The sequence below is a fragment of the Anabrus simplex genome, chromosome X (assembly GCF_040414725.1).
Source record: "Anabrus simplex isolate iqAnaSimp1 chromosome X, ASM4041472v1, whole genome shotgun sequence".
In the NCBI taxonomy this organism is placed as follows: Eukaryota; Metazoa; Arthropoda; class Insecta; order Orthoptera; family Tettigoniidae; genus Anabrus; species Anabrus simplex.
The window spans coordinates 199,673,453-199,745,541 of NC_090279.1; the positions used below are offsets into that span (position 1 = coordinate 199,673,453).

The 72,089-nt window shown below is 38.5% G+C and overlaps 1 protein-coding gene across 1 annotated transcript; it reads right to left on the bottom strand.

The window, feature by feature from the left end:
- Positions 1-11,796: 11,796 nt before the first annotated feature.
- LOC136885892 (zinc finger protein 286A) lies at positions 11,797-38,903 on the bottom strand. Its single transcript, XM_067158581.2, has 6 exons — positions 38,663-38,903; positions 38,374-38,567; positions 31,488-31,664; positions 29,534-29,707; positions 20,827-20,885; positions 11,797-14,489 (listed from the first exon to the last, which is right to left on the bottom strand). Exons 1-6 carry the CDS (start codon positions 38,862-38,864, stop codon positions 13,595-13,597), a joined length of 1,701 nt encoding a protein of 566 aa, XP_067014682.2. The 5' UTR covers positions 38,865-38,903; the 3' UTR covers positions 11,797-13,594.
- Between the last annotated feature and the right edge of the window lie 33,186 nt (positions 38,904-72,089).

Here is a 72,089-nt window from a genome sequence, read left to right on the forward strand (position 1 = left end):
CTGATCCCCATAATAACAAAAATTGCAAGGAATTGGTTTATGTTTGTGCATGTTACCTGTTCCTAACTAACATAACCTCTGGTCTTTTTCCAGCCCACATCCTTGCATGTGCTATCACAAGATGTCAGGTTTTACATGTAGGCTCTTTCTTCTTTCTGCCTATGTGGTTTTTCCCTGACCCTTCAATACCATACCTTAACACTATCCAACCAATACAAACTTTGCCGTGGTAGCGAGTCTGACTCGGAAACCGGCAGATACTCCTTGTATCACCTCCCACTCCTCCCTGCTATCTCTTTCTTCTTCTTAGAAATAATAGCATGTCGGAGGCCATGTAGATTGAGTCGATGGTCACGCGGGGGGAGCGGGCTTCGGGGGCCCCCCCGAAGAAAAAAAAAAAAAAAACACAGCAACTCAGTTCGCATCCTTATCAGCTGGCTAGCATGTCACGCTGCACGCGACGAGTCGAACTCAGTATTCCTGCGGCCGGACATCGTAATACTTAGAAAATTTCGACGGCAAGTTGACACCTAGTTTTTGCGAATACCAGTGAGTAACTTATAAATTGTGGGACTTGTAATTCGTCAGACATTCAGACTTAGAAAATTAACGTGTGTGTAACATCAAAGTCATAAAGACTTGTAATATTTCACTAATAGTTGCACTTGACAAGTATCTTAGTTTACGTGTGAATAACCATAATCAACTTGGAGTTAGCACAGCTACTTCGCATTGTAATTATCTTGGAATATTTTAACTTTGAATATCGTGAGTGTAGGTCGCAACACACTATTTTGAGAGCCTAGAACACTTTTATTTGTATAGAAAGACTGTTCCCGTATCGTCATAACAGACTGTACTAATTAAAATTAACGCGGGTGGACAGACTGTATAATGAAATTCGTAACCAGTGCTATTGTGAAGTATAGGACTCATACATGAATGAGATATTACGAGAGAGAGCCGCTTATTTCTTTCGTTTCTGTGAAGGTGAGCCATGACAAACTGTGTTTCAAATGGAAGTTACTTTGACCTTACGAACAGTGAGCAGTTAAGTGTTTAGATGAACTGTGGGGTGAAGTGTATTTCTCATTATCGTGATTTACGATAATAGACAGTGCTCCGACGTATTTCTCATCGAAGTGAATGGTGATTATTTATGAAACAGTCAACTGTTCTAACGGTGCAAAATCAAATGGTGCACATTTTTAACCTAGTCAGTTGGACTTTTTCCTGTTAAGCCACTCTTTTAATAACATGAGAAATCCTGACTCGAAACGACGGAGATCGACGGAGATTTGGTACTACGAGGGATAGTTCTAGGGACGTATTATTATGGAGCATCTTGGTGTCTGCTGACGGCTGAGTTCCAGATTGCTGTTTGCAGAGCAATACTCAACTGTTCGAGCTCAACGAGAAGGCGTATATCATGTGATATCAGTGCTTTTTCCATTCAATTCTGACTTTGAGCAGAACTTTTATAAACTGAGTCATTACGGACAAAGAACATTAAGAGTTCACTTAATTAATATTTTACTTGAACAGAATTAACGTTTTTCAAGTCAAGACAGACTTTCAAACAACAGTGTGCTCTCGTATATTCTCATTTATTAGAACTTTGAAATATCAATTGAGTGCATTATTCGTAGTGGAAGTGTAACAAACTCTCAACATATTTTCATAAAGTGTACAATAATTTACAAAACAGTAGGACGATACTCAGAACTTGATTCAAGAAGACTAGATTTGATTTCAAGTATTTTTATATTTGAGTTAAATGTGTTCTCGAGAAGGAATTACCAAATTTACTTTACTCAATTCATGTAGAAAACGTAATATGAAATCGCAAGTGCCCATAGAAAGACTTTAGGATTTCTTATTTTCTTACAACATTCTTTATTATCGATTTATGCCATGAAGGATATAATGGACATATAAGATTGAGAAAAGTATTATACAGTTGAATTTCGATATTCTGTTGTTTAAATTGGGATTTATTTTCTATTAAATATTCACAATTCGGCGACACAATAAGGTGGCCTTCCAAAGATTGAATAAACGAAAGAAAGATACATTATTTCGCCTTGTAATCCTCTCTCTCTGTACAATCTCCTAAGAACTTGGCATCCCTCAGAAAGATCTCATGCTCTTAACAATCAACTTTTCCTGGCACAATATATAACTGCTCCCACATCAGGAGAATATTATCCTCCTGATACTGATAGAGTCTAGTTTGTATAGCGATAGCTTTAGTGCAGGATAATGATATAACTCAGCCCACATCAAAACAATTTCGTCCTCCTGATACCGATAGAGAGCCTAGTTTGTATTGCTACTAGCTTTAGTGTATTATAGATATATGACTGTTCCCAAATCAAGAGAACATCGCCCTCCTGATACTGATAGAGTCTAGCTTGCACAGCCATAGCCCAAGTGCAAAATAGTGATATAACTGCTCCCACATGAAGAGAAAATCGTCATCCTGATACTGATAGATTCTAGTTTGTATAGCCATAGCTTTAGTGCAGGATAGTGATATACCTGCTCCCACATCAAGAGACCATCGTCCCCCTGATTCTGATAGTCTATTTTTATAGCTACTAGTTTTAGTGTAGTATTGATATATAACTGCTCCCACATCAAGAGAACATTATCCTCCTCATACTGATAGAGTCTAGTTTGTACAGCCACAGTTTTAGTGCAGGATAGTGATATAACTGCTGCCAAATCAAGGGAACATCATACTCCTGATAGATTGTAGTTTGTATTGCTACTAGTTTTAGTGTAGTATAGATATATAGCTGCTCCCACATCAAGAGAACATCGTCCTCCTGATACTGATAGAGTCTAGCTTGCACAGCCATAGCCCAAGTGCAAAATAGTGATATAACTGCTCCCACATGAAGAGAAAATCGTCATCCTGATACTGATAGATTCTAGTTTGTATAGCCATAGCTTTAGTGCAGGATAGTGATATACCTGCTCCCACGTAAAGAAAATGTTGTCCTCCTGATACTGATAGATTGTAGTTTGTATAGCCATGGCTTTAGTGCTGGATAGTGATATAGTTGCTCCCACATCAAGAGAACATCGTCCTCCTGATACTGATAGAGTCTAGTTTGTATAGATACTACCTTTAGTGTAGTATAGATATATAACTGCTCCCACATCAAGAGATCATAATCCTCCTCATATGATAGTCTAGGTAGTACAGCCACGGCTTTAGTGTATTATAGATATATAACTCCTCCCACATCAAGAGAACATCATCGTCCTGATACTGAGAGTATATATTTTGTATAGCTACTAGCTTCAGTGTAGTATAGGTATATAACTGCTCCCACATCAAGAGAACATTGTCCTTCTGATACTGATATAATCTAGTTTGTACAGCCATAGTTTTAGTGCAGGATAGTGATGTAACTGCTTATAAATCAAGAGAACTTCATCCTCCTGATACTGATAGAGCCTAGTTTGTATAGCTACTAGCTTTAGTGTAGTATAGATATATAACTACTCCCACATCAAGAGAAAATCGTCCTCCTGATACTGATAGGGTCTATTCTGTATAGCCATAGCTTTAGGGCAGGATATGGATATAAGAGCTCCCACATCAAGAGAACCTCGTTCTCCTGATACTGATAGGGTCTAGTTTTTATAGCCAAAGCCTTAGTGCAGGATAGTGATATAACTGCTCCCACAGCAAGAGAACATCATCCTCCTGATATTGATAGTCTAGTTTTTGTAGCTACTAGTTTTAGTGTAGTATAGATATATAACTGGTTCCACATCAAGAGAACATCATCCTCCTGATACTGGTAGAGTCTAGTTTGTATAGCCATATCTTTAGCGCAGGATAGTGATATAACTGCTCCCACATCAAGACAAATTCATCCTCCTTATACTAATGGAGTCTAGTTTGTATAGCTTTAGTGTAGTATAGATTTATAACTGCTCCCACATCAGGAGAACCTTGTCCTCCTTATACTGATAGAATCTTGCTTGTATTGCAATAGCTTTAGTGCAAGATAGGGATACAACTGCGTCCACATCAAGAGAATATCGTCCTCCTGATACTGACAGATTCTAGTTTGTAGAGCCACAGCTTTAATGCGGGACATTGATATAACTGCTCCCACATTAAGATAACATCATCCTCCTGATACTGATAGTCTAGTTTGTTCAGCCATACCTTTAGTGCAGGATAGTGATATAACTGCTCCCAAATCAAGAGAACACCGTCCTCCTGATACTGATAGAATCGAGTTTGTATAGCCATAGCTTTAGTGCAGGATATGGATATAAGAGCTCCCACATCAAGAGAACCTCGTTCTCCTGATACTGATAGGGTCTAGTTTTTATAGCCAAAGCCTTAGTGCAGGATAGTGAAATAACTGCTCCCACATCAAGAGAACATCATCCTCCTGATACTGATAGTCTAGTTTGTATAGCTACTAGTTTTAGTGTAGTATAGATATATAACTGGTCCCACATCAAGAGAACATCGTCCTCTTGATACTGATAAGAGTCTAGTGTGTATAGCTACTATGTTTAATGTAGTATAGATATATAACTGGTCTCATATCAAGGGATCATCCTCCTCATACTGATAGGGTCTAGTTTGTTCAGCCATACCTTTAGTGCATGATAGTGATATAACTGCTCCCACATCAAGAGAACACCGTCCTCCTGATACTGATAGAATCTAGTTTGTATAGCCATAGCTTCAGTGGAGGATATGGATATAAGAGCTCCCACATCAAGAGTACCTCGTTCTCCTGATACTGATAGGGTCTAGTTTTTATAGCCGTAGCTTTAGTGCAGGATAGTGATATAAGTGCTCCCACATCAAGAGAACATCATCCTCCTGATACTGATAGTCTAGTTTGTATAGCTACTAGTTTTAGTGTAGTATAGATATATAACTGGTCCCACATCAAGAGAACATCGTCGTCCTGATACTGATTTTATTTTTAGCGGTATTTTACTAACAAATTGTACTCATAGTAGCATTTTACTAAAAAAATTTGCCCCTTTGAGCCCTATTTTCTTAAAAAATTGTTCTTTTGAGCACTATTTTACATAAATTGTGCTTTTTAACACTATTTTTTAAAACTGTATATCTGGCAGTATTTTACAAAAATTGCTCTTTCAGCAGTATTTTACTAAAAAATTACTTTTAGCGGTTATGTACTAAATAATTGTACATTTTACCACTATTTTACTAATGAATTTTACTTTTACCGCTATTTTACTAAAAAATTGTACTGTTGAGCATTATTTTACAAATAATTTTACTTTTTAGCTCTATTTTTTTTAAATTCTACTTTTAGTGGTATTTTTCTTAAAATTGCACTCTCCGCAGGATTTTACTAAAAATTACTTGCAGCACTTTTTTACTAAAAAATTTTACTCTGAGCGGTATTTTATTGAAAATTGTACCTTTGGCACTATTTTACAAAGGCCCGGTTTCATCAACGTGGGTTAAATATTCTCTAACTCTGGGTTTGTTAACTTAGGGTTAATATTTTAACTCATTCTTACAAGTCACGCGTTTCACCAAGCTATTTCGGCAGAGGGTTAACTAACAGGAAACAGCTGTTCTAATAATCAAGGAGGCAGTGATTAAAAATCAGAGATCATGAACACACTTCTTGCGTGGTTCTTTTGTTTATTTCTTGCGCTGTATTTCGTTTTCTTCCTCAGGTCCATGGTAGATATTATTCTTTCGTGATCTTGAACGAAAAATGGAAGAAGTGCAGAAGAAAAATAGTGGCACGAATTTTTCTGCTTTAGAAAAATCATTACTTATTGAATTAGCCACCGAGTACCGAAGTATTATAGAATGCAAGAAGATTGACGGTATACAATTAAAAGAAAAGCAGGATACATGGAAAAGAATAACAGGGGAATTTAATAATATTGCCCACGTTACAGTGCGATCTACGAAACAACTAAAACAGTTCTATAAAAAATTTAGCTTCTCTGTGCCAAGAGTTGTTTTGAAAGTTGGCACACCTTCACAGCAATAATACACACGGAAGTAAATATACAGTTTAATTTAAAAGTGCATTTCTGTATAACCACTACGTAATACACAGTATAATGTTCATAAGTGTTGTACTATTGAAGTGGTGGTGTGCAGTTGCATTCCTATATGCCACTGCAGCGCTGTCGTTATCAATGTGAAGAATGATGTCATTCTCAATTCCAACATTCCTGTTCCTTCTCCTTCCTGTGAGATACTGACGCAGAGTCAAGTCCTGTGGAGGAAGTTAATCTCGGGTCCCCACAGCAATACTGTGTAATACCGCTATTGCTACTATTACGGTCAATGTAGTTTCTTTTAGTTCGCAAGCCCAAGTTTGTTTCGATCAGCTGTGTATTCTAACCTCTCGCGAACTTCATCGACGAATTTTCTGACGACGGTTTTTGAAGTCTATCTCTTCAGAAATTATTCCTCAGATAGATTTTCAAAGTCTTTCCTTCTTATTATAGGCCTATTTCCGTTAAGAACACCGTTTAACAAATCTAAATAAAGCAACTTTGCATCAAATGCATGATTTACTGTGGCCATATTGCTTTTAACCTCGAATAAACAGTTTAACCCAGGTGAAAGGAGGGGTTAACTTAACTCCGGTCTTAACCTAGAGTTAAAAATAACCCTCCTTGATGAAACGGAATGAACAGTCAAACTCAGAGTTAAAACTGTGTAACTCGGGGTTAAGGTTTAACCCACGTTGATGAAACCGGCCCTAAGAAATTAACTTTTAGCACTCTTTTAAATAATTTTACTTTTAGCAATATGTTACTCAAAATTGTATTTTTTGCATTATTTACAAAAAATTGTTCTTTGGCACTATTTTACTTAAAAATTTCACTTTTAGCAGTATTTTACTAAAATATTATATTGTCATTATTTTGCTAAAAAATTGTACTTTTAGCGGTGTTTTACAAAAATTGTACTTTTGGGCACTATTTTACAAAAATTTGTACTTCTTAGCACTGTTTTTAAATGCACTTTTAGCGGAATTTTACTAAAAATTGTACTTTTAGCACTATTTTTTAAAAATTGTGCTTTCTAGCAGCATTTTAGTAAAAGATTGTACTTTTAGCAGCATTATACAAAACAAATTGCATCTTTGAGCACTATTTTACTGAAATTTTTTAATTTTACGGGTATATTACCAAAAAATTCTACTTCTACTGGTATTTTAGAAAAATGTACCTTTACCGTACTTTTACAAAAATTGTACCTTTGTGCACTATTTTATCAAAAAAATTGTACTTTTAGCGGTATTTTACCAAAAAATTGTACTTTTGCCATAATGTTAGTAAAAATTTGTACTTTTTGCACTATTTTACTAAAAAATTGTACTTTTAGGGGTATTTTACCCAAAAATGTACTTTTACCGGTTTTTTACCAAAAAATTGTACTTTTACAGGTATTTTACCAAAAAATTGTACTTTTTTTGCACTATTTTACTAACAAAATTGTACTTTTACCGGTATTTTACCAAAAATTGTACTTCTTGCACCATTTTTGTAAAAATTGTACCTTTACCAGTATTTTACCAAAAAATTGCACTTTTACCGGTATTTTACCAAAAAATGTTACTTTTTTGCAGTATTTTACCCAAAAATGTACTTTTACCGGTTTTTTACCAAAAAATTGTACTTTTACAGGTATTTTACCAAAAAATTGTACTTTTTTTGCACTATTTTACTAACAAAATTGTACTTTTACCGGTTTTTTACCAAAAATTGTACTTCTAGCTGTATCTTAACCAAAAATTGTACTTTTAACAGTATTTTAACAAAAAATTGTAAGTTTCAGCACTATTTTTCTAAAAAATTACTTTTAGCAGTATTTTACTAAAAATTTGTACTTTTGAGCACTACCTTACTAAAAAATTTACTTTTAGCAGTATTTTATTTTAAAAATTTACTTTTTGGCACTAATTTACAAACAAATTATACTTTTCAGCACTATTTTTAAAAAAATGTATGTTAAGCAGTATTTTAGAAAAAAATTGTACTTTTGTCACTATTTTACAAAAAATTTTACTTTTAGCAGTATTTTACTAAAAATTACTTTTTGCTCTATTTTACTAAAAAATTGTACATTTATCAGTAATTTACAAAAAATTGTACTTTTGAGAACTATTTAAATAAAAAAATTACTTTAGCACTTCTTTACTAAAAAAAGTACCTTATAGCACTTTACTCTAAATTGTACTTTTAGAACTTTTTCATCAAAAATTTTACTTTTAGTGTTATTTTACTTAAAAATTTTACTTACAGCACTTTTTTTCTAAAAAAATTTACTTTTATCGGTATTTTACAAAAAAATTGTACTTTTAGCACTGTTTTACTAAAAAAATTCTCTGAGCATTTTTTATTATAAAATTTACTTTATGCAGCATTTTCTAAATGTACTTTTAGCTATATTTTGCTTAAGAAATTGTAATTTTTAGCACAATTTTACTAAAAAATTCAGTTTTAGCTGTATTTTATTAAAAAATTGTACTTTTGGCAAAATTTTACTGAAAAATTGTACTTTAGCGGTAATTTATAAAATATAGTACTTTTGGCACTATTTTACTAAAAAATTGTACTTTTAGAAGTATTTTACTCAAAATTGTACTTTTTGCATCATTTTACTAAAAATTGGTTTGTTGGGCATTATATTACTAAAAAAATTGTACTTTTGGCAATATTTTACTAAAAAATGTACTTTTAGAACTCTTTTTTGAAAAGTTTACTTTTAGCCGTAGATTACTAAAAAAATTATTTTAGCAGCATTTTACTAAAAAATTGTACATTTAGCGGTATTTTACTAATAAATTATACTTTTTAGCACTTTTTTACTAAAAAATGTTACTTTCAGCACTTTTTAAAAAAATTGTACTTTTTAGCACTCTTTTTACTAAACATATTAGTGATATGTCTCTAAAAATTGATTTTAGTGGTATTTTACAAAAAATTGTACACTTGGCATTATTTTACTGAACATTTCACTTTTAATAGTATTTTACTAAAAAATAGTACTTTTGAGCATTATTTTACTGAAAATTTACTTTTTTAATTTATTAAGAAATGCACACAAGTTGTGTATATATATTACATAAGTTACATATGCTTTGGCGATACATTTTACCCCACATTTTGTTGTACACATTTTAATTAAGCACAATAGTCTACCAGGGGTATTACTCGCTTTTTACAAGTGGTAATGTGGTAACGATCACAAGGTTGATCGCACAACTCACATATACAGTTATTCCCGGGATCGTGAAAACTCTTGTTCTTGCATACTTTGTTGCGGTACCCATGCACAGCTATTGAGGTCACCAGGTGTTTAGAGGTCTTGATTCATGTTGGCCCAAGATTTACCATGGCTTCTGTATTATAAAAGTCCAGCCAAATTTCTCTTCGTTTCTTTTGTCTTTCAAGGAGCAGTTTATTCGAGCTGTCGGTAGATGGGAGTCTCATACGCACTTCTTCTATAAAGAACGGTTCTCTCGCAAGCTCGTATACTAGCCTTGACTTTGTGTGTTTCAAAACACCTAGTGCAGCTTTCAAGAATCTTAATTTAACTGCTTCCAAAGTCATTAATCTTTTAGACTTAACTTATCCCAAATAATATCTATTCAGTACGTTGCGATGGAAACTATTTTTGCGTTGAATAAGGCCATAGCGGTTGTTAATGATAATCTGGATAATTCTTTCATGTCAAAAATTGCTTTTGTGGCAGATGCTGCACGGGATTTCACGTGTATTCTGAAAGATCTGGCGGTGGTTTGAAGAGTCACTCCCAGGTATTTGAAACTGTTGACTGGCACAAGAGGTTTCGGTCCTAGATTTATCCTGTCCTCCGCAGCTTCTCGGCCTCCGTTGCGGAATGTCACCTGTACAGTTTTTTCGGTGTTAATTTCCATTTTGTTTTCCTGTGCCCACTTCTCAAGTTGGTTTATGGCTCTTTGCAGGTTGTAGGTGGAATTCGATCCAATGACCATGTCGTCCGCATATATGTAGATTTTTATATCCTCCGTCTCTTGTCTAATCATCTGTACAACATCGTATGTGGCGACATTAAATAGTAGGGGGCTTAATGGGTCTCCCTGTAGGACGCTGTTGGTCTGAGTTATTGTTTTCGAGGTGGTTACGCCATCTGTGATCTGAATGAAATTGGCCATCATCATGTGAAATATCAGTAAAGTGAGCTTATTTCTTCCTGTTATTGTTTCCAGCTTCGAGATTAGGATACGTCTGTTTACTGTGTCTAAAGTTTTAGTGAAATCTACGAAGACTACATGTAATTTTCCTTGAGGATGCCTTAATGTATCCTCTATATCATCAATTAAGTTGTTAATGGCGTGGAGAGTGCTCCTGTCTTCGGAAACCGAATTATTCTTCCAGAATCCTGTGTTCTACTTCCTTAGAAATTCGCTTTGTGATAATGCTTGTGAGTATCTTCAATATGCTAAAATGTACAATTTTTTATTAAAAATTATTTAAGTACAATTTTTTAGTAAAATAGTGCCAAAAGTACAATTTCTTAGTAAAATACCGCTAAAAGTACAATTATTTTAGTAAAATAATGCCAAACGTACAATTTTTAGTAAAATACTTCTAAAAGCAAATTTTGTTAGTAAAATAGTGCTAAAAAGTATAATTTGTTAGTAAAATAACCGCTAAATGTACAATTTTTTTAGTAAAATACTGCTAAAATAAAATTTTTTTAGTAATCTATGGCTAAAAGTAAACTTTTTGTAAAAAGTGCTAAAAGTAAATTTTTTAGTAAAATATTGCCAAAAGTACAATTTTTTAGTAGAATACCGCAAAAGTACAATTTCTTTAGTAAAATAATGCCAAACAAAACAATTTTTTAGTAAAATACTGCTAAAAGTGAATTGTTAGTAAAATAATGCAAAAAGTACTGCTAAAAATACAATTTAAAAAAAATGAGTGCTAAAGAGTACAATTTTTTTGTAAAATAGTGCTCAAAAGTACAATTTTTTAGTAAAATACCGATTTAAAAAAATGTTTTATATGGTGTTAAAGTTGTGGAGTCGTTAACTTCAAGTCAGGGAAAATTATTAACGGATCAGGAGTTAGGCAGAAATGTAAAAAGTCAGGAGTCTCCCACCTAAATTCCGGGAGTTGGCAGGTAGTAGACTTCAAGAAAGCATATGATTCCACTGATAGAGAATCCCTAATAAATGTTTTGAAATAATTCAACTCGATTCAAAATCTACAAACATTATACAAGATACGTTAACAAGAGCGCAAGTCAAATTGAAATATTCACATACATACTGCAAATCCTAAAACATTATAAAATATTATTTTAGAGAAGCGGTACTCTTTTATTATCCATAGATTATAGCAGGCTGTGTCCTTAAGATGATGATGAAACTAACTATGCTGACGTATTATTCTGTTCTAACTGTGCAAGAGGCCGAAGACATCATGCACTAAGATTTGGAGGCAGAGCTACCTAGGTTATGGCGACATGAGATGATAAATCCAGCCTATGATGACTGGCAACGACCCAAGATTGTCCCAGATGTTCCCAAAAAGATGAGGGAAATGCCATGAACCAAGCCCGCATGTCTAACCACCAAGACGTGATGACAACGAGGGAGTACGGAGAAAGATAAGTCATTATAATCATTAATATAAATGATATTTGTTTTCTTTTCGAGAGTGCTATGCTGTATTTTTATCCACATTTATCAAAATGTGAACGAAGTGCTAGCTTAAATATTACCAAGGAAGTGATGTTACAGGTATGTTAGAGGTTAGATATGCAATCTGCTATGTCACTGAATAGTTTGTTTCCTCTTAACATATGTCAAAAATAATCTATTTCTCGTAATACTCTTTTGGAATTATGAACAGGTTCAGTATTATCCATGTAATCATTCAGAGTAACGAAACGAAATGTTTGTTTTACCTGAAATGCTGCAGCAACACCATCAGGTCCGATTTCTCTATATCCGTTTTCACTTACAACACTGTCATCACTAAAATTATCTTCGGTGATATGTTATTCACTCACTAAAAATTCACCTCCACTCCTACTCAACGATTCTGTGTCACTTTCTTCGTCTATATTCAGCTCAGTTCAAATATCCAAAGTATTCAATCCCACCATGTTTACGAACGAAACAGCTGACCCATGCTCGTGGAAATTCAAGACCGTTGCCTAGGCAACGTCAAATCAAATTATCGCACTTCTTTTATTTCCTAAGCCTTTTAGATTGCACCGTGTGTTCATAAATGCCTTATAAACACTTCACTACTGAAAAAATACAAGAATTTCTCATAGATCGCCGACATTTGCAGATAATGCAGCTGGATGCTTTCAGGCGCTAAGGGCGGGAAAGAGTTAATAGGCAGACCCTTCTTTCTCAAAAATGTTTTAGTTTCAGGCATGACAACAACACGTGTGCAATCTCAGTAGAGGGGAGGCACAATACGATGACATGACTGGAATAAGCAAGGAATGAAATTTTGTAGAAAACTATTTTAAATTTACAAAACAAAAAAAAAAATTCAAATAAACACTAAATTTTAAAAGAGTCTCAAATTTGGGAGTTTCTAATGTAAATAATCTTCTTGAAGATTTATCTTAAGAATAACTTTTTAAGATTTACACAGAGGGAAACAAATCTTAACACCAATAAACACTTATTTTCTAGGTTTATAACAGATTACTGAAGTTCTTTGACCATGAAAAGATCACAGCGCATGATAAAGTCGACGTCGACAAACCGCATGTAAGGAGAGCTCAACGATGCATGGGCCAATTAAAGATTATCTGTTCAATATTGTTCATGTGAAGGATGAGAATGGACGGTGCAACTACAGCAAGAACATAACACATCTACAGAGTCACACCACTCAGGAATGAGACGACGACTAGGGTGATTTTAATATATGGCTAGATGACACTACCATATAACAAGTGAGATTACAAAAGGTTGATTTGTTCAGTACATACGAGGGCTGTAAGTAAAGTAGTGGCTCGCAGGACATAGAGCACACCCAAACAGGATATGGGAGCCGTCAGGTGGCGCTGATGATGATGATGTGTAGTCTGCATCCAGTAGGGAGTGTTGTTGCTATGTGGCGTTGAAGTGAAGAGTGCTCTAAAGCATGTTTTCAAAAGGTGATCAGCATTTGTGGATTAAAACAGAATTTCCCGTGGCAAAAGTGCATCAGTATGTTATAGAGGATTACGTGAACCCTGTGGCAAGAATGCATTACCGTATAGGACGGCTGCACGATGGGTCAAGGCTTTTTCGTGCGGGTCGGCATGAGACTGCGGGACACCCTCCGTACTTGCCAGGCGCGAGTCCTTGTGACTTCAATCCGTTTCCGAAGTTAAAGGAACACTTCCGAGGCCGCCGATGTCTTGACGTGGCATCCGTACTCCGTGCAGTAGGGTTCTCCGTCGCTGTCATCAACAGAGAACGCCTTGCCAACAGTCCTCAACAGCTTCCAGACATTTGCGGGTGACTACATTGAAGGAATGTACTTGTTAGTTACTACTTTATTTACTGCCCTCGCATATTCATGATCTCTACATTGGTAGTCGTCTCACTGTCCAAGTATGACCCTTCCTATGGATCTCTTCGTGTCTCTCGAGATCATACAACTTGGTAAAAGACTTCTGGCACATGAAACAAGTGAAAGAATGAACACCAGAATCTGTAGCCATGTGAAGTACAAGATGCGAGCGTCGAGGGAACTCCTTGTTACACGTCTCACACGTGAACGGGCCTTGAATATCATTTGGATGAGTAGATAAATGTCGAGCAAATGCAGACCTCTTTGAATATGACTTATAACATATGTCACACGTCAGGACTTCTTCTGAGTGGCTTTTGATGTGCTGATTAAGTGCAGAATGGCTGTAGAATTTCATACTGCTTTTTTTACAAGTATATTCCTCAAAATGCATATGCTGCTCCAGGCTCGTCCTAGTGGGAAACTTCAGATCACATGTTGGACATGAGTAACTATCGTCACTGTAGTTAGAGAGGTGTTCGTGAAGATCCCAGGAAGTGGGGAAAGTCTCATTACAGACAGGACACAGGTGTATGTTCACCCGAGGGTGCAACTCTAAAATGTGCTTCATAAAGTCTGTTCTCTTGGCGTAAATCTTGTTGCAGGCAGAACAAGAGAAAACCACATCTTCAGATTTAATCTGGTGATCAGAGTAAAGGTGACTCCTCAACTGACACTTATTTTGGAACGTTCTTGTGCACTGCAAACACAAGTAGGGTGCATCCTCCAAGGTACATGAGTGATGACGGTGTTTCCTCAACTGATACTTATTTTTGAACCTGCTTTGGCACCGTGAGCAGGAGATGGGAAAGGAGGATGCCATGACTTCATCCTTCGAGGTCCTTATGTTCTCAATTGTGGGTAACTCCCCAACTGCTCCGCTGGAAGAAGGCATGGAGTTTGATGCACTGGAAAATACACAAAGATTTATTACATTATATACAAGACAAATCACTGTACAAATCAACCTTTTACATTCAACAAGAAGAAATCAGCTACAGAAATTAAATGCAAGTCTGTGTAGTGAAAGCATTCACAAATGTTTATACAAGAGGCCAAAACTCCAAGGAAGGGGTGTCCCATTAGAAAATGTGCCGTGTATGACACCTGAGTGTTGCAGCTAGTAGTGGCATAGCTGAGCAGTCTGTTACAGGCCCTAGTGTCATGAAGATGGCAACAAGTCGCGAGTTAACCGACTTTGAACGTGGGATGATCATCGGTGCACGGTGCATGGGTCATAGCATTGAGGACATTACATGCGAATGGGCGTTTCCGAGGTCAACAGTGCTGAGGGCAGTTCTTCATTATTGCAGACAGAATGTTACCACCCGCATAAACCGCCGCACAGGAAGACCACAGGTATGTAATGAACGGACATCATGTCGCCTCCACAGAACCATACTGGGCGCTCGACAGGCTACTGTGAGTCAGATGACTGCCTAGTTGAATGTTGGGAGTCAGGAACCCATTTCTAACAGGACTGTAAGGAGGCAACTGCATCGCATAGGCTTCACTGGCTGACCTGACAAGACACTCGTGTCCCTTTGCTGACACCTCGAGACAGAGCTCAATGACATGCATGGGCCTACAAACATCGACAATGGACCATGGAAAAGTGGCGGCATGTGATATGGTCCGATGAATCCCGATTCTGGTTGTATAAAGCTGACGGGCGCGTGGGAGTGTGGCGTACGCCCCATGAAGCTATGGAACCTGCTGCGTGTCAACAAGATTGTGTCCAGGTGGGAGGCGGCTCAGTTCTGGGTGGTGTTCTCGTGGTTGCAATTAAACCCCACTGTCTGCCTGCAGGGAGCGCTGACAGGTGCACGTAATGAGGACGTTAATCAGACCTGCATGCCTTTCTGGCTCTAAAGTACCCTGATGGAGATGCCATGTTTCAACACAATGCGCCATGTTACCGCACTGTGGTGGCACCCAGGTGGTTGGAGGAGCACTCCAGTGAAGTTACGACCTTGATTGAACATTTATGTGATGCTGTCGATGCTGATGTATGCTCCACGAACACCACACCGACTACACAAGACCAACTGTGGGTAGCAACACAAGATGTGTGGGTCCAGATTCTTACCTTGTCGAGTCAATGCCTCGCCATATTGCTGCCGTTCTGAGGGCTCGCGGACAGGCAAATGCCCTCATATTTAGGCCCATATTGAAATTCGTTATAAAATGATACTAAATTTATTTGTTTCCCAACTATTCAATACATAAAATATCTTTAAGGTTAGGATCTTATCCTTGACATAATACTGCAGTTTCGTTCGTCTACCGAACATCCTGTAACGTTTTAAAGCCACATGAGGATTAACGTACAATGTCAATTAAATTAACACGTTTATAAAGACAAGAACTTCAGACGTTTTATGTTTGGGATGATATTGTAATTTTAATCAAGACTATAGACCAATACATTAACAGTACACACAGTTGTTCACTCACCATTAGAATGAAAGAAGAAATGCATGAAACTTTTAGCCAGAATCTCATTGTGCCATGTTACCATTGAATTTTAGACAACAGTGTTAATGAATCAAGTCTTTTACTCTAACTTTGGCACTGTTATTTTAATCACAACTAAACTGTCAATTTATACATTGTATATCATAACTACACTTTTAGCAAAATGTTTTACCTAATTAGTGTTAAGACTGTAATTAAGTACGATTAATTATAAGTACATCAAGATTATGACTTAACGTTGAGACTTTGTAGTGGCTGAGGATGCTCGGTAGATGAGCGAAACATGTCCCAACAGTAGTATGTCAAGGATAAAATCCTGACAATAAAAACATTTTATGTATTGAATAGGTGGAAAACAAATAAATTTGGTATTATTTTACCCTAGCAGAATCCACTTACAGTGCAGTATTCAGTAAAGTGTACCTCCAGCTCTAAGAAAAGTCAAGCTATTAAACAGAAGTGACAAATCCCAAAAGATACTCTGTATTGTGTTTACACAGCATATTTGTTGTTATTGCTGTACAACACTGCATTTTCCTGTAAATTTAGGCAACTTTTACTTAACTAGAAGACAGAACAGATTAAAAAAGAGCAAACATTAAGGGAGTGAGTGCCTTGGCTAGTATAAAAATACTGCATACAATCATGTCTAACTTAGAATATAAAGTGCTGAAAAATATATTTAAATAAAGCAAACATATTGTACGGAGCTGAAATTTGGGGAGCAGAAGATCATGGAATTGGGGGTTGAAGGGGTAGTATGTGGGCCTGTGGATTCACTACTTGCTGGAAGAAGTGTACTAATAAAACACAGGAAATGTCATTTATTCCCACCAAGTTCAATGCATGCACGTCCACACTGTGGCATCTGGGTAACGGGTACACTACATGTACACGGCTAAGTCATGTAAGGGCTAAAAGCGAGTTCCTGATGCTTCGAGATGGGGACCCACCAGCTAAGGGGGACAAACCCGAAAGAAAACATCGGCCCTCTAGGATTGCTGGGGATTGGCATTGGGCTGACAACTAAATCTGTAAAACACTCTTGTTACAAAATCTGAGGAAGAAATAGCTGGCCTGACATATTTAACAGGAAAAAATGGGGAAAACCTCTTCAAGAGGGCCAAGGCCAACAGAGGGCTGTCGTGCCAGTGATGATGATGGCCATGGAACTGTAGCCTTAGATGTAGTCGTTAGCAAATTTGCCAAAATAATTACGTCATTGCAAAGCTGAAATGCAAATAGTGGAATGAGAATGATGTGTGAAGGGGTGAGCACAAGGGCAGATATTGTAAAATGAATAGTCAAGTATTGGTTGAGATTCATAATGGGTACGAGGGGGTGAAATTCTTGGCATAACATGTCAGCACCAAATAAAACATCAAAACGAGGGCAACTGGGTGGATGGGGTGAAGAAGCTGCTAGAAGACATAGGAATGGGATGTTACTGGGAAAGAAATTCATCAAGGGATGACAGGAGATAGTATAAGAAGGTAGTCCAAAGAGTGAAAGATATAGAAAGAAATAATAGAATGTAACAGCAAGGATGCCGGCCCCGTGGTGTAGGGGTAACGTGCCTGCCTCTTATCCGGAGGCCCCGGGTTCAATTCCCGGCCAGTTCAGGGATTTTTAACTGGACCTGAGGGCTGGTTCGAGGTCCACTCAGCCTATGTGATTAGAATTGAGGAGCTATCTGACGGTGAGAAAGCGGCCCCGGTCTAGAAAGCCAAGAGTAATGGCCGAGAGGATTCGTCATGCTGACCACACGAAACCTCGTAATCTGCAGGCCTTCAGGCTGAGCAGCGGTCACTTGGTAAGCTGCTAGGCCCTTCAAGGCCTGTAGTGCCATGGGAGGGTAACAGCAAGGGAACACTAACAGAATATTGCAAAATAAATGAGAGGAATAATTTGGTGATAGACGGGAATTTAAAGAAACAAGAAATATCAGGGGGGAAAAAATATATAGATGTGAAGGAGATAGGAATATGGGAAAAGAAATGTAAAGAAGGTGAAAATTGAGAAATTTTTTTTTTTTGCTAGTGGTTTTACGCCGCATCGACACAGATAGGTCTTATGGCAACGATGGAATGGAAAAGGCCTAGGAGTGGGAAGGAAGCGGCCGTGACCTTAATTAAGGTACAGCCCCAGCATTTGCCTGGTGTGCAAATGGGAAACCACGGAAAACCATCTTCAGGGCTGCCGACAGTGGGATTCGAACCCACTATCTCCCAGAAGCAAGCTCCCAGCTGCACGCCTCTAACCGCACGGCCAACTTCCCCGGTATTTAGAAAATAACATGTAGTTAAGGTACAGGTATCCTGGAATAGATAAGTTCGTTAAAAAACCAGGAAATACTTCAGAAGGCTAGGGTTATCTAACTTCCAAAAATATGTCTAAAACTAGAAAAACTGGCAATCTTCTTCTGGCTACAGAAGTAACCTTTTTAATGATATGATATTTCGCCGGTTTCTCTTGTCTTATTAACACGCTACATTGCTTAGTCACTGCAGATACTGAGAAATATTGGGAAAAAGGCAAAGATCAGTTTATGGTTTTCCTTGATATTGAGAAGGCATATCACAGCATTGCAAAGTGGTGGTGATTATTGTTTTAAGAGGAAGTACAACTAGGCAACCATCCTCTATCCAACACCAATCGGAGAGATAAAATGGAAATGATCCGACACTTCGAAAAATGAAGATATCGGCCAATGAAAGACAAGGGCCATGAAGGGGATGAAAATGAAAGACTCCCTAAGGCCTCGAGTGCTTTAATACCATCGGGGTCCAAGAAGAACAAGAGTTGACCAAGGAAAGTCGGATAGGATAGACAAAAGTGAGGAGCCTAACATAAGTAACTGGAAGTAATGCCAGGACTCAGCTGAGGATCCCGTGGTCACCAACCAACGCTCCTAAGTGCGGAGCCCCTGGGGCCTCTTTTAGTCACCTCTCACGACAGGCAGGGGATACCGTGGGTGTTAATCTACTGCCCCCACCCACAGGGGGACGACATTGCAAAAGGCCTGTAATGTTACATGTATAATATTAATAATGTGAACTCCAAGAGAACTGAATTTTTATGTGCAGTACAAAAAATTATTTCCGTATAACTTCTTTATTCTTTTTACAATTTGCTTTACATTGCACCGACACAGATAGGTCATATGGCGATGATGGATAGGATAGGGCTAGGAGTGAGAAGGAAGAGGCAGTGGTCTTAAGGTACAGCCCCAGCATGTGCCTGGTGTGAAAATGGGAAACCACAGAAAACCATCTTCAGGGCTATCGACAGTGGGGTTCGAACCCATTATCTCCCAGACGCAAGCTCACAGCTGCGTGCCCCAAACCGCAGAGCCAACTCGCCCAGTCAGTATAGTTTCAATATCATAATGTTGTCCGAATCGTTGGCTGAATGGTCAGCGTACTGGCCTTCGGTTCAGAGGGTCCCGGGTTCGATTCCCGGCCGGGTCGAGGATTTTAACCTTCATTAGTTAATTCCAGTGGCTCTGGGGCTGGGTGTTTCTGCTGTCCCCAACATCCATGGAACTCGCACACCACACGTAACACTATCCTCCACCACAATAACACGCAGTTCCCTACACATGGCAGATGCCGCCCACCCTCATCGGAAGGTCTGCCTTACAAGGGCTGCACTCGGCTAGAAATAGCCGCACAAAATTTTGAAAAAGAAAAAAATTATTAATCATAATGTTGTACACAACTGCACCAGAAATATACAGAAATGGTATTTACTAAAACAACGCCCATCATCGCCATAAGACCTGTCTCTTTCGGTGCAGCGTAAAGCAAATGGTAAAAAAAATGTTTAAAAAATCATCAATGATTTCATATGTCGGCTGAATTTCAGACAAGTATTAACACATTGCTGACCGAATGCTTGAACTTGTCGCATACCCTGTGGACCGGACATTTTTCTACTAAGCATACTAGGGTGCACTTGATTATAAAAATGTACATAAATATTAAACCAGTTAAGATTTTATCTTTAAAGTTGGTATGGGTACTCTCCAATGCCCCTAGTAGTAGTGGATCTGCCTTTACGAAACCATCTTCAGCCTCAATTCCTAACATATAATTAATGTTTACATCGTTGTCGTCGTCAGAATCACTTGAATAAATAAGTTCACTAGGTAAATTACGACCTGTAGAGGCTTGAATATCACTTCCACTATCACTCTCACATTCAGGTTCCACTAATTCATTAGACTATTTCCATTTGAACAATCATCGGCATATAATTCTTCTAAAATATCGTCGTCAGCTAACACCGTATTCCGCGGGAGCTCCATCTTGTCACTGACTGAACCGGCAGAAAGAAAGTCGGCGTTTCGAAACTAAATCAAAGAATAAAAGAGGCCGTGAGTAAAAGAAAAGTGGCAGATATACATCTACGATTTATTCTACTCGATGTACACGTCCAAAATAGTTCAAGATATGGTCAAGAGATGTCACAAGAAGATCGAAAACAATGTAGTGAATAAAACCAAGATTTCTCGGGGCCCGTCACCCATGTATTAAAGCACACCAATCCAGTTTGTAAACATTACAGCCCTCTTTGTTTTAGCTTGTAAAGCCGAGAAGAAGTGCTCACTTTGCTGCGGGGAACACAACCTCTTAGCTCGCTCATACATCATGACCTAATATCCCGTAAAATTCATCAAGGCATGTCAGCTGGCATCGGCCATTAATACTTGTATCAGTATAAGTTCCTCAACTGTAGTTCAATATACTCTCTGAGAGTACTTACCAATCTGGAGAAGTCCCATCGGTACTGTTTCCGTCAATATCGTCATCTGGCATCTCAAACTACATGGAATAGAAAACAACAGAATTACATGAGCCAGTGATAGCATTTAGGTAATGAGGAATATTATCACATAATTATCCTGTGTACCTATTACAATCAATCACCTTTATGTTTCCTTATAAACACAGTATATATAAATGATACGAGTAAAAAACTGTAATCACAGATAAGGCTATTTGTGGATGATGTTATGCTGTATAGAGTAGTAAATGAGTTGCAGGGGAACTTAGACAATGTTGTGAGTTCGACAGTGGATAATGGTGTGATGGTAAATGGAATGAGAAGTCAAGTTGTAAGGTTCAGCAAGAGGAAATGTCCTCTTAGTTTCAATTACTCTGTTGATGGGGTGATAGTACCTCATGGGGCACACTGTAAGAACCTAGGTGTTAATTATTTTTCTGTAGGATTGTAGATCTCTTTGGACCGGGCGAGTTGGCCGCATGGTTAGGAGCGCGCAGCTGTGAGCTCGCATCCGTGAGATAGTGGGTTCAAACCCCACTGTCGGCAGCCCTGAAGATGGTTTTCCGTGGTTTCACATTTTCACACCAGGCAAATGCTGGGGCTGTACCTTAATTAAGGCCAAGGCCACTTCCTTCCAATTCCTATGCCTTCCTGCCCCATCGCCGCCATAAGACCTATCTGTATCGGTGTGACGCAAAGCAACTAGCAAAGAAAAGAAAGAAATCTCTTTGGGTAATACCAGGTAGGTGGAATTGTGGCATGTTCCAATAATGCATTTAATAATGTAGTTGGTGTGAAATGACGAATGCAGCATTTTATTAATTACAGTCTTATTTTGTCAAATAGAATTTGATTAGGATGTCTATATGAAGCAAGAAAAATGTGCAAGAACTCATCCAAAAAGGAAAGCAACATTACTTCTTCTATAAAGATCAATTCAGTTGAAATGGAAAAAATTTCATTATCAACCTTGTCTGGTCATGACTTTGGTACGGTTTGCAGACTTAGCCTTTGTGTATTCTCCTCTCAGACGACAATTGCGTTTATATGGAACGTGTGTAAACCGACGATAATTCCAGTGTTGAGTCTAGAAATAAGAGAAAGAGGAGTATAAGTATTGTGTAGATAAAAGTGAGGTTTATTACAGTTAAGTTTTAAATATGTTACTCACTTCACTACTGTCCAAAAATGGAATACTGTACACTGTAATTCATTGGCCTGTATCAGCACATCACAACAGAACTTTTGAAGACAGTGCTCTCACGACTGTATTCGAGGAAAGGAGGTTCAATGGAATTCTTCTGGGTGACAGTGGTTATGCCCAGAAACAATACCTTCTTACATCAGTACTTAACACACAAAATGAGGCTAGAAAAAGGTACAAATATAAAGACCAAAAATATTGTGAAACGTTTGTTTGGCGCCTGGAAAATGATCTTGCCTTTTTTAAAAACTGAACACCAAACTAATGTAACAAAAACAACTGTGCTGTGCTTCACAATATTGATATAAATTATGAAACTGATGTTCACAATAATTTTGACTTTCCAGACAGAGTTGTACCTGTTATGGCCTCAGAAGACAGACCCAGAGGACAAGCAATCAGAGCTGCATTTATACAACATTTTAATCTAAATCTAGAAAATCAAAAGTAACTTTGTTTGTTCGTTGTACAAATCTATCCGCCTCCACCGATCAGTACCAAAATTTGCACCAAGGCTAATGAGGCACTTACCACAGTTATATCACCAAAGATTTAATAAAATAAAATAGGTCATAACATATTATATACAGGTAGAAGGTTGTGTGTGTTGATGCCATTTTTGGTACCAAAGCACTTCCAACGTGTTCGCAGCCGCTTGGATATGGGCAACCGTTACTGCCGTACAGTAATACTTTTTTTGCTTAACCCCTCAGCGTCGCAGCCATTTAAATAGCTTCCTACCCCGCGGCCGGATGAGATTTCAACTACGCACGACTGAAATACATCGCTTCACTTAAAGCGTTACTGCATGTATAAAAGTAGCCCGATTTTCACGAAATTTGGAATTCCTTATGACAGAACTATGTATATGCAGATAATTACATAATTGTTTCACATTTCCTTAGTAATTTAGTTCCGTGTGATAGAGTTCGAAGCACTCTTTGAGACAGGGACTCAAGTCACATTCCTGGCAGCAGTACACTGACGTCTTCTTTTCGCCGTGTTTTGAACACAGGATACAATGTCTCTGAGGTTTGGATTTCCAACTCTTGGGTGCTAATTTCCTGATAAAATATCTTTCCTGCAACCTTGGAACTGTATTATCTGATGCGCGCCGGCCTTGAATATTTCGTTCCCCTCCCGAGCGAGCGTATTTTGTAAACAAACCTTTCACCAGCTGAACCCGATAAGGTAATTGCTCAATATTTGTCTCTGTGACCTGTGCGAATATTATTAGAGAATTTAGCAATCAGAATTCACCGTTGAAAACTTCTCTTTGACCTGTATAATTATCTATAGACTTTTACACAAAATTTCCAAGTACTGTTTCCTCCTCATCGTCACTCTCATCATTTACCACTGCTACATTATCACTGCTGCTTATATTGTCACTACTACTTCCGACTAAACTTTCATCTGAATTATACAATATTTCAAGCATGTTACTGTCAGTTATACGACGGCTGAGCGCGGCGCGTCACACGGACTGATGAAGCTGCAGCGAGACCGAAAGCAACACGACGAAACTGAATGAGGGGAATAACATTTATGACGAAACAAACCAACCGATACATATTTCAGATAAAAGGTCGAGACAACGTCTTTCAAACGAGATATATACCATGAACAACTGGTTCTCGTATCGTATGACAGGAAACAGCACTAACTGATGCCTACACAGAGCGCTCGTGGAGAGTTACGAAAATATTACAAGCCGAGAAATAAAGACAAATATAATAAATAAACCGCACTCCCAATGTACAAATAGAGCAAAGAACGTCACACGAAAAGACAAACTTCTCAGATCATTTCTTTATTTTATTCTGTGGGAACGAATGAAGCAAACAGACTTTAAAAAAGCAAGAGATTAGTGCTCAGACTTATTTGACAAATAATTATCCTTGCAAAAACAACTACATTATAACGATTTTTCAATTCTTATTTACAACACTGATAAACCCAAAAATGTCTTCTTGGAAAAAAAACAATTTGCATACCAGTAACTCCAAAACTCTTCGCGCTATAGCCGTAAATGTGAAACCATGTATGGGTCTATACCACGTATAGAGGTCGGCGGCTACGGAAGAAAAGAGGGTCTGTACCACGTATAGAGGTCGGCGCTGAGGGGTTAATGGAATTTATTTCTGTGTCCTTATCCATTTTAGATCATTACTTGAATTATTGCAATAAAATTTCTCTGCATGGGAATCATGACGCACAGTGCCGCTTGACGCAGCATATGCATCATGAGAGGTAACGAAGTGGAATCGCGGAAAGAATGTTTTGTTTGGTCGTATATATTTAGTAACTTTGCTGCGACAAATAGCTACATTTTTTTAACATTTCTGGCAAGAATGCTGAGCGGTAACATCTGCGTTACAGCTGTGTGAACAACTGCCATACAATGGACCTAGTCAATGCAGTAGCCTCCATTAGTGCGCTGCAACAAACACCGTTATGGCATTGTTTAGAGTCAATTACTTTCTCTTCTGTGGAATTCCACGAAACACTGCTCAATACAAAAGCCTGGCTGTCCTGGACACACTATACAGTAGAGCATGCAGTCCTGCGCCGCCACCCCCTTCTAACATTGTCTGCACGGCTTCTGTGATCTACGCCCATTCTCCTTAGCCACACATTTACTGGCAAAATGTGAAAATGTGTTCCTGAAAGTGAGCCTACTAGACAGTGTTTCTTCTGCTGAGAAGGGCCTGCAACCTCACCATTCTCTGTCGACATTGCAGAAAACTATGCCGAATCGTAACAACAGAGATAGAAACTAACAATTACCCTGATGCCCACTTGGAGCATATGTTTTCACAACGCACAAATAAGAGGTCCGCGATTGTATATAGGTACTAGCGGAAATATGGGCTTTAAAATTTGGCATGCAGTGATCATATTTTCGTAATTTACGTCATTTGTAAATGAATAAATCACCCGATTGCAACCAGATTACCTTCATAATTGAATTCTGAACTCGTGTAAGTTACTTTCAAAGCAATCCTACAATTATTTCCTCATGACAATATATATTTACCACAGCTGTACTGTACTCGTCCATATTTGTCATTAATTGGAAAGAACAGAAAAAACTTCATTGTTTTCACGAATTTATTCATTGTACCATTTTTTCACTAAGCGATCAATTGATAATAGAGGCTTGATATTGAGAGCTTGTCAGCCAGCAAGCAGCTGCATAGTGAGGGGTGAGATCGTCGTTTATTTTTCCTATTTTTAAGAGCAAGTCTCAGTCAAGATTGATAGCACGTGACACGACTTGTGTAGACGCCAATGCGCACTAATAAAACTTTAGTCTTAAAATTTCTGGAATTATCAATCGCTGTGTGTTGAAACCAATGAACATTAAGAAGTGATATACACACAAATTAGTGTTAATCACATGTGGTTACACTTACTTGTGCCAAGGTGATAAAAGCAGCGTGCGGTCAAGAAATCATTCTCTTACATCTTACATTCTGTAACCTTTTCCCATGGACTATCTTTGACTCACTGTCTGGCAAAACCTACAATAATAATTTGCTTGTCAGGTATAGGTGTGGACTACCTCATTAATTAATTCTGAAAAAAACACTTAAGATATCAGTTTCAAATTTTGCAAAACGGGGAAATGCACTATACTTATCCTAAAATGATACAATGAGATCATCTAACTACACACAGGAACCCACCCCCCCAGTTCGAAATGATACATCAAGAAGCATCCAACATAATGCAGGTTAATATTAAATTGCTTGTTCTTAAAATTAGTCCAAATTGCTCAACCTGACGGGGCTCTTATTTTCTTGGTAATGCAGAACTTCACCCTGAATCCCCCAATTTATTTCATTTTGGAATCCGTCAGGTGAAGATATTTAGATAGCAAATCATACTGCTTCTTGGACATAAAAATTATAAACTATTTTTCATTGAATGGGATTGGAAGATAAAAATGACGCTGGTTGGAATATTATGTAATTATGTAGAGGCCCATAATCTGAAACAGAATTAAATGGAGATTAAAACTGATAATTATTTTTTGTCCAAGTATGCCTAGTATTTTAAAGGGAGACAGTACCTGAATGAGCATTGCCTATCCTGTGCAATGTACCATATTTCAATTTCCCTCTGGTTCATCTTTTGTTCCAGCTGCTTCCCATACAATTTTTATTATCATACCTACAACTTCAAACTCACTACCATTGCATTCGTCAACATATTAATTTAATTTGAAACAAATATCCTCTTCACTCAACTGGTTATGTGCAGCCATGTTTCTGCGATGTGCTTACATTCAGTCAGCTGTAACGTATAAAAAACCGCTTTATTTTAGCATTCCGTGCATGTTAGTTGTATCTAGGAAGTGCAGGGAATTCAGTGGTTCCAAGAAGTTATATCTTTAGCATACAGATGGCAGAGGAAGTCTGTCTGAAAGTCGAGTACACTTTACTACGCAACCTATGGGAAAGAGTTAACTGGCCTTCATTCAACTCCACGTCACTAACATTGAGGAAGGCGAGATTCTGGTGGAAACTCAGCCAACTGTGGCTATGTAGTGCATTCTAGCGGAGTGCGGCCAATAAGGGTGCAGTACATTGCAACAATTGGAAAGGCTGCTTGGAATCTTTCACCTCTACTCTATCATTAGGGAAATTCATAGCGGGGATTAATTCGGTATCTCCCTGTTTCTCTCATGGTCAATTGTATGTAGCTTGCCCTAGGGTTGGAATTCCAAAGAATTTATACAATAGTATGACACGTCATAGTCATATTCTTTATCCTACGGCACAGATTAATGAGTTTTACAGGTAGGAAAAATGTATACAATTACAAATCGATATCAATAATTTGCAATAAATTTAAAAGTTACCAAACTGCAGAAAAACAAATATAATTCACTTTTCTTATTTGATATATTTGATATAATATTACATTCCATTACCACAACATATCATGCATATTATTCCCTTACCTCAAGAATTTGTAACTTTGCCAATTTTATTCACACATTTCTTTTTTCTTCAAAATTTTCATTTCTATCTCGTGCTTTTCTTTCATTTGCTCTATTTCAAGAGTCTTTTTTTGACAAGCCATCTTTGCTACCATTAATTTTGCTGCCATCTCTTTTATTCTTAATGCATGAAGTTCTTTATCTTGCAGCAAAATCACATCTTTCAAGTCTTTTATCAGACTCCTTTATTATTGCAGATTTTCTTGCCTCTCTGGTGGCTCAAGGGGTTGTCTTGGAATGATCTCCTGCAATGAATGAAGCAAAATTTATTATGTTAATCAAATCATAACAATGGAATATGAGAAGTGAAATTTGAAATCATCTCGCTAATCTGTGCAGAATTCTCAAATTCCTCCTCTACTTGCTCCTTCAATTCTTCCCAGCAGAATGTATGATTCATTTTTTTTCTTACTGGCCATGAATGCCAATGTGTCTGCAGTTTCTATGTCAACTGCACCAATGGCATCAATTATGGGATCGTTTGAGCTGGATTCTGGATATGGACCCCCGCCAGTAGACAACCTCTGCCTTTTTTCCTGGGGCAATTCCTGTTTCCTTTTTGCTTTCATATCTTCCCCGCATTTTCTAATTTGCCCTGCCGTCCTCTGAAAGAAAAACAATTTAAAAATTATGAAGCATTAATTTTATATCATGGGTAGATCATTATGGGGAGAGCATCAGGGATGGATGAAATTATTGTGGAAATGATAAAGGCTGCTGGACCTGTTGGACTACAATGAGTGTACAAATTTTTAAAGTGTATATGGAAAGGGAAACAAGTGCAAGAAGTCTGGGCAAAGGTAATAATAATACCAGTATTTAAGAAGGGGGACAAAAAAGTGTGTGATAACTATATTTTAACATTTTCATTACAGATTACACTGATACTCTAATTGATGGAATTAAACCAACATCAATAACATTTAACAAGAATGTAATATGCCACTTACCTCCTGAACATTAGTATACAACCAAATGCAACAAGTTAAAATGGATTTTAACTCACTATTGAGGAATTTTAGAGATTTTAACCATATGGCAATAATTTAAATTAAAAAAAGAGATTGTATCTTAAGACACACTTGAATGGTGTTTTATTTATATAAGGAGCGATCACAAAAAGTTTCGTTCAACGGCCGTACAGTCTAGAATCGGGATGCCAATCGGACAAAATCGCACTGAGGCACTCATCCAACTGACGCACCATGTTGAAGATCCCCGTGTGGTAAAACACCGTGTCCTGCTGCGTGAAGTAGTGTGTAACTGCCTGCTGCACATCCTCGTCCCACAGGAAGCGTCGACACTTCGACGCCTTTTTGAGGGGACCAAAGCTGATGTTGAGATCCAGTACTAGCGCATGAATGGTTATGTGCCAGTCTGCCCTAACTGCCTCATCCACCTCCCGCTTGCTTGTTGTTGTCCGTAATGGATGTGGCTGGCGTCCCAGATCGACCGGCGTCTTGTGTCGAAGCGTTACCTGCACGAAACTTGGTGCACCATTCCTCAACGGTGGTTTTCGACAAACGTGCTGCCCCATACACAGTCTTCATTCTTCAATGGATGTCCACCGGTGTTTGTCCTTCGGCAGCCAAGAACATAATATTACCATGTTGGTCCTGTTTGTTTGGACGCATTTGATAATACTGCCACCATACTTCACATGGCCGCATTTAACGCACGCACCTCGGCATGGCGCGACTGCCACACTAATCCCTTCGCCTACATGTCCGTGCTTATATACCCACATCAGAGTTGCACTATGTAGCATGTCTGCTGCAGCAACGCTCTCAAAGGGAATCTTTTTGATCATGCCTTATATATAATTAGATCTTAATATAAGACCTATTGTACCAGATGTAAAATATTTTAACCACTAAACCAATGAATGTAACATATGTATTTTAAGGCTCAAACCCACTTTAGACGACCACAAACACGAGTCGAAACATTTAGGTTAATGTAAAAACGACATCTTAATAGGTGAAGTTATATTATTATGTATTGTATAGGAGGAATGATTAAACAATTATATTGTATAACTGAGACTGTCAATAGGAATGAAGTTTATATCATGTAACTATAGAGGAATCACACTCTTATCAGAAATGGCAAAAATACTGGAAATTACATTAGATAGGAGAATGAGAAGAAAGGTAGGAGGAGAGTTGCAATAGGAACAGTATGGTTTAGGAAGTGGAAGATCTACAGTGGACATAATCTTCAGCATGAGGCAATTAATGGAAAAGAATCGGGAATATGGACATGATCGACTTGATCACTGGACGATACAACACAGACGCTAGTGTTTGGCGGACTCATCTTGTGTGTGTGTGGAGAGAGAGAGAGAGAGAGAGAGACTGTGGAGGTCCTTGATTTACAATCTGATCCAGAAGACTGGAAACAGGAAATGAGGAAGACTGTATTATGACACAGGCAATTTTAGATTGCTCTTAACCATATTTCATGCTCACCTTCAAATCATCCACCTCCATTTTTGGTGAAGTCTTAAACGACAGGTCTGTATCCATGTTCTCTTGTTCACATTTCACAGTCACTGAACAACATGGCTCAGCTGACAAATCCACTGGAGGTGAATACTTTAGCTCCTCGTGAAACTCAGGAACCAGTTCTTGAATGACAGTTTCCTAAACAAATTTGTACTCATGTATATTTATCAACTTAAGAATGATTATGCCAAGTGAATAATATGAACCAGAGAGATCAAAACATGAGGTTATATTCTCAGTGCTAGTCAAAAAATTTTACAACTCTAAAAACCCAGGAACATCTTCTACTGATTAATAAAAATATATCATAAATTTTTTTCAACCCAGGGGTATGCAAAATTTAGACATGAACTAAGTTTTAGAACAGTTATGCTTTTTGGATGTGAAAATAACTGATATGATACAAAGGCAAGTCAATAAGTATCTACAATCAACTTTTATAATTCATAACAGAAAGAGTACACACTTTTTATTGATATTTTTCAACAGTCACCCTTCTTTTCAATGCACATCATCCACCATTTCACAAGCTTTCTGATACCCTCTGAAAAAAAAAAAAAAAAAGGTTTTTGGTTGCACAGCAAGTCACATATGCACCACTTATGCAAGATTTCATATGCAGAACCATGGCTAATGTCCATATGGTTTGCCATGTTATCAACAGTCACTCGTCCGTTATTCAGGATCATATCATGCACATATATACATATATTAGTTGCCTACAGATTAAGGAAATAATTTTATTTTGGGTTCTTTACTTTATATAAAGATGTATGCATTGGTACAAAAAGTGTAATTTTGTTTTCTCTCAAAATAATATTGACATAAGTGTAGGATCTTCCATCTGCATTTAGATTAATAAAGAACCAACATTTATAAACATTTTAATCTAATCATCCCACTGATATGTTAAAAATTGAGGCATCTAGAATATTTTTAACATAAAAATGAAAAACCCAGCACTGAGGTAACAAACAGTTAACTGGTAACTCAGCACATAAAAGGTTAATGAACATCACAGAAGATGTCTGAAATGGCTTCATCTGTAGAAATGAAAAACTGAGGATGCAAAGATCCTGACTCCACTTCACTTTGAAACCACCAGCAGAATCTGGGTGCTTTAACACATGTAACACAGTAAATTTGTAAGGATACAGATGCAGGTCCTTTTTGAGAACGTTTCAATATGATGATCTCTTAATTCCCACTTGTGTCTGAACTCGTTTCAGATAGTTACAGATTTTATTTGTTACAGAGCCCGTTTCATGCCATTTTGCCATTAAGTTTTTTCATTGCAGAGTCTGCTGGAGGTTTCACCAAAACACTTCCAGTCTTAAACTCTTGCACAAACAGTTCTGCACAGGTTTTCCATGAATCGTGTTTCCCATAACTCGACAATGAACATACGCTGCTTTAACGTGAGCACCATTTTCTGTTACATTCAAATGGACACTAAACACTACTGCTTCATTCACTCATTCACCAATGACACAGTGACGTGCGCAGACATGTGACAGCACTGAATGATGCATCAAAATCTCGGTTTCCAGCATTTCCTGTGGTGGGCAGTTCTCCTGTTCATTAACAAGGGTAAATTCCACGTCAGTCTTATAAAGGTTTTCCAGGCCAGTTTTATCCCCCCCAGTAGGACGATACTTTAAAGAGAAGTTTTTGTTAACAGTTTATTCTCCAGAATAATGTTTACGTTAAGTGGCCTCCAAGACCTCGCACCCCTTTTAATGTTAGAAATTACCTGATGTCCAATGTTCAGAGTCAATAGATTACACACAAATATTTAGTAGTTTCTATATATATTTTAAAAAAAATATAAATATTGTCTTATAAATGCCCTTCACATATATTTTTGAAGTTGATATTTGTATAGTGGAGGATGTCTTCAATAAGAGCTCTTACCTACCTTACAGTCTATCTCCTCTGTCTTCAGGGAGGTCTTGAGTGGTAGATCCATATCTGTCTCGTCTGGTTCACCTTTGATGGTCACTGAGCACAAAGGAAGAGGAGGCGCGTCCATTTCAAGTGAATTCTTTAACTCCTTGGTAATCTCGGTGGCCAATTCTTGAATTTTAGGTTTGTTCTAAAAACCAGGGGAAAAAACTTATATGTTGATTTGTTCTGACTTAATTATCTGGAATGGGAAGAGGGGTTCAGAAGTGGCCCGAGATATGTCGCTGGGATTACTTCTGTCAAATGCATGTGTTGTTACTACAAAATGTATAGGAATATGAGCCAGAAAAATTACATAACTATTGTGAAACATTATAACAGTATATGTATATATACATACAAAGTTGAACCTCTCTTCTGCGGACACTGTTGGTTCCGTGGAAAAATGTCCATTAAAACAAGGTTGTAAAAATTAATCAAACATTTTAACGACAAAGAACATCCACCTTAAATATAAGCATACATCTTTATTTTGTTTACTCTCAATAATTTATAACTAAATATTTGGCTGGGAGATATAACAAGTGATTTTACAGTCTTTACATTCGTTACAGCTTCGGGAAGTTATCATTCAGCTGAGTGTACAAATTTAGCACATTTTTCTTTATTGCGATATTCTCGAAAAAGAAATAACGACCCTGCATGACACACACATTTATTCAGTTAAACTAAACTTTCAGGTAATTTGCGATTTCTCATGCTTTTTTCTTGTAAAATTAGCCCACTCACTCACAGTTTCTTAGCTCGAACACATTCAAATCACTCATATACCAAACATGTTCACTTCTGCAAAAACTGACTTCCACCTTCTTTTCATTCCTCGATTCCTATTTTCCTCCCGCTCACTTAAAATATTATTATAATTCTTCACAACTGCGTTTTCCCTTAGTTTAATTTTCTCACTGAAAATCCTTTTGCACTACGTTTTCTTGTCTCGAAATCTAAACACGCTCGCGCCTCCTCATGTTTACTGGGCAATTGAAATGCTATGGTATTTCTACCTCAACAATCAGGACATGTGAGACTCATCCTTGTCAAGTTTAACAGAAGAACCAGATCTCGACCTAATCAGCGACAACATGAGTTATGAATAACTTAAAATGATGCAAGATATGCTGAAAAATCCCTTGGCAATTCTGGTTACAGTTCAAAAGATGACCTTAACAAAAGGTTTGGAAAGAGCTCTGTATACAAAAATTAACTTCACATCTCCTTCAGCGTTCCTATGTACCTTTTTTTCTGTTTTCCTTGGACACGAAATAGTAAAAATATTCAAAAAGAATGATTTTAAGGTGAAGACATGGGGTACGTGAAGAATCGTATCCATGAAATTTCATTATAAATTTTGTCCTAAATGGAAAATAATAATTGATTTTACTCAAATTAAGAGTAAAATTAGCAGTAAATTAATAAATACGATTATTACTAGAGAAATATACACATATATACTGTGCTACATTACGACTATGAATTCTACTACGTCACAGCGCTTCAGTATGTCATTTGCTTCATGTAACACTTTTGTGTGTGAAGTCTTTGCTCACTTAACTTCTTTGAACTTCTTTGCTTTGCTTGATGTTACTTGATGGGGCAAGTTGTTGACTTGTGCCCATAACTCATTAATGAATATAATTACTGGTCCAGAAATCAAGATATTTTTCTTTCAACAAAATTTTTTTTTTTTTCTTGTTGTTATTAACGATATATTTTTCACCTCCATTTTCCCATCTGAACTGCCCGCGCTAGTCATAATGGACAAAGATATTGAGAATCCACAGACATAGCACTCCCATTCGTTGGTGCTAGCACTGGACCTCGAGAAGGAAACAAAAAATGGCACGATGAAGCGGAATGCCACAGAAGAGAGTCGTGTCTACAGGGAAATAGTCGCCGTAGTTACGTAAATATATTTCTCTAGTAATTATGGAATTTATGAATTTACTGCTACTTTTACAGTTGATTTGCGTGAGACCAATGATCTTGCATTTGGGACAAAAAGTACAATGAAATTTCATGGATATGATTCGTTCACGTAACCAAGCCCTGTGCAAAGAAAGTGTCCTGGAACGTGTGAAGTGTCCACTTAAGACAAGTGAACAAGATTAACTGCGATGTTCACTGTCCTTAATTCAAGGTGTCCGCTTAAATGAGGCTTATTTAACACATATCTAATGTAAAATAAAATTGGTTCCGTGGAAAAATGTCCGTATGGACATAAAGTGACCATCAGGGCAGGTTAGGCTGTGTGTATATATACAATACACACACACCGGGTGGGGAAAATAAAAGTTTCCAACAACCGAAGGGCATGTACCCCAATCTCAGCCATGTGACATGTATTGTGAAAGTATCAGGGAGAATTACAGCTGAGTAAATGACTTTGTTGCTGCTCTGAAGAAGATTCTCGTAGAGGCTCCCAGTCGTCAAGTTTTGTACCAAGAAGTGACTGGGCTCCACCCTGCACAGTTTTGCTGTCACCAGAAGGTGGGGTAGGCCTACTTGGATAAGATGCGCAGTTTCCTTGTGCAAAAACTGTGTAAAATCATATGCTTTATATGTGCCCTAGACTCAACAGACACAGCAGCCATCAAGCAGGTCTAACAACTTATTCAATAACAGAGACCTAGAGTTGGAACTTTTTGTAAATCATGGCTACAAGTATTTGCCTGATATGATTCAGAGTGTGGAAGAAGTTGGTAAGTGTTAGGGACAACGTTGGTTGATTTGATAAAGACAAATACAAATTAAATTTGAAGAACAATCGAAATGTGGAAACCTTTGCATCTTTGACTGAACTCCGTTTACGAGCGCTGACATTGTTTCTGTGGATGTTAAGTCAAGCGCAGTTTCTCTATAAGGATCTACTGAGCTCAAAGCGCCTGCAACTTACTGTCAAAAACATTGAAATGATGTGTGTAATCCAATTTAACATGTTTATTAATAATTAGAACCCAGTAAATGGGATAAAGAAAGTTTTTTTTTTTTTAATTTTACAAGTTGCTTTACGCCACACCGACAAAGATATGTCTTATGGCGACGATGGGACAGGAAAGGGCTAGGAGTGGGAAGGAAGCAGCCATGGCTTTAATTAAGGTACAGCCCCAGCATTTGCCTGGTATGAAAATGGGAAACCAGAGAAAACAATCTTCAGGGCTGCCGACAGTGGGGTTTGAACCCCAATACTGAATAGTAGCCGCACTTAAGAGACTGCAGCTATCAAGCTCAGTGATAAAGAAATGTCATGTAACAGGTTCAAACCTTAATGAAGTGATTTGATCAACACATATTTTGTCCCTTAAGAATGAATACCGCGTAACTGACTTTTTTGGTGAAAATGACCTTTTGGCACTGTTGGCATCCTTAATGAGTCCCTCTTCTGTTTCAGCAGTGGAAATTTCTTAGTTACGTATTGTTTTCCAAAAATTGGAGGTAAAACAATACCGCGTAAGTACAGTGACTCATATATATTTGAAATACCGCGTAACTACATTGTCTCGTTTGGCGGGGTTTTGTGAATTAAGACGATTTCCCTTTTTATTAACTCCCGCAGATTCATGCATAGTGAACTGAAAGTAGCGCAGTATTGTTGCCGACAGCCAACTCTGTGACTGTCAATCAGTAACCCACATATATAAGAATCGTACTCTGGCGGGAGAAGAAGTTTGTCTTGAGTTCCCTACAGTGCTTGTGTTAAAGTAATAGTACTTTTGTTAAAATAACTGTGGTAGTTATTATCCTGAAAAATCAGAATTAAAGCCACTGATATACATGGCTTCAGAAGGAAAAGAGGAAAACTACTGTCCTGCTCTCAGTCATGAGACGTGTTTCGGTGATGAGGAAATACTTCTTGAGAACTCCGATGATGTTGAGGAAAATACGTTCTCGGAATAAGAAATAATAGCACAACTTAAATTCTCATTTGCAAATGCTTCAATTCACAGAAGAAATGCAAAATCAAATACTGGTAAATTTGTTTTCTGCATGTTATTAGTAGGTCTGTAAATTAATCGCTTTATGTTATATTATAACGAAGACTAAATATTTTTATTAACATTCCAGGTCCCACTACTGTGCAGTTATTAACCCCTGAAGCTATACATGCAAATTCCAAATCACAGACTCTAAATTAAGTTTACGATCGTCTGCCATAAAACATTCTAATTTCTTTACATTCCGCTTTATTCTTATTTTGGTAAGTACTGATGATGGAAACTGTGAGAATGGCACTCTAAAATTACAGCCAAATGAGAAATCTTTACCTAGATCTTCAAGCACCTCTACAGGCAACAAAAGTATGCACGTTTCATTGCACTAATTTTCAGTATATAATAATCTAATTGCATGTTATTACTTCAAATACTGCTTCAAAATTTTATAGACAAACATTATTTTGCTTTTTAGGTCCTCCTATCCTTCCTCCTGCCAACAAAGAATCCGAAGAAAACAATTCTGATTACACCCCTGAAACATCGGCTGAGTTATTCAGTGCACCAGAAGGCAAAGAAGAAATTTGTGATTGAGATGAAGAATTCTTTGGAAATTTAAGTGAATCAAGAAAAAGGAAGAAGAAAAGCTTGAAAGATGCATGGAAACAACACAAAAATAAGAAACGAAAAATGGAAGGCAATCCATACCAAATTTACGGAAGGACAAAAGAAGAGAAAGTCATACAAGATATCGAGAGAAACAAAAGAAAGCAGGGACCTACTTGAACTTCAAATATGTGTGAAAAGTCAAAATTAAGGGAGTGCATCAACATTAAAGATGAAGAAAGAAAAGAGATATTTAAGGAATTTTGGGAGACCATGTCTTGGGATCAGCGTAAACTGTACATTAATGGACTCGTGGATTTCATCCCCAGATAACGACCATGTGCAGGGGAATCAAGACGCAGTGGTATGTTGGTCTATTACATTCGCATAAACCATGAAAAGAAACAAGTTTGTAAGGAAATGTTTTTAAACACATTCGGAATTAAGGAATGGACTGTTAGGTACTGGAAAGGTCAATCTTCGGAGAGTGGAACCATTCCTCATGCTGACAAAAACCATCCATTAGGCAATCGTAGCAAGGAGAGTAGAGTACATGAATTTTTGGAAAAATTGTCGAAATTACCCTCTCACTACTGCAGGAGCAAGTCAACAAAAGTATATCTGGAGCCTGTAATTCAATCGGTGAGTCATCTGTACGAACTGTACAAAAAGAGTTGCAAAGGAAGGAATAATAAGACTGTCAGTAGGAACACCTTCAATACCATTCTCTCTGACTTGAACATGGGTTTGTTCAGGCCAAGAAAATATAAATGTGACCTATGTGTTGGGTACAGAACTGGCAATATAAATGAGTACAATTATTTAAAACATATCGCTATGAAGGAAAAAGCCAGAAATGAAAAAAATAAAGGACAAAAAGGATGCAGAAGCTGGAGCATGTGCAGTATTCACCATGGACCTTCAGGCGGTAAAGGTAGCTCCGTTTCTGAGGGCTAGTGCATTATATTACAAAACAAAGCTTGCAGTACATAACTTTACTGTATATAACTTAGGGACCCATGATGTAACATGCTATTGGTTCGATGAAAGTCAGGCTGAGCTAGTGGCTTCAGTCTTTGTCTCTTGCATAATCGATACAATAAGCAAGCAGCTAGAAAAGTCACGAGTTCCTAACATCTTGTATTCCGACGGATGTACCTACCAAAATCGGAACATAGTGATGTCTAACGCTTTGTTAAAGCTAGCCAAGAAAACTGGGGTTGCGATTTTCCAGAAATTATTGGAAAAGGGTCACATCCAAATGGAATGTGATTCAGCCCATAGTGCAATTGAATGTAAGTTAAAGAACCGTGAAATCACACTTCCTAGCCAATATGCTTCAGTGTCGAAAGAAGCACGAGGAAAACCACAACCATACAATGCAGTTAATCTCGACTACTCGTCCTTCACCAATTATGCCATAAAAGATTCATGGATTTACGACTTCATTCGTCCTACTGTTACGGATCTTAGAGTTATAAAATACGATCCGACGGGAGTTATTTTCTACAAACTGGATTTTGAGGATGACTTTGTGGAGATGCCCAGGAGACCTAGACTAGTAAGTGAACAAGAGCTTCCTAAACTTTACTAAGAGCGCTTAAAGATAAAGAATACCAAATGGGATAATCTTCAGCAACTCAAAAGTGTAATTTCTAAAGACTGCCACTCCTTTTACGACAACATTCCACACTCATAAGAATGAAGACAAGTTATTAATTGTGATTCATGCTCATAGTTGATGACTCATTTCATGTGACCCTATTTGGGTATCTACTATAAAAATCAAGGATGTAGGACATTTGTATTTTAAGGTTATATTTAAAATGCAATAGTAACAATTGGAATAAAAATCATTTAAACAATTAGGTTTAATCAATTTTATCACAGAATCCAAACCACATAACTCACCGTTTAAAAAAAATAGAACTGATCCAATACCGCATAACTGACGATAGCGTGACTGTGTAACGTAACCAAGTAATTTAATAGCACTAACTGAGTATCCAGCGATGCGTTTACATCACAATGTCAGAAAATAACTCTATTATTTCCTATTATTTTGAAAATAAACGTTTTTTTTGTCTCACCTGTAAACTTTGAGTTTTGTCAGTTACGCGGTATTCATTCTTAAGGGACGATTTGTATGTATTTTCAGAACATTCCCCCACCACCACCACCACCATTTTTGTGACCATACTTTCCATGTTAAAATCCTTTCCCTAGCCATAATATTTTCAATATGCAGGATACCACACTGTCCTGTGTTACTAGCACTTATAAAAATGATTAATCTGTGTTGAGCACCTCTTTAACTTCTTCAAATGCTGCTACCTCATGTTGACCTGCCTTCACCGCCACCAACACCACCACCACACATCGTGTTTTAGCTGCTTCACTACTTCTAAATCTACTTGCTTTAGGAGTTATTTCCAAGGTACCAGTGCCAGTCCATGAAAATATCGAAGGTACAGCGTTCTTCTTAAGTCTTCGTCTTTCGCCTAAAATTTTTGAAATAGGTCCTATTAACTACTCAGAATGCCATTAGTTTATTATAAAATTATTAATTAGAACCAGAACTCATTAGCTTACTTACCTGTTTCAGTAATGACAAAATTTTCAACAGCAAAATGTTTTGAGCAGACCTTGATATAACGAGACACACTTTTATTTCGTAAATCATGTCTACGAATAGCATGCAACCACTTTTTACGGAGGGACTCCTCCTTAGGAAATTGATGGTACGAATACGGTTGACCTTGATTTCGGCACATTGGAACACTGCAATAGTCAGGCATCACAATATATTTTTTTCTCCACTTTCGTTACGATATATTGACAACTTCCATTTAAAAACACTTATGAACAAAAAACGATCGATAAGCGCATACCGTCTACTACTCGTGAGACATCTATCTGTATCCGTAGTGTTTGGGTTTCAGTACAACATCAATAATCACACAAAAATTACTGACCTGTAAAACTGAATTCCACTAGGCGTTCTATGACGTTGTGTACAACCATAAGCCACACAGTGTTTAGCCACTTAATTTTCTTTGAAGCTTTATTTAAATTAACTTCTGACCATAACATACATCATCCGTATTCCAAAACACACATCGACACTCACCCGCCAGTTGCGGATATTTATTTGGGATTCAAAAAATTCTTTCCCAGTCACAAGATCATTAATATATTACACTTATATCACAAAAGCACACGATTACATCACTAATGCCCGATTTTAGCATGATCACACTTAGATAGATGCACTTAAAGAAGAAAAATTATATCGGGTATGAGGAGGTTCATGGAGGTATTACATTCGATACTGAGCAGGGACACAAAGAACTTAGTAAGCTTCACCCGCCAGTTCGTTACATATTGTTAGCCAACATAATGAAATACGACCGTCGACTGTTCGGTCACTGCCATCATGATCTTCCCAGGCCGTTAAGCAGGAGACTGGAACGGTAAATCTGCTGGTGATGGGCGGGAGGCGAAGTGTTAGTGGCTATATTTTCACGTATATTATTTTAAGAAGTTATACTTTTACTCCAACTGGTGTTTCTTAAAATAAACGGGATGGTTCGTTTGGAGCTTTCCTTTGTGGTTGTGTAAGTGAATACTGAAAATGCCTATAGTAGGGCCTATGAGAGTTGAAGTCTGACGTTTAGCGCTACCGGCGAGAAAAAGTTGATTAACGCTGCTCGAAAATGGTCTTTTGCTATGGCAACAACAACAGGGATTGTTTTCATATCGTATACTGGAAAAAATGAGAAAGCCTCCGTGGCTCAGGCGGCAGCGCGTCGGCCTCTCACCGCTGGGTTCCGTGGTTCACTCCGTGTGATACTTGTGCTGGACAAAGCGGAGGTGGGACAGGTTTTTGCCTTTCATATTTCATACCAGCAACACACTCCATTATCATTCCATTTCATCTGTCAGTCATTAAGCATTGCCCCAGAGGAGTGCGACAGGCCTCGCAGCCGGCACAATTCCTATCCTCCCTGACCAGGTCAATGACTGGAAAACAGATTGTAGGTTTTCATTCATACTGGAAAAAATGAGAATGAATAGCCGCCATGTCTGTTTCAAACACAGCGCTGTTGTTATTTTCACTCTCGTTATCACCGAATGTGGTAATCCTGTGGGGTTTTTTTTTGAGAGCGAGTACATGAGAGTCCCGGGACGAAAACTATGTCCCTCCACTCATCTGATTCCGTGACATGCCGACGAGTCGGAAAATTTCCATCTCGTGCGCTGGCAGGGGAAAAGCGATGAGTCGCGGAGAAAAAGAGTGTTTCGCCACGGCAAGAAAGAAACCCCTCTTCGCTACTCTATTAAAAGTCTAATAACCGATCGGAGTATAATTTCATTTACAAGAAGAAACAGAGGAGGCGGAAAGCTTTCTTCTTAACAAATGGGCCTATTCAAGGTGGGGGTGGGGGGATTAATTTGGAATTTTGATATATTAAGTGATCATGTCAGATTAGACCGAAAGTGGGGAGGTGACCGGTTAAAACAGGTCGTAAGTTAGCCAAGGGCAGCAATATTTGAAACGGGTATTCGGCTTCTCGGTCCTTACGACTTGTATTAAGAGTAGGATGCCTGGGTCAGTAGAGTAACTTAGGAGGATTATAGACCTACTTAGCCGTCTTGACTATGTTATTTATCTGAGATCTAATAAGCGGAATACGAAGTTCAGTTCGTATCTTTTTATTAGATCTCAGAATAGCTGCATTAATCATCCGACGGAGAGTTTTGTTTTGAAAGCGTTGAAATGTTTGCATGTGGGATTTCGGAATATAGCACCAGGCCTCAACAGCCGTACAGCAGGATGGGCCTGACACAAGCTAAATATAGGTTTATCTTTATAAACCTCGGTCCATTGTGAGACCTATTTAATTTTGTTAGACCAGGACAGGGGGACATTGTTAATAGTCAGATGGCTAGGTTTAGGAAGGCACTTGGTGAAAACAATTCCCTGCGTTTTGGCAGGATTTATTTTCACCCTGTTCCTTACGCACCACTTCCAGAACAGTGATATCCATTTCTGCAGCGCTCTGATTTCGTAGTAATTTCTCCGCTGGGTAGTATAAATGGCTATGTCATCAGCATACTGCTGGGCTTCTACACCTTTAAGGGTGAGAAGATCGTTCACATATAGGCCGGATAGAATCGGGGAGAGGACTCCCCCTTGGTGTACTCCACCTCGCAGGGCCCTAACATTTATCGTCAACTTTCATAAAATTACACCGACTACATACGATAACAACAAACCAAAACAAACCCACATTTCCAACAATTCCGGCTACTCGATTCGCCATCTTTGAAAGATCGAGAGTAGCATTAAGGTCTGAGGATTGGAGTCGATCTCGATCCAACCAATCCCAAGCTGCCAACCATATCGATTTATATCGGCGGAGCACGATCTCGAAACCTAGTTGCCAACTCTAATAATTACATTCACCACGTGGTTAACCTACCTCGCTCAGCGTGTATGGCAGGGCCTCTCAAACGCCCAAACTCTCACGCGTGCAGAGCGAGGTGCATAGGCTCTGTGCACTGTGCATCGGTACGCTTCGCCTCAACTCGGCTTGACTCGGATGGTGTAGTGTGCTGAGAGCGACGAAGCGTTTGATGGTAGACGACGTGTTTATCAGTGAAATAGATAAGCGCACGACTACAACATAATAATGGAGCAACCTGTTTCGAAGAAAGCAAAAACTTCCGAAAGTCCATTTCAATCGAACTGGAAACTTTCGTATTTTTTTGTTGTTTGTTTGTCGTGACGATAACGCCAAATGCTTAATCTGTGGGACGATAATTACGTGCGTAAGAAAATCGTCTATTGAAAGACACTACAACAGACTACATTCGAAAAATTATTGTGAAATCATAGGAGACGTCAGAGAGAAAGAATTAAAGAAGTTGAAACAGCTTGAAGAAGAGCATTCTATATCCACAAATGAGGTTTGTTCCAGTACTGTAGCATTTTCATTTTGGTTACAGGTTCTGCATTTTTAAAAAAAATATGTTTACATTCCTCTCAAACATGTATGTGTATTTCTAATTCACTTTTTTAATTTTTTAATAACACTGGTAACCTTGTCCCATACAACTGTGCGTCTCCGCTCACCACACGTAAACATTTCGCAGTGGGGGAGAAACAGCAGTGAAGGTGAGGAACGCGGAGACAGGCCGAACGGGGAGACAGGTGTAGGGAGAGAGGAGTGGGGGGTCTGCACTCTGGTCAACCAAGCGAAGTCGTCTATTGCACCGTGCACAGTGCATGCACCACGCGCATGCACCCCGAGAGGCCCTGGTGTATGGTATTGGTACGGGCCGCGATCTTATGCATTTTCCTTCAGTAATTAGTGTGTTTTTCAAATTAGTCTTTATCTCTCTAGTAAAGTACAGTATAGCGTAGTTTTCAGTTTAGCATAGCATAAGTTAGTACAATATAGGTTTAATTATTAAATAGCTGTAGTTTCATTTACGTCCGTGTATCAGTGTACTTAGTTCGTCGTGTTTACCATGTCTCAGTGTAGTTCGGGAAGGACAAGTGGCAAGAAATCGAGAGGTGTGCGACAAGGCACGCCCTTGAGAAGCCAGGTCCGTGAAATTGTGTCCAAGGAACAATCTCCTGGATCCTCTAAGTTTGAAACGGCGGATAAGAAAAGGAATCGGACCAAACCAACGACGAACTTGGACAGTTTGCAGAAAGATGCCATTCGTCGGCATATTTATGACCACTACCGCAGAAAAGACCGCCCTACTTTTGCAAAACTACGTGAGTCTTTGAAGGAATGCGAGCTATTTAATGGAAGCAAGACTTCACTGAATGTTAATGATAAAAGAACCGGGATTCTGTTACAAGAAATTAAACGATTGACTAGTGTTAATGGAGAGAAGTGATATTGTGATGTGGTGCTGCCGGTTTTTAAGAGACGTTATGAAGGAAAATTTTGATTCGATTGTGTGGTTAGATGAAACGTGGATGAATGCAAACCATACTGTAGGAAAAGGCTGGACAGATGATTCTGTGGAAGGTACAATGGTAGTGCCCATTGGAAAGGGGTGAAGAATGATTGTGCTACATGCCGGTACCGCAAACGGTTTTGTACCTACCGGTAACTCTTTATATGTTCTGAGGTCTAAGAAGACTGGTGATTACCACGAGGAGTTGAATAGTGTAAATTTTCAGAACTGGTTTGAATACACATTAATGAAAAACCTGCCTGAAAATTGTACGATAATAAAGGACGATGCCCCCTACCATTCCGTAATTCAGGACAAAGCTCCGACAATGGCAGCAAAGAAGTCGATTCTTGTTGAGTGGTTAAGGAAGCCCAACATTCCTGTGCGGGACGACATGAAGAAAGGTGAACTTTGCAGCTTGTGAAAGAAAACAAGTCACAATTTCCAGTGTACTCGTATGTCGTGGACGAAATTGCAAGGCGTCATGGACATAAAGTTATTAGACTTCCACCTTATACTTGCCACTTCAATGCAATAAAGAAGATTTGGGCTCAGATTAGGGGCTATGTTGCAACCAAAAATAAGCGTTTTACTGTACCCGAGATGGAAAACCTGTTAGCCGAAGCTGTGGCGAATGTCAGTGTTCCTGACTTGTCAGTGGCGTTAACCACTCAAAAACTACCCCTGTCGTGACTCGGGCAACAGGTTGCCATCTAGGTCGATCCGCCAAGTGCATTTGACCCATGGGGAAATGCCCTTGTACCCATGGAACCTCATCCCAGGTCACCATAGTTGCGGCTTGCCCCGTAACGTGGATCCTCCCTCCCTCGGTCAAGGGTAAATGCCAATGTACCTGCGATCTCCCCCTCAAACTCATGGTTCCCCACAGATGTGGGGTGGTCCGCCCTCAGGCGCGTGGCCCCCTGTTCATTGTTGCGGCCGATGCGTCGCGATTCCGGAACATGGCGGGGATGATCGCGTCTGCGGTGGGCGCCCCTTTCTCAAGGGGCCATGCCCTCCCACGCCCGACCCCGATACCCTCCCCTTCAGTGTATCCACTGACTAGTTACCCCCATACTCCAATACAGTCCCACCTCGGTGGATCGAGTAGCCGAGACCCTGTACCAAGTACCTATACACATCCCAGCAAGAAAATACCTTAAATCATGTAACAAGTCCTCACTTCCTCTTGGCAACTAATATGCCTTCTTAGCCGATAAACCTACCTCTTCTCATAACATCCGAAACACCAGAAACTGGACACCGAGGAGGGTGCAAACCAGCTAATATACTGTTCCTCCAACTTAACATCCGCACACTCTCATTAAATTGTAAACGCAACAGTTTACTAAATGTTAGTCACTACGAATAAATCAGATAAGCTCACATTACTTAACAAAGGTAAATTTTGGGCGTGGTTAGTGTTTGCATGGGTAACCATGCTAATACTACCACATAACTGATACACACATTTCTGTGTCAACTATACCATTAAGCGAATAGCTGGACTTGATCCATTAAACTGCACTAAATATTTCACACACAATTATTAGCTAAAAACTCATTCAAACTTTTAACACAGTTAAGCAACATTGGGCGTGGTCACCCATTGGATGGGTGGCTAACGTCCGCACTTTTACTGATCAAAATTCTACATTATTCATTAATAACTATTATTATAAATGACAAAAAACACACTTTTCAATTATACTTTTAAAACTTAGTATCATGTTACTCTAAAAGGCTAGGTGATGAACATTAAATACACCGGTACCAGCAACTGTAACTAAACCCCTCTTCCTGGCGGGAGGGAGGGGAGCTATTAAATTTCTAATGGGTAGATAAAGCGAATATGCGAGATGCTTTTTAAATACAGACATCGTATCGGTAGTCAACGTACGTGCGGAGATGAGCGAAGTCGTTCTTTTTGTGAAACAGTTCCGGTTGATCTTGTTTCGGAAAACGCCAGGTTCCGAATTACAGTTCCAAAATATCATTCAAAGGTTAGGCAGTGGGGATTATGAAGTACCAACGAATCTCATACATGCTAATTAAAAAATTGTTTCCTCACTGCTAGTTTCATGCTTCACTGTTAATGTCTCTAGAAAACGTTAAAACAAGGTTTTATCACACCAAACTGGGTTTGAATGTAACATTAAAAAGGAAACACCTTAATTAAATAAATTTTCAGGTTTAATCTGTTGTTAAAAGTTATGTACGGTAAATGTTATTTAGGCCCTAATATTATAAATTGGTTTCGACAGACAGAAAATCCTAACAGTAGAATACCTACCGTATTAACTAAAGTTTCTATCTTGCAAAAGGCAGGTATTGGAAAATAATGAAATATGTAGGTCTAGTTCAATAACATTAGGTACCGGTAGGTTTATTGACATTGCCATGTTTTGATATGCGATACCGTTATATATACATGGTGTATCTATAATGATGTTACAATCTTTCAGGGATGATGAAGGACGGCAAATGGATCAATTTGAGATAAGGAGCCATATTCCGGAAACGATCGAGTCAAAAGTAAAGCAAAATTCTACTCATTTAATTCCGTTTACCTGCACGTCTCCAAAGCTGCTCCATTTACAACAAATGTTTGAAATGGCGTCCCCCTGCGTCAATGCAGACATGGCATCGTCGCACAAAGTTATGTCGGAACCATTCGAACAACGAGCTAGAAAGAGTCCTCTCGTTGCGCTCGAATATCCCCGGTGTCCTTTGAACGGACGGGCGTTAAACAACTTGTATTATTCATAATTTTACAGCTGTTTTCAAACAAAGCGCATCGGAGCGCACTCTGCCACTGCCTTCTAGATTATCACTGATCGTGACTCTTGTGAGGCACTGTGTTGGTGTTGGTGTTAGTTAACAGCTCCCAGGAAATGTTTGGATAAACGCAACAATCTTAACCTGCTGCTAAATTTTTAACTTTTATATTAACAAACTGTGCATTAGTTTCTGTTAACCGAGATTGAATAAACCGCGCCCTAGACCAATCAAGACCGTTGGTGTCCTTCTTATATAGGACCAGGGTTGCCACCTTTAGTACTTTAGTACTAGATCTAGTACTTCTTGATCATTTTTAGTACGTTAGTTCTTTTCATGGAAATCTAGTACCTTTTACGGGGGTAGAGTATAAACTCTTCTATTGCAGCAAAAGAACAAGAAAGAGATCGATAAGAAGCTTCAGAGCCATGTTGAAGTTTGTAAACAGATTTTTCGGACGGTGGATTTTCGTGATCCTAATTTAAGAAATTTGTCCATGGCGAACCTGGAAAATTACTAATGAGGTGGCAGTTTCATCAGTATAATCCCATTAGCTATATATTTCCTGACTGTAATTACAGAAAATGTTAATGAAATTAGATAGGAAATAGTGGTTAGCTAAGTCCACAGAAACTTAAAAGATTTTCAGCCTGGTGTGAAAATGGGAAACCACGGAAAACCATTTTCTGGGCTGCCGACAATGGGGTTCGAACCCACTATCTCCCGGATGCAAACTCACAGGTGCGCGCCTCTAACTGCACAGCCAACTCGCCCGGTGTTTTTGAAATTAAAAATCCTGTAGGCGACTACACCTTTCCAAATTTGACAAATTTTGTGTTTACTACATTCTTCTGCTGCAACAGAACAGGTTTTTTTTTTTTTTTTTCTGCTGTTACTACCAATAAGACCAAGTTGAGAAACAAACTCCAATCCTCTATGATGAATGGGCTCCTTCTGACAAAGAAACTAAAACATTCGTCTGCACATAATTTTTACATTTCAAAACACTTTAATGCTTTGGCATTGTTTTCCAAGGATTAAGAGAAAAGTAAAATATGAAGGTGAAAACTGGTAAGTTCCGTTCTCATTTAATAAATGTGTATTTTTGATAAGTATACTTTGATTTCTATAACTGACTTCCTTTATGAATAACCCTATTCCATTGTTAATAAATATTTAGTACTTTTTTCCATTATCTAGTACCTTTTTAGGGAAAAATTTAGTACGAAAATATTTTTCCCGGTGGCAACCCTGTATAGGACCAATGCAGCCGAGTGCAGGCGATTGGGAACACTGTTCTTTCGGTACGAGGATGTTCCGGCGTACTGTTCATTTACAGATCAGTTCCGAGCCCGGAACAGTTTCAAAATAACTCTTGTGTTATTTTTTGGCCATTTCTGTTGTCCCAAGATTACTTGCACATATACGAACAAAGATTAAAAATTATAATACAATTAGGCTATATTAATTCCAGCATTAATGGCCATTTTAAACATATCCCGAAAACTTATTTCTGCATGTAGGCTACGTCTACCGTGTTAGCATGTGGAAATGTTATCACGTGTCATACTTGTCGGTGTGTGTAATCCCCGAGTTCTATCAACGGTGCTGACTCAGCGCGTCTCATTGGGTCGGCGTCAGCCGTCAGCCTTGCCTTCACTTCACCACATGTCATATACGAATACAACACGATCCTGGTCTGTTCTTGGCTGCTAGCTTAAGGCGCAGGTTGGTTTCGTTCCTGTGTGGTAAGTTGTAAGAGTGTACCGGTATTAAAGTCCTCGTCTACACCTAAAAAAGCAACTTTCAACGCACACAAATTGGCCGCTGAAGACTTTGTTTAAAAACCGCCTTGTTTTAAATAGGATGAAGGAATTGTGCGGGTGAGAAGATTCCAAATATCCCTCTTCGGCCACTGGCTATCCACGTAAATCCTCGCATTTCGAGAATGTTGTTGTTGTTGTTGTTGTTTGAGTCATCAGTCCATAGACAGGTTTGATGCAGCTTTCCATGCCACCCTATCTTGTGCTAACCTTTTCATTTCTACGTAACTATTGCATCCTACATCTGCTCTAATCTGCTTGTCATATTCATACCTTGGTCTACCCCTACCGTTCTTACCACCTACACTTCCTTCCAAAACCAACTGAACAAGTCCTGGGTGTCTTAAGATGTGTCCTATCATTCTATCTCTTCTTCTCGTCAAATTTAGCCAAATCGATCTCCTCTCACCAATTCGATTCAGTATCTCTTCATTCGTGATTCGATCTATCCATCTCACCTTCAGCATTCTTCTGTAACACCACATTTCAAAAGCTTCTGTTCTCTTTCTTTCTGAGCTAGTTATCGTGCACGTTTCACTTCCATACAATGCCACGCTCCACACGAAAGTCTTCAAAAACATCTTTCTAATTCCTATATCAATGTTTGAAGTGAGCAAATTTCTTTTCTTAAGAAAGCTCTTCCTTGCTTGTGCTAGTCTGCATTTTATGTCCTCCTTACTTCTGCCATCGTTAGTTATTTTACTACCCAAGTAACAATATTCATCTACTTCCTTTAAGACTTCATTTCCTAATCTAATATTTCCTGCATCACCTGCCTTCGTTCGACTGCACTCCATTACTTTTGTTTTGGACTTATTTATTTTCATCTTGTATTCCTTACCCAAGACTTCATCCATACCATTCAGCAACTTCTCGAGATCTTCTGAAGTTTCAGAATGTATCGAGAATGGAATGGAGTCGAGAATGTATCAAACTAAATACCTCTTTGCCGGCCAATTTTTATGCGGTTGAGTGTACGTGAAAATTGGGGAGAAATTTCAAAAACCCAAGCTAAGAGCATGCATGTGTTGTGGCAAAATACTAAATGTTATAACCTTGGAGTCATCAGTCCATAGACTGGTTTGATGCAGCCCTTCATGCCACCCTATCCTGTGCTTTTTCCTTTCTACGTAACTACTACACCCTACTTCTGCTCTAATCTGCGTGTCACATTCATACCTTGGTTTATCCCTGGCGTTCTTACCACCTGCACTTGCCTAACAAACCAACTGTACAAGTCCTTGGTGTCCTATCTCCTCTTCTCATCAAATTTATAGTCTACAAATTGATCTCTTGCCAATTTGATTCAGTCTCTTCATTTGTGATTTGATCTACCCATCTCACCTTCAGCATTCTTCTGTAACACCACATTACAAAAGCTTCTGTTTTCTTTCTTTCTGAGCTAGTTATCATCCATGTTTCACTTCCATACAATGCCACGCTCTACACAAAACTCTTCAAAAATATCTTTCTAATTCCTATATCAATGAATGAAGTGAGCAAATTTTTTTTTTTTTAAGAAAGGCCTTTCTTGCTTGTTTTCTTGTGTCCCCCTTACTTCTGTTGTTAGTTATTTTACTTCTCACATAACAATATTCAGCTACATCCTTTAAGACTTCATTTCCTAATCAAATATTTCTTGCATCTCCTGACCTCTTTTGATTGCACTCCATTACTTTTGTTTTGGACTCATTTTGTACTTCTTTACCAAAATTGAGTCCATATTATTCAGCAATTTCTCCAGATCTTCTGAAGACTCAGATAAAATAACATCACTTCAGGGTTTTGATTTCCTCTCCTTGGATTGTGATTTTCTTTCCAAATTCCTCTTTGATTTCCTTTACCGCCTGTTCTACATAAACATTGAAAAGAAGGAGGGACAAACTGCAGCCTTGCCTCACTCCTTTGTGGATTGGTGCTTCTTTTTCAAGCTCTGGATTCTTATCTCTGCAGACTGATTTTTGTACCGATTGTGGCCTACCGGCAGATAATTTTTCTTTCTCGGCATCTGATCCCGATCACCTTCAGAATCTCAAATAGCTTGGTCCAATCAACATTATCGAATGCCTTTTCTAAATCTACGAATGCCATGTACGAGTACTTGTCTTTCTTAATTTGGTCATCTAAGATCAGACGTAAAGTCAGGATTGCTTCACATGATCCAGCATTTCTTCTGAAGCCAAATTGATCTTCTCCCAACTCAGTTTCAACTTGTCTTTCCATTTTTCTGTTAATATTGCCTGTAAAAAAGTTTCAGGCCTGTGATACTAAACTAATGGAGCAGTAGTTTTCATACTTGTCAGAACTGGATTTCTTGGGTATAGGTATAACAACATTCTGCCAAAAATCGGATGGCACTTCTCCTGTATCATACATTTTACACACTTAATTTGATAACCTCGCCAATCTCGTTTCTCTCAAGGCTGTCTGTAATTGTGAGGTTATCTCATCAATTCCAGGTGCCTTGTTCTTATTTATGTCTCTCAAAACTCCATCAAATTCTGACTTTAAAATTGGAGCTCCCATTTCATTAGCATCGAACCCCTGTTCTTGTTCCAGAACCAAATCATCTACTTATTTACCTCAATACATTTGTTGAATAAGTTATGTTCCTGCCATCTTTCTGCCTTGTCTTCTTTCCCTAGAAGTGGTTTTCCATCTGAGTTCTTAATATTCATACACCTAGTTTTCCTTACTCCAGATGTTTCCTGGATTTTCCTAGGACCATATAGCTTTCAACATCCTTGCACTTCTCTTTCAACCATTCTTCTTTAGTTGTCCTCCACTTTTTATCTACTTCATTCTTTAATTGCCCGTATTCTTTTCTGCCCTCCTCAATTTTTGCATTCTTGAACTTTCATCGTTCATCAGTCAGGTCTAATATCTCCTGAGTTATCCATTCCTTCTTAGTTGTTCTTTCCTTTCTCCCTAACCTTTCTTCAGCAACCCTACTGATCTCGTTCTTCACAACTGTCAATTCTTGGTGTATTGTGTTTCCTTCTGCCTTTTCATCTAGTCCTTGCGCGCAAATTGCTCCTTGAAACAATCCCTCACATTCTTTTCTTTTAACTTGTCCAGATCCTATCTCCTTGCATTCCTTCCTTTCTACGATTTTTTCAACTTCAGATGACATTTCATGACCAACTAGTTACGATCAGAGTCCACATCTGCTGCTTGGAAAGTTTTCCAGTCCGACATCTGCTTTCTGAATCTCTGCATAATCATAATGAGTTTATTTGATACCTTCCAGTGTCCCCTGGTCTTGTCCATGTATACAGCCATCGTTTGAACCAAGTATTAGCAAGGATTCAATTATGATCAGTGTAGAATTCAACCAGCTGACTTCCTGTTTCATTCCTTTGTCCCAATCCAAATTCTTCTACTCCATTACCTTGTCGGGTCTGGTTCCTTGGCTTACCACTGCATTCCAGTCTCCCAACACAATTATATTCCTATCACCTTTTACATATTTTATGTACCGAGCTCGATAGCTGTAGTCGCTTAAGTGCGGCCAGTATCCAGTATTCGGGAGATAGTAGGTTCGAACCCCACTGTCGGCAGCCCTGAAAATGGTTTTCCGTGGTTTCCCATTTTCACACCAGGCAAATGTTGGGGCTGTACCTTAATTAAGGCCATGGTCGCTTCCTTCCAACTCCTAGCCCTTCCCTGTCCCATCGTCGCCATAAGACCTATCTGTGTCGGTGCGACGTAAAACAAGTAGCATATTTTATGAAATCTTCTGTCTCTTCGTATACTGTATTCTTTTGATTTCTTCTTCATCCGCTGACCTAGTAGGCATATAGGCCATTGCTATTGTGGTGGGCATTGTCTATATGGACAACAATAATCCTTTCACTGTGCCGATCGCAGTAGCTTATCCGCTGCCCTATTTTCTTATTTATTATTAAATTAACTCCTGTATTTCCCCTGTTTGATTTTGTGTTGATAATTCTGTAGTCAGCTGACAGAAAATCCTGCTCTTCCTACCAATGTACTTCACATATACCAACTACATCTATCCATTTTCCTTTTCAGATTCTCTAACCTACCACAATGATTCAAGTTTCTAACATTTCACTTTCTGACTCGCAGAATGTCAGTATCCATCTTCCAGATGATTGCCTGTTCTCGTTTAGTCTCCATCTGGTGATGCGAATGGTGGACTATTTTACCTCCAGAATATTCCACCTGGGAGGAAGCCATCATTAGTAAATCACACATGTTCTCGGGAGTTAGTTATGGCTATAGGTTTCCGTTGCCTTCAGCTGTGTAGCAGTATGAACATTGACTGCCGCCCTTGGAACTTCTGAAAGGATTAACCATTTGTTAGTTTGGTTTCCCATATGGTTGCACCTATGGCTCAATTGGAGATGAAAATAACACCATAGTGCTTAATACAAATGAAAAGAAACTGAAAGGTATGATTAAATTAACTCAAGTATTCCCCTTCAATTTAATATGATTAATCAGTCATTGCTGAGTCAAGGATTAATCTTGTCAGCTGTGGAACATAGTTTCAGTTCCAAGGAACATACTGTTTAACTGGTTCAGACAAATTTTTGCAGATTCAACATTTTTCGCTGGTTTGAAAATGCAACACATTAAAATAATGAGTAGGCTATGTTCCGATTATATATTTAACAGATCCAAATTAGTGAGAAACTTTAAAAAAAAAAATTCTCTAGTTGTAGAACACATCAGTGGACAAGAATTTGTGTGTTTTAGTCAGATATGTCAAAGATCATCATCATAAATCGATTCCCTCATTTCTAAGTGTCGAAACCCCACTGGCTTTGCTGATTACATCTCTGCTGTAGCTTCGCCATTCTGGATGACCTTCAAATTTCCTCAGGGCAAAGATAAACCGGTAATAGTCTTCACTTGTTCCACCCGTCTGGTCGCAGTCATTCCCCACGGTCTACTGCCCTCAATACTGTTCCGTATTTTGTTAAATGAACGTCCACTTGTTTAATACAACTAATTTACTTATAAAAATAGGACATGTTTCAGTCCTTGTATGGACCATCTTCAGCTAACTTCAACAGTACAAGATAAAATTAAAAGATTACAAAGACATTTAAAGAAAAATAAAATAGGCTACACAGATAAATTTTAAAAGATTCCCTTCCACAGTTGTAAGTAGGATACAAAAATACAGCACTTCTCGATACCACTTAGTCGAGCAGGTCGTCTCCTTTCTCCCAAGTCTTCCCAGCCCGAACTTTGCAACATTTTTGTAACACTACTTTTTCGTCGGAAATCATCCAGAACAAATCAAGCTGCTTTTCTTTGGATTTTTTGCCATTCTTGAATCAACTAATCAAGTAATTCTAAAAACAACCATTTAATCTGAAATCCTCATAAAACACAAAGTATTATCATACTAAACTCTAAATTATTACATGAAATAAGTAATATCAATCCTCCTCCAATCATCTTCAATGACACTGCTGTACCGTACCTAAAAAATATAAGGTAACTAATCTTGGAATCTCCATCAATGAGAATATGACTTGGAATTATGTAGTGGAAACAGAAAGAGGTTTCATACTCACTCATGAAATGACAAAATGGAACAGGTTTCTTTGATGGACTTTTAACCAATTAAAACAGGAAGATAATTGTATTAAATTAGTTGTGGGTATTTATAGGTCTCAATAACTCTGTTTATTTGAAGAAAATGTAAAATCAGAAGGGCAAGAGAATTGCACACCACAACTATAACAAAGATGATGTGCTTTGTTAGCTTAACTCAATGGGTTGTGAGAGACATATTTACTACTAGCACTATCAGTTAGTTATTATATGCCTTATTAATGTTCTAGAGTATCTGGTAAATAATAATAATAGCAAAACATTAATGAAGACTTTCTTTCAATTTTACGTTAATTTAAAAATAAAATATTCTGACGCACTTGGAAGTTTCAAGTAATAATTAGTATCACATATTCCAGAGATTTATAAAGCAGTGTCTGTAAAAATACCATTGGCAGCACTGATTAGATATGGAAGTTCTTCACTATGGGCCTGTGAAATAATGCGGGAGTTTTAAAACATTAACATATTATAAAACAAAAAACTTCAGCCAAGTGAAAGGGAAATGGGTTTCAGACTGCAATCCCTGTTCCCAGATAGTTTTCGGACTCCGTTCCAATGCATTCCAACACCATTACATCCTTGCCTGGAGTGAACACGTAACTAGGCCTATTGTATGTAGAAATTTCATTCAGCTCTATATCCCATGAAACGTCACAAGAATGCTTTTCCTCAAAACCTTAAATTAAAATTAATCCAAGCACTACTAGTCCCAATTTTAGACTGCTGTGATATGGTACTGCCGGCCCCGCGGTGTAGGGGTAGCGTGCCTGCCTTTTACCCGAGGCCCCGGATTCGATTCCTGGCCAGTTCAGGGATTTTTACCTGATCAGAGGGCTGGTTTGAGGTCCACCCAGCCTACGTGATTACAGTTGAGGAGCTATCTGACGGTGAGATGGCGGCTCCAGTCTAGAAAGCCAAGAATAACGGCCGAGAGATCCATTGTGCTGACCGCATGACACCTCGTAATCTGTAGGCCTTCGGGTAAGCAACGGTCGCTTGGTAGGCCATGGCCCTTCAGGGCTGTTGTGCCATGGGGGGGGCTGATATTGTACTGGTCAATCTAAATGCTGAACAAGCTTTGAGACTTCAATGAGCACAAAACTCATGCATGCGAAATGCCTTCCAACTGCGACATGATGCTCATGTTACACCATATTTCAAGACATTGGGATGGCTACGCATAAATCAATGAAGGAATTTTCACCTAATGACACTTCTTTACCAACTGCTCTCGACAAACACTCCTACTTACGTATCTTCTAATTTTCTTTTCCTTTCCTCTTCCATGAAATTAGTACCTATTCTGGTTCCCTACTTGAAATTCCACTAATTCAAACGAATTCCTAGAGTACCAATATAGTTGGTCCATTATTGGACATCATAAATTTTCCAGCTAACTCATTCCTGTTGTCAGCATTTCAGCCCAGTGTGCCAATTTGGGCTTATCAGTTGGTAACTAGCACACCTACCAAGACTCATGGCCAGTGCATACCGTCGAGGCCACTGCGTAGTCTACTTAGAACCACCAGCAGTGCCAATGCATCATGAGAGACTTTGTCCCTTTTTCAAAAATGTATGCTTGCTAGGCCATCAGATGTTACAGAATGTCCAATAATGGACCAATTATATTGGTAATATAAATTTACTCATTTGGGACAAATATATCAGGTACCCTAGGGGAATCGATTTCTGTAACTTTTTTTGATTACTTTTCTTGAATATTGCAATGTATCTGAAACGTTGGCAAAACTGTACATAATGTACAGAAAACAACAACACAGTTCATCCCAGAAAAAGAACTAAATAATTCTAAACTAATAATTCTACACACTGTGTGGAAACTTCACTTCTAAAGTGAAAATGATTGTGTCTTTGTTTAATCATCATTATCATCATCAATGTCCCACTCCAGTCACCCGGGTGTGGTTTCTCTTTGTTTAAATTGCCCATAATTTCTTCAGCTTATCCCAGTTACTTTTGAGGCTGTTAAGTTTCACCAGGCCATTTTGGTTATTGATGGGGATTTAAGGCCGCATGCCGTTTCTGATGCCTCATGTACTTGGGGGTGAAAATATTAACACAGGATCGCCTGGATTTCGAACACCAGCCTTCCGGCTGGTAAGCCAGCAGCTAAGGCAGTGAGATAATTGTGGTTTGACATTACGGAATATATGATATTTTATTTGTAACATTTTACCTGTATGGATGCATGTACTATGGTTCTTATTTTTTTAGTATTTGAGCTGAAGAAGACTCCATGGTGAGTTGAAACTGGTCCTCTAGTGTAATAAACTAGTTCAGTACTTAAAAAGTGTTGATCTGGTGGAACATCTTATTTGAAGGTAGTTTTGAAGTAAATAGCATCAACACGAAATGAAAATCATTTATCAAGATTCTTTTACAAGTCGCATCTACACAAGTCAAGGAACTTTAAATATTGTTCAAGTTTATCGATAGAAAACAAAAGAATGTTGCCAGAACATGGTGGCTTGAACTCTCTTTAATGGTCATGCCAAGATTAGGTGCTATTTTCGGTCTAGAAGCCTATTAAAGAATCAAGAAACGAAGCATTTCTCAGAGTGACGCTGGCAAGTTTCATTAATTTTTTGAGTGGCAGTAAATAGAGAGATGGATGATCCTAGTCAATATTATGTGTTAAATTTTTTTCTTTTATATTTACATTTCACATTTACATTATATCTAGTACATGTTTTGAGAATACGCACATTCTCTTCTTCAGCTAATTAGGTTAAAATTTGTGTAAATAAGACCTTTTGAGTAATCGCTCACTGCGACTCTAGCACTGAGAGGGTTAATGATGTAGTCTGCGTCAGTAGCACTGACCCACAGCAAAGACTGAGAGCAGACAGATAACCGGAGCTTTTCCAAAAATATACTACAGAAATACCTTATTTGAAATTTGTACTACTGAAATGCTTATGCAGCAAATCTATAAAAAGAAGGTCTGCCTAGCATTGTTTGGTTATCGCCAAAGCACAATGGTAAGAGGAGGAAACTTGGCCTTCCTGGTCACTCGACTGGGGAAAGGAGCCGTACATTCCTTCCAGGTCACGTTTTCAAGGGAAAGTGGCCACGGACAAAATTTATGTTCCAAAATATTCAGGGATTAATGGTCCAGTGAAAGAAGTCCAGACATAAATGGTCTAATACAGGATCGCTTCTTTTTATAATTTTTTTATAGCTTTAGTCGCAGCACCACTTAGAGCACAGCATGGCTGGCTCAATGATACTCGGTCGCTAGCCAGACTAGTATGCGTCTTTCCTCCCCTCTACATCGCGGCAATTTACATTTAAAGACAGCTGTTTCTAGTAAAACTATTAGTCTAACATCCCTGGCATTACATTTGATGTTCTAAATGTCCCTCAGCTGTCAGATATGCCTGATACACCATAAACAGGTTTGCAGACACTTGGCAAATCTCAGCCCTTGTGATGTTTGAAATAACTTGTGCAATGTACTAATGTAGTTCTTCTCTTGTTTGAGTGCTGTTCACATACACTTTTTCCTGCAGCATCCCCTACAGGTAATCATTTCAGGGATTTAAATCGGGAGATCTAGCAGAATAATTAACCACACTATCTTCAAAAACTTTCTGTATTATCTCCAAAGACTGATGAGCAGTGTGTGCCATCGCATTATCTTGCACGAAGTAACCATTACTCCTTTCTACTTCCATCACCTCTTGAAAGAATGGCCTAAGAATGAAGCTGATACATTGTTTAACATTCATCGTTTCATGGGAAAATATAGGCCCTATAATTCTGCGAGCACTTATTGCACACCATCTTCACATCGTGAAGTGGATGGACATGCAACAGTTGGGGATTTTCTGCACTCTGGTGGTGATTGTTTTGACTATTAATGTAGCCATGTAAGCGCAGCCATGCCTCGTCACAAAAAAATAAAAGTTCTGGGTCAACATACCCATTGTGACCAGACTGAAGCAACACGCTGCAATACCAAACTCTAGCAAAGCTGTCAGGTCCCTCTTAAATGTTGGGCAGCGGTGGATTTGTACAGTTCGGCTTTTAAGGGCAGAAGATAATGATGCATTAGCTTGTATGACGACATGTGACTTTTTTTTTTTTTTTTTGAGTGCGTCTCCTGCATGTTTTCCTGTTGAAAATGCTGTTGGTGGTGGGGAACTTCTTCACTAAATTATGTACTGTATTCCTATGGGAAGAGAGGATACCAGGAAAATTGTGAATGAATCGAAAGCAGCACTCTCTAACAGAAGAATGCTTCGCAGAGCAAAACACAGTGAATACACACTGTTCTACTGTATACATCACTCATTAAATACACAATAACTTTTTTATTCATACCGAAACTAGGCTATTTCAAACACACTATCAATACCACAGATGTTAAACTAAACTATTGTGGTGAAGACGCAGGACTTACCACTTAATTACTACTGCATTAGATCACATCAGCTGGACATGAAGCAATATATCTCTCGGCAAATGAATCACCCGGCCGTTCTATCGCCTTTTGGTGTAGCTCCCGGGACTTTCGCACAGGACTATATTAAAAAAAAAAAAAAAAGACCCTGTGCTACCGGTATTGTATGTTGAGTTCCCACGTGAAGGCTGGTCGTATCACAAACCGATCTGCCATCAGCTGTCGTGTTTGTGAAGAGCCATACTAGGAAAATAAAGAGTGAATTACTTTCCAATTGCTTTCATCACTGAGCTGGAATGTGAAGCCCATTGATATGCTTACATAAACCAATCTTATGCAAGGAACCTCCTGTAGCTACTCTTGGGTACATAAACCTGAAGTTTAAAGAAGCTGTGAGTGGAAACAGGCTATAAAACTATCAGGGAATGTAAGTGCCATAAGAGTCGTTCCTGTTAGATCTCAAGATGGTACCCATTTCAGATAATAGCTCAGTGAGAAAGAAACACTTCATCACGTCTTGAAGCCTGTCTGCTCAGTAAAATACCGTACTTATTATGTGGATGACAATCATCATGTTTTGTTTCTTATTATGAAACATCTTCAGTTTAGTAACAAATAAAATGATAGGTACATATTGAATGTTCCATGGTGGATGTCGTCTTCTTCTTCGTAAGAAGAAGAAGAAGAAGAAGAAGAAGAAACATACTAAGCTCACAAAAAAAATGAGTCACCCTGGAAAAATCATTTAATACCATGTAACTCCACCTCTGGACTTGATAACCGCCTGGATTTGGTTAGGAAGTGAGTCCACAAGGTTGTGCAGGTACGTCGCATCCAGGTTAAGCCACTCGTTGAGGATTTGATCGCACAGTTCCACAAATTGCGAGGATGTCGATGTCGGTGTTTCACCCGCTGTTCCAACATGTCTCACAGATTTTAAATGGGGTTCAAGTCAGGTGATTCTGCAGGCCTGTCAAGATGTAATAGGGTGGGAGAAATCAAGGTATCAATAGCATACTCATCATGCAGATGTTGACTGAAAGGCAATACCTGATCATACAGAATGATTTAAATAAACACGCTGGTTCATGTGAGCGGGCCCAATCCATGATAAGAAAAACCTCACAGCCTCACCTCTGGCTTGAACTGTCTTTGTGCACATCCAGGATGAAATGTTTCCTTTGGCCTTTGGTGCACTCACCAACGTGCATCATTGAAATACAGGCAAAAACATGATTCGTCAGACTGCATTAGGTTCTGCCAGTCACCTACTGTCCACATTCGATGATTTCTAGCCCATTGAAGATGCAGCTTTATGTGCCTGTGTGAGCAATGGCCTCTTGTGAGGTGACGGAATCAAAATGTTCATTGCATGCAGTTACCGTCACAATGTTCCCTTGCTAACAGGTTTGGGTGGACCTTCATTCACTGACTGCAGCAATTCCTGTTGAGTTTGGAAGCGATTTTGATTCACAAGGCGTGAAATGGATCTTTGGTCCCTCTCAGTCAAGATCTTTTTCCGACCACAATTCTGATGTGTTTCATGGTCACATATAGTACACCACTGCTTTTAGACACATTGAACAGTCCACTGTGAAACACCAACAAATTCAGCAACTTCATGAACCGTGTGGTCATGGGCACGACCAAATATGATTGCCTCTTTTTGCCACTCTGTGACATCCTTTCATCTACCCAAGTTGACGTACACTGTCCCCTTGAAGCATCAATGTCTCACTGACTTCTACTGCCTTATCCTCACATAGAGGCAGTCTGCATGTGTTTGAGCGCAGAACGATCCATCGGTGCGCGTGCACTAGGGTGACTAATTTTTTGCGCAATGAGCTTATGTCTTTACTATCTGATGTACCCGTGCTTTGCTATGGAATTCTACATTGTATATAGAATTCTAGGTTAAGTAGTGAACATGTAAGATTGTATCAAACTGCATAGCTCTTAACATTACCCCAGAAACGCAATGGGGAAGTCATCAAATGTTTTTTCTTATGTAAAGACCTGGGTTAGCAAATTTTCATTGTAATGATAGGCCTTCTTGCTTACAATCAGTAACAACCAAGTTGAGGAGTTTTCATTATAATGGCAGACAATCTCCACCTGCCTTTTTATATCCTCGGAAAGACTAACTTAGTGGTTTACCCAACTGAAAACAATGATTAAAAACAATGCTATATATGAAATAATCAGTCAAATGAAAAACCACACATTTTCTTACTTTTAACGAATAGTACTACACTGCCAATCTAACAGTCCAAAGTTCCAGAGCTGCAATGACCAGGCCGCAGACAGCTGTGAACCGTCAACACTCTTTAATTTGGCGGGGGGAGGGGCTAGTAGTGTGGAGTCCCAAGGCAAAATCTATGCCCGATGAGTCAGAAAATCTCAATTCACTACACTAGCAGGGGAGAGAAAGAACTATCTGACTTGGAGGCAAATTTTTCCAATCAGCACATCAGAGTATGGATCAAATAGCTGGAATACTATGATGAACCAGTGTGTTACGTACCAACAGTATCAGAAAATGTATGAAGCAGAGGAATAGCATGCTAAAGAAGAAAGTTATCTACCTCCCCAGCTATTTCCCCCCAATATTCAGGCAGGCTGTTATACTGTACTTTGTATGCAGCAGTAATCCCATCTATCAGGGATGAGTAGCAGCATAAGAGACAAAGAATATTCCAACAAACAATGGTCAATGTAATGTTATTGTTGATCAATTTTATAAGCTTTCGATTATGTAGGCCTTCACATTTAGTTTTTTTCCAACTCTGAAATACCACTTTTATCATAGTTGGTACGGTAAAACAGAATATAGCATAAATGAACCAAAATTGTATTCTCTATAACTTTTGTTATGTAGTACTTTTCAATAGGACCGATAACATAGCCTGTCGCACTCCTCTGGGGCAATGATTAATGACTAACAAATGAAATGATATTGGAGAGTGTTGCTGGAATGAAAGATGACAGGGAAAACCAGAGTACTCGCATGGAGTGGCCGGGATTTTTGAACCACGGAACCCAGCGGTGAAAGGCTGGCGCACTGTTGCCTGAGCCATGGAGGCTTTAAGACCGATAACATATGTATTTAAAATTAAATTTTAGGTGCCTTCCCCCAAACTACCATATATCATCCAGGGTGAATAAAAGTGTTTATAGCTTAGACTGTAGTTTGTTATTCCCGACTCTATACATCGATTTTCATTCAATTCTGTTTACCCATTTTCTCATGGCTCGGCGTTGGCACAAAAATACAAATTCATGAATATCTCTGTTATCATAGCCAGTACGCTAAAAATATATAAGACATAAATGACATGAAATTTAATTCTATATAACGTTAGTTATGTGGTTTTTATCGATAGCACCATTAATAACATAGATATTTGAGAATTAAAATTAAAATTTAGACCTTCCCCTAAACTACCATTTCACTCTGCGTGAATAAAATGATTTATGGCCTAGATAATCAGCATTAATTTACCTTGAGGAAGAAAGTACCCAAAAGAGCGTGAAGAGCGATTGCCACAGAGAGATGACGAAGCGTTTAAACGTTGATGTGAACAAGCTAATTTCAGACTTTCACGATACAAATGTGAGCCCATTCTACGTGATTATGAAGGACGTTAAGTGTTGTTAAGACCTAGTGTAGATGTTCCATCGATATTAGTGAGTTTTAAGGTGACGAGTGATGTAGCAGTTCAAGAGAATTTTTAGAATATTGATTTCCTAGGAGAAAAATTAAAGGGTAAGACCAAGCGGAGTGGACAAATGTGTAAGCACGGTACGGCTATGGTGGATCCGAGCTCTGCATTTGGGAGACAAATGGCCTCGAGACCCACCGTTGGCTGTCCTGAGAATGGTTTTCTGAGGTTTCCCATTTTCTCTTCGAGGCAAATACCAGGACAGTTGTATCTTGACCAGGAACTGAAGAATACCAACTTCAATATTACTAAGGAATGGCAGGGAAGACAAGATACTAGGCCTGAGTCAACTTTGGCACACATAGGATCGTCACTACCACCTAGATTTAAGCTTCCTCGGAAAACCTGGTCTACTCTTAACAGGATACGATCGGGCCATGGTAACTGCAGATTTCCACTACAAGTGGAAAAGAATTCCTACACCTAACTGCGACTGTGGTGCCTCTAAGCAGACCATCCTGCATATTATCAGCGAATGTCCAAAAAGAAAGTACATTGGTGATATCAGTGACTTTGCTCATGCACTTCCAGAGACAGTTAGCTATATAAATAACCTGAATATAAATATATAGTTTGTTCTTCAAAATCATTGTGTGTTGTGTCTGTAAAGCCATACGCTAAATAAAACCAGGACAGTTTCTATTCATTGGTCACAGCCGGTTCCGTCCACCTCCTTACACTATTTCATTCATTATCATTCACTTAATCTTCATTACATTCTCAACTGAAGTTGGGTCAGGAAGGGCATCCGGCCGTAAAATCAGGCCATATAATTTCATCTCACCTCATTCCCGACCCCACATCAAGAAACAGGCCAAAGGGGTAGGCATACATTAGAATGTGAAGGACAAGACGAACTGAAGTGTATGTTAATTATTTCATGTTTGCATGTAGTACCGTACAGGTTAAGTGTTTGTTTATCATTGTGTTTGAGTAATGGTGTTATATAAATTAGCATACATAAGTCATCTTAGTAGTTATTGTTCCGGGGTATCTGTGGAATGCAGAGAGGTGAAAGAAGGTGTCGAGGTGAATGGGTCTATCTTCTTCTTCTTTTATGACCACATAGGATCACTTTAGTCAGTCCGTCGTTCAGGTCTCTTTGAAGGGATTGTTCGGGCTTTGCGGTCCTCCCAGTACTTCTTCAGACGCTCCAATCTTCGTGCCCTTTCCTCAGTTGAAAATATGCGTGTTGTTGGTTTGTTTTGTGTAAGGGTATAGTGGAGGTTTGTATTCTTGCGTTTTGTATTCAATTTTATCTTATATGTGGTGTCTTCTATTGTAAGGCCTATTTCCTTCAGATCCTCTCTTACTTCTCTGATCCATTTACATCCTGTTGTGGTATTTTTTGAGACAAGATTGTGTTGCACTAGTTGTTTCAGAAGTCTCGAATCCTGCATCCTCATGATATGTCCAAAGAATCCCAGTCTCCTCTTACGCATAGTATCTGTAATGGGTTCTAGATCTTTGTACACGACTTTGTTAGGTATTAACCGCCACTGTCCGTCTTTCTGGTATTTTTTGTTGATGCAGGTTCTTCCAATCCTCCTTTCAATTTTTTGAAGTCTGTCAGTCTTTGATTGTTTACTCAGGTAAAAAAGTGCTTCTGCTGCATATGTAGCTTCCAGTTTTATAACTGTGTTGTAGTGTTTTATTTTTGCATTTATTGATACCGGTAGACATTTCTTTTTGTAGATATCCCTTGTTAATTTTTGTGCTTTAGCTAATCTATTTTTTCTTGTTTGGATTGAGATTTGTTTCATTTAGGTTATGTGTTATTATTTCTTCAAGATATTTAAATTGAGTTACTATTTTAATTTTATTACCATTTATGGTAACTTCTTTTAGTTGTGTTGGTTTTTGGGGCATCATTTCTGGTTTTTTTTCAAATTATATTTTGAGGCCAATTTTATTTGCAATATTTTGAAGTTCTGATATCTGGGTTTTTGCTTCTTTTATGTCCACTGCTAGTAATGCTAAATGGGAATGGGTCCTATCTACAATACCAAAATTAGTTTAAAACTTGAACTGAAGGTTCTTTTTCTTCAAAACAACAAACTTAACAAATTTTCACTTAGCGAACATAACAACATGTCAAGTACAAAAGCAGTCTTGAAATAAGACTTAGAAAATCCAAGATTAGTGACTTTTACTGATTGGGCTTCAACCCCAGATTTACAAATTCTGAGCTGCAGGCTCAAGTTGATACAAAATTTACAATTCAAAATGAGGAATAATTTAGGCAAGGGCAGAAATCCCCCAATTCAAGAGCACTTGCTCCAAAGGTTACAATCTTTAGCTTTCCAGAGGCAACCCAAATTACAAAACTTTGAAAAGAGCTTGCATGCTCTCGATTTCTTACGGCCTACTCAAGGCAACATTACATCAAAATCTTACACTCTCGGGCCTCACAAAGCATGATTTACAAATGGAAATAGTTTTACACAGGGGTATCTAGTACCCAACCTACTGGGCCTTTGCAGAAAAAGAACAGGTTAAATAAATGGCCCGAACACAACTGAATGGAAGCATACACTGCGCTCCCAGATAATGAAATATTAAAACTTAACAGGGCTCTCAGGCCGATGAACCAGGGGCTAGTCCCAAGCTACTGAGGTGGCTTGCAGGGAAATAACCTTAATACATTAAGGAAAGAAAACAGTTACGAAGTCGTAGTCACCTCAAACCAAGATGAAGGGGAGCTCAAGAAAGTAACTCACTCTCTATCTCCGATTTACAGTTAAAGACTTTATGAAATTATTCATTAGTCGAAAGAAGATTTACATTTTAGAAAGGTTTTGTTACATAGTAAAAAATTCGGACGTTCCCCTCGGATAATTCTGCGGAGGTTGCTACAGAAATCTAAGTCTGGTGGACATTACCTGGCTGATGTACTGCCTGCCGAAAAATGAGGCCTCCTGCATTAACACACACTCAGAAAGATGATGATCAAGAGACAAGGTAGCCAGAAAAGCTGCAGTTTATATACCCTCAGGGAAGGTTCAAGAGGATTCTGGACTAATCCGGATATACCCTCTCATTTTTATTGGCTGAACCCAAAAATTACACTCAAAACCGAACAAGAAGCCTGTGATAGGCTGAAAATTAATTACAGAAAATTTTCATTGGCTAGATTCAAAACTGGCAGAATGAGAAGGAAGTGTTACAAACCTAGAAGAACATAACAAAACAAATGAAAGTTGAGAAAACCTATAAATACAAAATTTATTTCAATAACAACTTCCTTTACCTTGCACCAGAGTGCATGTTCATAGTTTCCTGGTAGATCTGTGGAAGAATATCCAAAATTCTTGATGTACAGCAAAACAAAACCAATAGAAGTCCAATCAGTTTAGGAAACTTCACATTAACACAATTACTTAATATTTCAGTAGTGGCACCTTCTGATTAAAGTCTCAACTTTATGTAGTAGCAATTTCACATTTTAGTCGATAGAGGAGTTCATTAAGGCGCTTATTTTAAAAGTGCGGAGTTGAGTTATGAAGACTTGAACTGAGTGACAGAGTCTTCATTTTGAGGAACCTTACGTCGCACTGACACTGGCGATAATGGGATGTTAAAGGCCTAGGAGTGGAAAGGAAGTGGCCATGACCTTAATTAATGAACAGTCTGATGCAAAAATGTGAAACCATGGAAAACCATCTTTGGGGCTGCCGACAGTGGGGTTCTATCACACTATCTCCTGAATGCAAGCTCACAGCTAAGCGCCACTAACCACATGTCCAACTCGCTTTGTACATGCAATAGTAATTACATCCCTTCACATAGGGTTGGCTTCAAAGGGCATCTGGTCGTAAAACAGAGCCAAATCCACATGTGCGATGCAATCGCACCCACAATTGCACAGGTGTGGGGAAAAGCGGTAGAAGAATAAGAATAGTCCTGAAGGCTATGTGTCAATCCTTGTGTCTTGTGCTTGGGCATTGGTTTGATGTAGGCTTATTTCAGTCAAAAGTATACAAGCAGGGGATATATAGTGATTTACTGCTGTTTGTGAAATTTATGAAGTGTTTATTGTAGATGGCAGTCGCATTAATATTTAAAATTGGGTACGCATCACAATGGACAACTTTCATGGTGACCTTTCAGCTAGTAATTCCAGTATGATACTGTAATGGGAAAAAAATATGTTTCCTACATTATAATAAATAATTACATAACCGAGCTCGATAGCTGCAGTTGCTTAAGGGCGGGCAGTATCCAGTATTCGGGAGTCAGTAGGTTCAAACCCCACTGTCAGCAGCCCTGAAGATGGTTTTCCGTGGTTTCACATTTTCACATGAAGCAAATGCTGGGGCTGTACCTTAACTCTTTCCGGTCTGACTGTGAGCAGCAGCCAAAATTACACTCAGGCCGCGCTGTGGGCATAGCCCGTAGTGAGGTTTGACAATTCACTAAAAATTGAGAACGAGCTATGCACGCATTCTGGTGGTTACATCGTGTTTCTTCATATATTGGTTACGAGAGTATTTAAGCAGATGACATTATTATATGTCTAAGTCAGAGAATTTATGATATTTTCGATCAGCATGCATCAGTAGATGTTCTCACTTAGTGAGGTCTAAGACATGGCTTCTCGCGGCAAACATGTGCTTGATAAAAGTGATATTTTCGATATTTTATGATATATTATTTTATGCGCAAATGAACATATTATTGACATATGAATTCGAAACAACTTCTTACATTTCATTATGATTGGAGTTCGTTTTACGGCCTCGCGCAAATTCCTGCGTATTTCATATTTGCTTGAATACGTAAGATTGTCTACATATTAGTAAAGTTGTCTGTTTAGAAGACTGTATTTTATCTTTGTCAGAAGTCTTTTGTGGTAAAAGGAACAATAATTTTACATTTGAGTAACTTTTGAAAAAATTTATCAAAAAAAATAAAATTTCATAAGAACTCCCATTTTCATAATTGTAATTATTACCCCGAGTGTCGCACGTGTCGACCTCGCACAGTGCTGGAAAGTTTCGGAGGAATTTATTAATCCTTGGAAGCCCTGTATTCTGATTTTATTTTCTTCCTACAAGCACTTCTATTAAAAGAAAATCATTTTGGAAATTGCTTTTGAGGCAAATGGGCTCATGACCTTGCGAGAGCATTCAGACAACTTTCCCAGGATGACTACTACGTAAGGCAGGACAAAGGCCAAAGCATAACAGACGTCAGCAGAAGATGCGAGATACCCGCAAAGTAGCTGAAAGAGAAGGCCCTGAAATGGATGCCTATAATGAACCTCCAGCTGAAGATACAGCTCCTGCTGCTGTTCTTAGTCGCCCCATTCAAAGCGAAAGTCAGGATTCAAAGAATGAAGCAACAGATGCTGATGAGGAGGAGAAGCTAATTGCAGCTCGCAATGAAGAGAATGCAAAAGTATCGGCTGCTGCTCTTAAGGATGAGCCCCCTATTATTGAAAATCCACCTCCCAAAACTCCAGCAATTGTTCTGAAGCATAATTACAAGGAAGATCAATGGAGCCCTCTCAATCCAGAAGGAAAGAAGAAATATGAGCGTGATTTTCTAATTGGTTTAAAGAATGATCCACAGTCAAAAAAGAAACCAGACCTCCTTCCTGATCTTGAAGTGGTCCTCAAAGATAACAGACAACAGTCACGTGCTATGGATATGAGCAGAAGCCAGCACGAATCGTTCACTCCGAAGTTCATGAGCTCTGGAAATTTGCGTGGAGGTGCAAATAACTTAAGTTCTATATTACGTATAGTATTTAGTGTGTGTGTGTGTGTGTGTGTGTGTGTGTGTGTGTGTGTGTGTGTGTGTGTGTGTATGCGTGTCCTGGTATGGTTGTGTTTGTGCTATTGGTTGCTGTTGATATGGTCGGTGTTCCCTGGAGTTTCATTTTGACATCCTCCATAGTTTTTTTTCCTCACTGATTGCGTATGGTAATTCATAGACCTAAGATATGTTGTAAAGTCAGTTTGGATATGCATGCAATTATGCTCTTAAAAGTCTAGAAGTGTGTCGATAATAAGCACTGAAATTTGAAACTTTGCAATGTTGTTGTTGTTTTTTTTCACCAAATATTTGATTGAAGAAATAATTGCACACATCAATATTGAAATTATTTTATTTGTTGTGGGATTAACAGTTACAAATATATTCTTCAAACCTAAGGCTATTCACTGTTACATCGGAGTATAGGGGCGCCAGATCCTTAAGACTTGTATCATAACTGATTTTGAACTGACTAAAAGTGTTACGGAAATGGGGATATTCCAGGGATTTTTATTGATACAGGTCACTAGCTGATATGTAGTGAACCAAGTATCCCTAGGCCTGGCATAAAGAAAGTGAAATCTGTATTCAGATGAATAAACATAGAAACATATCCAGGACAGGGAGATCTGGGTACAAATTTTTCTTATCCTCACCAGGGCAGGAACTGCTGTATAATATTCGTCATCGGGGATGTAAGCGAGTTCTTGGCGACTGGTACAAACTGATGTGACGTAATTCGTTCCTGGTATCAACTTCGCTTAGTTCCTAGTTCCAACTTTGTACGGGCTGTTTCATTTATTTGTGGTTAGTTGCTACGGTCATAAATAAATTCTTCATTGCTATGGTAATCAACAAGGTTATACATGGATGTTGTTCTGTACTGAGCTTGCTATGTCAGAAGTACTGATTTTCAAGGGAACGAATTATTCTTTAGGTGCTCTTCAATGAGGTATGCTACATTTTGATATAAACCTTCATTCCCTCCTGTGTACGTTAAACTTTGTGTATGTAATTATTTTTCAGCATTCATCTACCCTGAACCTTGAAATGGATGCCTATAATGAACCTCCAGCTGAAGATACAGCTCCTGCTGCTGTTCCTAGTCGCCCCGTTCAAAGCGAAAGTCAGGATTCAAAGAATGAAGCAGCAGATGCTGATGAGGAGGAGAAGCTAATTGCATCTCGAAATGAAGAGAATGCAAAAGTATCGGCTGCTGCTCTTAAGGATGAGCCCCCTATTATTGAAAATCCACCTCACAAAACTCCAGCAATTGTTCTGAAGCATAATTACAAGGAAGATCAATGGAGCCCTCTCAATCCAGAAGGAAAGAAGAAATATGACCGTGATTTTCTAATTGGTTTAAAGAATGATCCACAGTCAGAAAAGAAACCAGACATCCTTCCTGATTTTGAAGTGGTCATCAAAGATAACAGACAACAGTCACGTGCTATAGATATGAGCAGGAGCCAGCACGAATCGTTCACTCCGAAGTTCATGAGCTCTGGAAATTCGCGTGGAGGTGTAAGTAACCTAAGTTCTATATTACGTATAGTATTTAGTGTGTGTGTGTGTGTGTGTGTGTGCGCGTCCTGGTATGGTTGTGTTTGTGCTATTGGTTGCTGTTGATATGGTCGGTGTTCCCTGGAGTTTCATTTTGACACCCTCCATAGTTTTTTTTCCTCACTGATTGGGTATGGTAATTAATAGACCTAAGATATGTTGTAAAGTCAGTTTGGATATGCATGCAATTATGCTCTTAAAAGTCTAGAAGTGTGTCGATAATAAGCACTGAAATTTGAAACTTTGCAATGTTGTTGTTCTTTTTATTATTTTTTTTTTTTTTTATTTTTTTTTTTTAACCAAATATTTGATTGAAGAAATAATTGCACACTTCAGTATTGAAATTATTTTATTTGTTGTGGGATTAGCAGTTACAAATATATTCTTCAAACCTAAGGCTATTCACTGTTACATCAGAGTATAGGGGCGCCAGATCCTTAAGACTTGTATCATAACTGATTTTGAACTGACTAAAAGTGTTAGGGAAATGGGGATATTCCAGGGTTTTTTATTGATACAGGTCACTAGCTGATATCTAGTGAACCAAGTATCCCTAGGCCTGGCATAAAGAAAGTGAAATCTGTATTCAGATGAATAAACATAGAAACATATCCAGGACAGGGAGATCTGGGTACAAGTTTTTCTTATCCTCACCAGGGCAGGAACTGCTGTATAATATTCGTCATTGGGGATGTAAGAGAGTTCTTGGCGACTGGTACAAACTGATGTGACGTAATTCGTTGCTGGTATCAACTTCGCTTAGTTCCTAGTTCCAACTTTGGACGGGCTGTTTCATTTATTTGTGGTTAGTTGCTACGGTCATAAATAAATTCTTCATTGCTATGGTAATCAACAAGGTTATACATGGATGTTGTTCTGTACTGAGCTTGCTATGTCAGAAGTACTGATTTTCAAGGGAACGAATTATTCTTTAGGTGCTCTTCAATGAGGTATGCTACATTTTGATATAAACCTTCATTCCCTCCTCCTGTGTACGTTAAACTTTGTGTATGTTATTATTTTTCAGCATTCATCTACCCTAAACCTTGAAATGGATTCCTATAATGAACCTCTAGCTGAAGATACAGCTCCTGCTGCTGTTCCTAGTCGCCCCGTTCAAAGCGAAAGTCAGGATTCAAAGAATGAAGCAGCAGATGCTGATGAGGAGGAGAAGCTAATTGCAGCTCGCAATGAAGAGAATGTAAAAGTATCGGCTGCTGCTCTTAAGGATGAGCCCCCTATTATTGAAAATCCACCTCACAAAACTCCAGCAATTGTTCTGAAGCATAATTACAAGGAAGATCAATGGAGCCCTCTCAATCCAGAAGGAAAGAAGAAATATGACCGTGATTTTCTAATTGGTTTAAAGAATGATCCACAGTCAAAAAAGAAACCAGACATCCTTCCTGATTTTGAAGTGGTCCTCAAAGATAACAGACAACAGTCACGTGCTATGGATATGAGCAGGAGCCAGCACGAATCGTTCATTCCGAAGTTCATGAGCTCTGGAAATTCGCGTGGAGGTGTAAGTAACCTAAGTTCTATATTACGTATAGTATTTAGTGTGTGAGTGTGTGTGTGTGCGCGTCCTGGTATGCTTGTGTTTGTGCTATTGGTTGCTGTTGATATGGTCGGTGTTCCCTTGAGTTTCATTTTGACATCCTCCATAGTTTTTTTTCCTCACTGATTGGGTATGGTAATTAATAGACCTAAGATATGTTGTAAAGTCAGTTTGGATATGCATGCAATTATGCTCTTAAAAGTCTAGAAGTGTGTCGATAATAAGCACTGAAATTTGAAACTTTGCAATGTTGTTGTTGTTTTTTTTTTTTTTTTTTTTTTTTTAAACCAAATATTTGATTGAAGAAATAATTGCACACTTCAATATTGAAATTATTTTATTTGTTGTGGGATTAGCAGTTACAAATATATTCTTCAAACCTAAGGCTATTCACTGTTACATCGGAGTATAGGGGCGCCAGATCCTTAAGACTTGTACCATAACTGATTTTGAACTGACTAAAAGTGTTAGGGAAATGGGGATATTCCAGGGATTATTATTGATACAGGTCACTAGCGGATATCTAGTGAACCAAGTATTCCTAGGCCTGGCATAAAGAGAGTGAAATCTGTATTCGGATGAATAAACATAGAAACATATCCAGGACAGGGAGATCTGGGTACAACTTTTTCTTCTCCTCACCAGGGCAGGAACTGCTGTATAATATTCGTCATTGGGGATGTAAGAGAGTTCTTCGCGACTGGTACAAGCTGATGTGACGTAATTCGTTGCTGGTATCAACTTCGCTTATTTCCTAGTTCCAACTTTGGTCGGGCTGTTTCATTTATTTGTGGTTAGTTGCTACGGTCATAAATAAATTCTTCATTGCTATGGTAATCAACAAGGTTATACATGGATGTTGTTCTGTACTGAGCTTGCTATGTCAGAAGTACTGATTTTCAAGGGAACGAATTATTCTTTAGGTGCTCTTCAATGAGGTATGCTACATTTTGATATAAACCTTCATTCCCTCCTCCTGTATACGTTAAACTTTGTGTATGTAATTATTTTTCAGCATTCATCTACCCTGAACCTTGAAATGGATGCCTATAATGAACCTCCAGCTGAAGATACAGCTCCTGCTGCTGTTCCTAGTCGCCCCGTTCAAAGCGAAAGTCAGGATTCAAAGAATGAAGCAGCAGATGCTGATGAGGAGGAGAAGCTAATTGCAGCTCGCAATGAAGAGAATGCAAAAGTATCGGCTGCTGCTCTTAAGGATGAGCCCCCTATTATTGAAAATCCATGTCACAAAACTCCAGCAATTGTTCTGAAGCATAATTTCAAGGAAGATCAATGGAGCCCTCTCAATCCAGAAGGAAAGAAGAAATATGACCGTGATTTTCTAATTGGTTTAAAGAATGATCCACAGTCAAAAAAGAAACCAGACATCCTTCCTGTTCTTGAAGTGGTCCTCAAAGATAACAGACAACAGTCACGTGCTATGGATATGAGCAGGAGCCAGCACGAATCGTTCACTCCGAAGTTCATAAGCTCTGGAAATTCGCGTGGAGGTGTAAGTAACTTAAGTTCTATATTACGTATAGTATTTAGTGTGTGTGCGTGTGTGCGCGAGCGTCCTGGTATGGTTGTGTTTGTGCTATTGGTTGCTGTTGATATGGTCGGTATTCCCTGGAGTTTCATTTGGACATCCTCCATAGATTTCTTTCGTCACTGATTGGGTATGGTAATTAATAGACCTAAGATATGTTGTAAAGTCAGTTTGGATATGCATGCAATTATGCTCTTAAAAGTCTAGAAGTGTGTCGATAATAAGCACTGAAATTTGAAACTTTGCAGTGTGCTGTTTTTTT

Bases quoted from the DNA above. Each gene is read 5' to 3' on its own strand.
- LOC136885892 (XM_067158581.2), bottom strand. From the start codon at position 38,864: ATGCCTGACTATTGCAGTGTTCCAATGTGCCGAAATCAAGGTCAACCG. The intron at 31,665-38,373 runs GTGCTCAACACA...CCTGGTTTTTAG, and splicing joins CATTTGAAGAAGTTAAAGAG to AACAAACCTAAAATTCAAGA. The intron at 14,490-20,826 runs GTAAGTACTCTC...TGTATTTTCCAG, and splicing joins GATGGGACTTCTCCAGATTG to TGCATCAAACTCCATGCCTT.